The 60,948-nt window shown below is 32.3% G+C and overlaps 2 protein-coding genes across 2 annotated transcripts; one reads left to right on the top strand and one right to left on the bottom strand.

The window, feature by feature from the left end:
- The first annotated feature begins 8,214 nt into the window (after positions 1 to 8,214).
- On the top strand, positions 8,215 to 12,173 carry LOC129885117 (protein IQ-DOMAIN 18-like). The gene is made up of 7 exons (XM_055959325.1): positions 8,215 to 8,557; positions 9,210 to 9,423; positions 10,027 to 10,154; positions 10,763 to 10,891; positions 11,033 to 11,140; positions 11,282 to 11,422; positions 11,594 to 12,173. The coding sequence occupies exons 1-7, from the start codon at positions 8,303 to 8,305 to the stop codon at positions 12,164 to 12,166; spliced, it is 1,548 nt and encodes a 515-aa protein (XP_055815300.1). The 5' UTR covers positions 8,215 to 8,302; the 3' UTR covers positions 12,167 to 12,173.
- A 219-nt stretch (positions 12,174 to 12,392) lies between these two features.
- LOC129885116 (probable CCR4-associated factor 1 homolog 11) lies at positions 12,393 to 13,383 on the bottom strand. Its single transcript, XM_055959324.1, has one exon. The coding sequence runs from the start codon at positions 13,234 to 13,236 to the stop codon at positions 12,412 to 12,414; it is 825 nt and encodes a 274-aa protein (XP_055815299.1). The 5' UTR covers positions 13,237 to 13,383; the 3' UTR covers positions 12,393 to 12,411.
- Between the last annotated feature and the right edge of the window lie 47,565 nt (positions 13,384 to 60,948).

Genomic DNA, 60,948 nt, shown 5'->3' with positions numbered 1-60,948 from the left:
TGTACTTTGATTATCTTATTTATTTATAGTAGTTAATGTCTCTTTCTTATGTACTATTCTACCATGACTTTCTCACTTTTGTTATTCTTTATTTTCATCTTGTTTTCGATATGCTTGTCCCTATCTGACCTTTTATCTTGTTTTCTTTTCTTGAATCGAGGGTCTTTCAAAAATAGCCGTCCTACCTTTCAAGGTGGGGGTTAGGTTTGCGTACACTCTACCCTCCCAGACCCCATATGGTGGGATTATACTGGGTTTGTTGTTGTTGTATAATATATATACCTACAATGTGTATCTAATATACTCATAATATACTATCTATTACTTATGTTATGTATTATATATACTTACAATGTGTATCTAATATACTCACAATATACTATCTATTATAATAATGTACTCACTATATACTCATAATTTACTATCTATTAGTATGTATATACTTACATTATACTATATATACGTACTATGTATATCAAGTATACTAACTTTATACTATCTATTATAGTGATATACTTACATTATATATACTTATAATGTATATCTAATATAATCACAATATATTATCTATTAGTATATATATACTTATGTTATAATATATATGCCTATAATGTATATGTAATATACTCACAATACACTATCTATTACTTACACTATATATATCTATTATATACTTACAATTTACTATCTATTATAATAATATACTTACATTATATATACTTACAATGTATATCTAATATACCCACAATATACGATTACTTACATTATATATTATATATACTTACAATGTATATCTAATACATTACTTACATTATATATTATATGTATACTTACAATGTATAACAAATATACTCATAATATACTATTTATTATAATAATATTTTTTCAAGTATTGAAATATTATAGTGACTACAAATTTAATTTTCCTTAGATGATTATGTAAAGTAAAAATAATTATTTAATTTAATCATACAAAATTTGTAGAAAATTTTTTTAAGAAATGCAAAGACTTTGACTTTATTAATATATTGATAAAATTCAAACATACAAGTTACAAACTTACAACTAGTTGTATATAATAAATTGTAACTTCTACATATTTTAAATCATTTTCTCCAATTCATCTGTATTAACATTAACAAGAATTGACTAATAATTTTCAAAATCAACTAATCCGTAATTTGGACTAGCTTGTGCCGAATGATCTCCAATTGACATTATTTCTTCAAGCTCTTTGTCTTCTTCCGTATCTTCTACTCTTCCTTTATTCTTACGCTCTGATCTAATTCAATTTTTGAGGCAAACTAAAAATTCATGACATTGTTTCTCAAAGAGTGTCGATTGTCTCCGATCTGTTGCCTTTCTTGACTAAATGCGCTCGCTGATGCAACAGTTGACATTGGAATATTTAGCACATCCCTAGCCATTGTTGATAATACTGGATATTATTTTTAATTATTCTTCCACCATTCCGGTGTAGTGACACTATTTTCATCATAGATCTCTAGAGTGTCTCAAATAATAATTAAGCTCGTCTCGATTTATGCTCCGTTGTAATGTAGACTGTATTCTATTCCAAATAAATAAATTAGAAAAATCATAGACAAGCATACCACGTGCCTGCCTTTTAGAAGATGATGGCTCGTTAGAAGGACAAGATAGATGAACAGTATAACTAGGGGTAGCATTATCAAGTAAATCGATTTAATGATTATATAATGTTTGAATACGATCACTTGTATCACCCATCTCCTATAACATAGTAGGATCTTCATCTTTTTCAATTTCTATAGAAGTATATATAAGGCGAACACATTCAGACATAGTATTAAATTTCATATATGTATTTAACATAACATCAATTAAATAAATAAGAGGAATAGAAAAAAATATTTTTAAAATTTTTCTATCATTTTCAGCAACAATATCTTTGTAATCAACTTTCTTTTTATATTTCATAAGCAACACAGAAATTTTGGCTAAATAAGCTAAAATATTAGAAATAGTAGGATAATAAGCATCAAAAAATTCAAGAGTAGCAAAATAATTTTTTTCTAACAACACAATAACATCATTAATTTTAGTCCAATCAGATTCTTCTAACATGACTTCGAAAAATTTATATGCATATTGATTAAAAATTATAGTTATAGGGGTTTTATAAATATTACAAGTCTTTAAAAAATCACAAGTCGAATTCCACCTAGTTTCAATTTCTTCGGGCATTAATCTAGGTCTAAGATTATTTTTCTCGCATTTTATTTTATATTCTTTAAGTCTAGCTTTTCTATTATTTTCTTGAATAAAATTAATTGCATACCTAATTTTTTCAATTGTTGGGTCAACCATTGATATAGAATCAGAAATAAATTATGCATTATGCCTTCGATCTTCATTATATTGAAATGCTAAAATACGTTTTTGTATAATAAAATCACTACCCAATGACAAGTAACAATTAAATAATTATTTTTATTTATAGCACGACCAACATCAAAAGTATGTGAAACTCTACATAAAAGATTTATTAATAACCAACGTAAATAATATGCATATTATCCATGAAGTCTAAAAATATCTGATCTACAAGTACTTCTAGCAATAACGTTAAACATGAGATTATAAATTGATAGTATATATTGAATAAAAGCATCAGAAGAAGCAAATGAAAAAGGTAGACAACCTACATCTATCATTTTCGCTATCTCTTCACGGTCCCTTATTTTATTATACGTCTTTATTAATTTTCTGGTCTGTGGGTTTATTCTACCTTAACTGGCCCTATTCGTTCTTTCCAACCAAGATGCTCATTGTCTAGATGTCTAGTCAATTAACTTGTTCCACCTCTATTATCCCCGCTCTTATGCTCGAATGTTTTTTGACAGTCTTTACATTGAACTTTGGTTGTTCCGGCTATGCGTTCAAAATAATGTCATACTAAACTAGATTTTTTTCTTTCTTTTACAGGTCGTGGATAAATATTAACAGTTCTAGATTGAACATTACCCAAATCTACATCAGGACTAGTTGGTGTAACATTCACATCATCATTATCATCTTTTTCTATTTTTACTTCAAATTCATTTGGTTCTTTTATACCGTAAGTTTCTTGAAATTCATTTTCATTTATATCATGTGCACCTACACCTATTTCTCCAAATTCAGTAGGCAGTGCTTCAGGCATACGAGAATAATTTCTACTTGTACTACCTCTACGGGAAGTACTTGTTTTCTTACTACCACTATCTCCGTCGGAACACAAATTTTTAACACTTTTACCTATATTTTTTAATCTATCCATTATGCAAATTAAATTAATAAAAATTATAAACACAAAAATTAAATATTTAAATATAATAGAATTAATTTACTAAATAAAAGCAAGAGAAAGAACGATTATACCAAATTACCGGAATCAAACAAAGAATCATAAAATTGATGAAATGTTGAACACTTGAAAGTTGAAAATTTCCACTTGATGTTGTTAATTGCAAAAAATAATAAAATATTGCTATCACTTTAAGAGAGAAATGAGAATTTGAGAGAATTAGATGATTGTTGGTTGAAAAAAAATAATTAAATGTTGTAGGTATTTATAAAAAAAAAATGATTAATTAATTTATTTTTTTTAAAAAAATATGCATATATTCAGATTTGGTCGTTGGGCCAACGGCTATAACAACTCTTTTTGAATCTGGCCCAAAATCGCTAAATTTCGAAAGAAAAAAAATTCTGAAATCGAGCCGGTGAACAGGTACCGATTCCTTTATCGGGCTGGTCTTATCGGTCCAAGTCCAAAAATAAATTGAATCGGCCTAATTTTTTTTTGTGTTGGGCCGATATCCGATCTGGTCTCTCCCGTGTTGGGCCCTTAATGGGCCGGTTTTAGGGGGCGGTTAGGAGGCCAACCACCCCATTTAACAGGTTTAGGTTTAGCTTGACTCCTTCTGTTGAGTCGGTATGTACCTGATTTTGATTTAATAGGGCGGTTATAATGTTAATTGTAATAAGATCAAATAGCTCCAACAATTTTCAAAAGCTAATATTCTTCTTCTTTATCTTTTCCTTTTGGCCTCTAATTAAAGAGGATATACAATAATTTTTTTTTTCTTTTGCTTCCCACGACTTTTCATGCATTTGAACTCTTTTAGGGGACACTTTGCTTTCTGGCTTATCTATAGTTTGCTATACTATCTATTAAAAAAGGCGATTAAATTTTTTATTAATTATAACGATGAATTAGTGATAAATTATCAAAAAAATTATATTAGTTGCAAATTATTTAATAATGAATTAATTATTAAGTTCGTAACTAATTTCAATTTATATCAATGTGCAAGAATAGGCTTCCCACTCTTAGCCGTTTAAAGGAAAAGAGAAATCGAAATAGAAAAAGAAAAAAAGAAAAGAATACATCTACGTACATCCTCCACTTTGGCTTTAATTTGTTTGTTCGATTTAAAAAAATATTATTTTTTTATCTTAAACTAAATGTAAGTGAAAAGTATTAAAATATATATATTTTTAATTTTATGGCCTTAACATGTTAAATAGAAAGTTGAAATTATAAAGTTATAAAAATATATATATTTTTTTAAAAAATAAAAATTAGACAAAAAAATTGAATAAGAGAAACTATAATTATGAAGAAATTATAAATTTAAGTTAGACCTCTTGTTATGTCTGATTAACATATTATAAATCGTACCTAAACATTCTTTACTATTTACTTTGTGATTGATGAATATATATGGATTAGATATTCCTATTATTATATCCAAATATTAAGATAATAACATTCTTTTTACTAGGGTGTTCGTGGGTCGATGATTGGTCAGAATTTAAATCAAATTAATTTAATCGGTTTTAAAATTATTAAAATCAAATTAAATCAATTAAAATATACATTCATCGGTTTGGTTGCTATCAATTTCGTTTTGGTTTGATTCGATTATTCGGTTATTAACCATACATAAAAATAAAACAAACGATTTATTCAAAAAAGAAAAAAAGACAATAATTCATTAAAGAATTTTTTTTGTCTTCGTGTAATTTTGGATCTTATAATTCTTATAACAAAACTTTAATTATATTTAACTTCCTGCTTATATTGTTAGCTAATCCAATGTACTAAAAAACATAAATTTACTGAATAATGCATAAGCTAATGATATGGTTGTACAAATAAAAGACGTATCATATCTTACTATTTTAAATTAATGTGTTGTGTTTTTTGCATAAAAAGTATTTATAAAAATAATTTATTATGTATATATAATTATAAAAAAATATGTATATAATTTATCAGTTCGGTTTGATTATTTCTTTAATTTTTTTGAACAAAATCAAAATCAAACCAAATATTATCGATTTTTAAAAATGTAAAACCAAACTAAATAAAAAATCAATTTATTTGATCGATTTAGTTTGAATTTGCGATTTGAATCGATTTTTACCCAAACCGTAAACACTTCTACTTTTTACTATGCTTAAAAAGTACTAAAATATTGATTTTTTTATAACTCAAACAGTCTTAATTAAGTAGCGCCAAAATAAGGAGAAAAAAAAAAGAGTGCCTTTAAAAAGAACTAAGAATATTATTGACCATTGGAATTCTCTCTTTTTTTCCCACCTTGATACCTTTCTTCATCATATTTATGTACGTATTGAACTAGTATATCATATTGCTATTAATTTAATTAAAATTTAGCACACTAGTACGCAGGGGCGGACCCACCTTATGTCGAGGGGTTCATCCGAACTCCCTTTAGCAGAAAATTATATTATTTATTTTTGGTTAAAATAATTTTTTATGTATATAAAGTAGATGTCGACCCCTTCGACTAGCTGATGTGTCTATTTATTTAAATTTTGAACCCCTATTATTAAAATTTTGGATCCGCCACTGCTAGTACGGTGTTAATTTGGTTACAAGTTCATGATTAGTGAATTGTAATAGTATGAGATAAAAAGTTAGTACCATTTTACTAGATTATTACTTAATAATTATCATATGTAAATTGTCTTATAATACACTACTAAAAAAATATCATTTTTTCATTGAAATTCCCATTAAAAAATTTGGACAATTTTTCAATTGTTGCACGATGCGGTGGAGCTAAAATTTTAACTAAAATATTTTAAAATTTAATAAAATAAACACAAATTAATTAAAAAATTTTAATATCTATTATATACATATAAAAAATTATTTTAATTATATATTAATATTATAATTCTCAACGGAAAAGAAATTCGAATAAATTCCATAACTGTAAAATGTCCCCGAAGGGACTAGTCATATGACATGATGGTAAGCCAAAGATTATATAATCAGTTGTCTTTTTCAGAAGAATGCCAAAAAAAGAAAGTGGAAAGTAGTTAGAGGCCAACACTAGCTAACAATTTCAAATAATATATGCTTTCTGCAGCTTTCAGCTGTCTCGATAAAACATAATTCGTGACGTTGCTGTATCCAACTATCTGACATGTTCAAACATTATTCTTTGGCATGCCCATAATATATGATTTGACCTTTTTTTAAAAAATAAATTTTGTAATAAATTAAAATAAGTATAAATAACATAAATTTTATTAGTGTAAAATTTAATTATGTGCCTCTTTTTTGTGAAATTATCATTTGTGACAGATTTTAGTTATGTCCAAATACATTTATCTCATATAACATAAAATTAAAATTAGATTTAATTTATTCTAGATATACACATATCCAAGTAAATTCGCATGGATACACTAACTCTTCAGGGATATTGTACTAACTCTCTCACTCACTTTTCTCCTATCTCACTCGTCTCTATCATTATGTATCTATATTCCACAATGTATCTGAAATCCCAGATGTATGCATCTAATGTAATTCTCATGTATCTGAAATATATTTATTTTCTTGCTTGCCTTCCTCCTATCTCATTCACCTTTCTCTATGCATCTGTATTTAAGAATGTATCTGATAGCAAAATTATATGCAACTAAGTAGATCTAATTCAAAATTTGATATTAAAATTATTAATTAATGAGATAATATATAATTATTTTAAACTATAATAAAAATTAATAAATATAATAAAAATATTTATGTCTAGATAGTTTTATATATATATATATAGAGAGAGAATACAAATAATTAAGGTCATTGGCATAAAGAAAAAAACATGTCAATTGTCACATACGTAATCAAATATCGTTCTCTCTCTTTTATATATACTAGATATCGGATATAGGCTCAATATATGTTAGTTTTTCACTTTAATTTACGTGACAGAAATAAAATTTTTAGAGTTTATTAATTTTTTTTAATTTTTTTTTTAAATTATTAATTATTATGATTTATAATAATTTTAATGTTATTTTTAAATGATATGTGTCACTTTCTCTGTTCTAATTTATGTGGCATACATGGAATTTGGAGAGCCAACAAATTATATATATGTTTTTAAAATAGTTTAAATTGTTAATTATTGTGATTTATAATATCTTTTACATAATTTTAGCTTCTTTACCACTCCATTTCATTTCATCCTTACTCTATATTAGGATGCAGATCAAAGGGGAAGACTTTGATTGGGAAAGTAGCCTCCTCTACCTAATGCATGTTCGTTACTCACATGACACTTATTATTTAGTAATTTTATTTTATTTTTTTTAATAACTTTATTTTGTATCTTATTTTTTGGATAGGTTTATCCTACGACATTATATAACTATAAAAAATAATATAATTTATTCAAATATTATATTTATTTAAACACTACATATAATACACCACATTACAAATTGAGAGAGAAATTAAGATATATATGCAGATGGGTCCCACATAAAATAGTTGTCTTAAAAGATGCCTTTAATTTCACCACGTAGTCGGTAGTAATTGATGAGATAAGCATAGGGGCAGTTTGGACAAGGAGTACAGATATTTATATCGTAGCTACAGTAAGATTCCTCATTTAGCCAATTATAATGCTCTATTTTTAGCGTATTTACATAAATATCCTCATGGCCCATTCCGTAAAAGATGGGATAACACATGACAATTAAGTGAAAGGCTCTTGGTTTTTTTGTCATTTTGTGTTCATAAAAAGCAATTTTGCACTTTGTATAAACAGAAGAAGCACTGAGTATGATATGAAATGATCAAATTACCCTCATTCAAATTAGATTTACTAAAAAGAGACATGTTGACCCCCTCCTGTCTGCTCTACTGTGTGTTGTAGCGTCTTCTATATATTAGAAATACCTCAAAGTATTTTCTGTTTTTAATAAGTATTCATTTTGTAAGAAAATTATGAAGAAGAAGCATATCCCCTCATATAGCAAGCACACACAAGTGCAAAGGACAAAAACAACAAATGATCATCAGCTAAGTTTAGTAACACAAGATGAAACTTTGCTAACAAAATGTTTCATAGGGAAGAGTATTATTGGAGGGCCTTCTTGGTTAGGCTTAATGAAGAAGGCTTTTAGATCACCTATCAAAGAGAATGATATCAAAACTAATAGAAGAAGAGAAGAAGCTCATGACCAAGAGGAAGAAGAAAAGGTACTACTTATAAACATGTTAATTTACACACTAATATTTGAAAGAAAGATTTTTTCCACTGGGAATCAGTACAAAATTGGTGTTATACAACATAACTTTTTCATAACTCATTTTTCAACAACCAACTCTTTAAAAAAAATATATGGCGTGAAATAGATTCTAACTTAAATAGTTGAGAATCTTCTTAATTTTTTCGTATGAAAACGTTAATATATTTTTTCTCACCAATTCATTCAAAATATATGTAGAAATAGTTATTGGGGAATTCAGGAGGAAAGTAGTTATTTTTTAATTGGTAGTGAAACTAGTAATTTATAAGCTCGTGCGATAAAAAATTAAAATTAGCTACGAACTTCGTTTTTAATGTATCACTAAAAAGCTCATACCTAGCTAACATTTTTATTAATCCGTCCGCTAAATAGAATTAGCTATAGATTTTTTTATTTAGCTATAAAATTTGCAATTCGCTTATTCCTAATGGTACAGCATGCCATAAAAGACAGAGAGGCAGGTCTAGAGTTAATTCTGCTGATTAGTTCACTACTAAAAAAAATATAAGAATTAACTATTGATAAATTCTGCTGTTAAATGACGATTTACAAATAGGCCAGTGATGAAATTCGTAGCTAATTTTAATTTTTTTTATTTTTAGAAGAGAGGAAAACGACGATGGATCTTCCGGAAGCCTACGCTTCACGAAACAACATTAATTCATCAAAATCAAGATCAAACAGATGCAGCTACATCAAGTACTACAACTTCAAGCAAAGGAAATTTGGGTATAAATTTACTGCCAGAAAATATTGATTTGAAGCAAAAATGTGAAATTGCAGTGGCCAGAACCAGGGGTGGATCTAGCTTATCAGGTTGTTCAAATTATGTATTTGTATTTTATTTATTTTAATTTATATGATACTTTTCGTATTTTGGGATCCAAATTAGGCGCTAACTATATAAGTTTTGACTAACCTTTTTAATATATTTTTAATCATATCGATATTCAAAAATGTAAATGTGTATTTTATTAAATTAACTTCATTAACGATATTTTGAAACTCTAAATTTGACTAGTATTATTTTATGGAAGTAATTTTTGAAAATTTATCTTCAAGCATAAAATTTGATCTTAAAATATTCCACTCACAAATTTTTTATTTTTTTCCAAGTATAATTTATGTCCAAACACAATCCAAAACTTCAAAAACTCAATTTTTCAAATTTCAACTTCCAAATCTATGACCAAATTGGAGCTCAAATATCAAGTTCCATATAAATTAGGACAAATGAAGTATTGAGAAAATTTACAAAATTGTATAAATTCAATTATTATTATTATTATTATTATATATTAACTTAAAATAATTAAAATAAGCCCGATTTGTTTAATTGAAATCTTATAATATATTCTCTATTCCAATTGCTATTTTTTTATTTATTCACTAACCAACTTCATATTCTTAATTCCTCAGCGGCTCTACCTATTATTGCTAAAAAACAAGCAGCATTAGACATCAGTACTCGGCTCACACGACCTCCCGTTATAGTTAAACAACAGTGTGCCATCCTTACCATTCAGACAGCATTCAGAGGGTACTTGGTATGTATACACATATATGCCTTTATAATTGTCTCTAAATTATATTGATAATATAAAAGAAATCGTATGTATAAGTTTTTAATTAATCAGTGAATTCTAACCTATGGAAGAAGGTTTTTTTCATTTTTATGCTACTAATTAATTAGCCCGCGCTTCGATCAAACTCTTTAGTAAGTTTAGTTGATATGAATAGGGAAGGGGAGGAGAGGGGGAAAGCACATTTAGTACCAAATATAATCCAAGGCATACCTAAAAAAGATGTAACATAAAGGAAACGACCTATAAATAATTCTCGATGTATCATATATCTAAGAAACATTCAATAATTTATAATAGGTAAAATAATTAAACAGAAATGGAAAGGTTAAAGTGAAAGTCTATAATAATATCGAAAAACTATATTTCATTTATAGAAAATAGTGATCTTGGTTCATGAGAAATGTCACATCATCTTTTTTATTACTAGCTTCTAAGTGGTCGTTGCATGATTTTAGAACGGCAAAATTAAAAAAAGAAAGGAAAGGAAAGATCTTCTTTATTTCCCATTTTTATTCTTTAGTTTCCTATACATGTTGATATTTTTGTTTAATCCTACACTCAATTTTTAGGCAAGAAAAGCACTTGGAGCCCTGAAGGGTCTCGTAAAGTTGCAAGCTTTAATAAGAGGCCACAATGTTCGAAAACGAGCAAAAGTTACCCTCCAATGCATGCAATCTCTTGTTCGCGTGCAAACTCAGGTAACCTTGACTCAAATCTTATATTTATATTAAAAAATTTAATATGTAGCATTAATTTATTAAGAATTCAATAAGTCAATAGAAATCTAATTTAGAACTTTTAAACTAAAAATCATGTCTCCATCGACCATCATTGTTCAGGTGTGTGATCAACGCAGAAGATTATCTTGTGAAGGAATTAGTTGTGGTTCAATGTTCAGAGAGACAAAAAGCATTCTAGAGCTTCACCTCAGTGACAAGGAGTCCACTGTGAGTGTCTTAATTAAGTTATATTCTTAATATACTATAAATTAGCTAGTATATATATAGTCTCGATCTTTTGGTAAACATCGGATAAGATTGGAACGATACAAAAAATATCTATACATAATTTTGCATACGTTTATGCAGTCTATAAATCAAGCTAGTATTCCGGACAACGATGGATATGATCATTTACATGCACTAGAAAAAATTGAAGCTTTGTTACACAAAGCTAAGGAAGCTGCTAAAAAGCGCGAAAATACTCTTGCTCATGCATTCTCTCAAAAGGTATATATATTAATTATATCATTTCGCCTGTTTTCTCTCCGTGTCAACTTCTCATATTTCCTCGAATACCCTTTTTGAAAAATAAAAATAAAATAGAAGCCATTCACCTGTTTAGGTAGTGGAGGTTTGGCCAAGACCTCAAGTACTAATAGATTCAAATTTGTATTACAGATGTGGACCTCAAATAAGGATGAAGATTCGAGTAGCAATACAGGACTTGACGAGGATTTGAGAGTTTTCCATAGAATAGATGAGAAGAATCGCAAAAGTATCAGTAGAGTTTCATGCGATCAGCCAAGAGATTGCATAAAGAACATTGAAATTGACACGACTTGTTCTTATTCTGATTCGAATACTGAGTTTTGGAGATTACACGATCAGTATTATCACGACCATCAACAAAAGTTCTATTCATCATATGCAGTCCCTTCTCCTCTCTCTCATAGAGCGAATATCAACGACTTGCCTATGACACCACCAGTAAAGAAGAAAAATATCCAAGTTCACTCTGCTAGTCCTCGCTGTAGAAGGGAAGAGAAGAACCATCACCGGATGGCTCTTCTCTCCCATAGAGCGAATGTTGACTCTTTTCCTGTAGCAATTGATCAGCCAAATTACATGACAGCTACAGCATCAGCCAGGGCTCGAGAACTGTCACAAAGCGCTCCAAGGCAGATACCGATGACTCCAGAAAGAGACAAAACAAGTGCAACAAAGAAACGTCTATCTTTCCCTATTCAATAAAACATTATTATTACGTAAAATGTATCAAAATATATTATCATGTGTCATAGAACTTGTATCTTACCAAATCAATACTCCTTTAATTTAATCTAACTATAGATTAGTCAATTCAATTAAGAAAAAGATAGATTTAAACTATACGTATTTCAGTATCCATTTAATTCATTACACAAAAGAATTAACTTGTAATTAAATTCATCTTTACTTTAAAAAAAAACAAAACTAATTGTATCCTTAATTACACTTCAATACCATGCAAAACGACCGGAATGTCTATCCGGCACGCCGTCTACAAAATAATTATTCCTCATCCTATAAAAGACGTGACACGTCAGCAAACTATCTGAACCGGCTTGATGTTGCCTCCCAGCCACTCGGTTCAAACCTAAAGCACTCGCCACCCAGTTTAAACCACCGTAAAGATTGCAAACTCCCATCAAATGTTTCACGTCATAAAAGTTATTTCCTAAAAACACCCTAGCATATTCTAAAAAGTTATCAAACTCACGGGGAAGTTCCCGGCGCGTGAGGATCTTCAATAAGTAGCCGATATCATACCCGCCTTGAAACGTTACCCAACTCACTGATTCATTCAATACAAGCCCCGACGACATCAGCAACTCAGAAAAATGAAATGATTTAATCCCTGAAACTTGATTCGCTTCGAAGTTTATCCCATGGTTGATAAGGAGCTTGATTGAGTCCGGCGCGTGTTTATCACGCGTCAAATCGAAATCGGAAAAGTTGAACTGCCATACAACCCGAACTCGTCGGTTTCCGATTTCCAATTCCGGTAAGTTCCCATCAGCATCAGAAAGGGTAATCCCAAGCTGAATAAGATTCAAAGCATCAACATTGGATTTCAAGAGTTCATACTTTTCCTCCTGAGACAGCATCAAATAGTCTCCGGCGGGTTTGAAGATAACGCCGGGATACTCTGTATCCATTGATATACAGGGGTATTGATCAATTGCGGAAGAAATATCTTTGAATTCGGAATTGAGATTTTGAGCCCATACTTCTCGAATCGTAATCGGGTTTAGATTCGGATCTACTACATTAGCAGCCATGATTGAAAATTCACCAAGATTCAGAGATGGGTATACACAAAATCAAAAATAAATTCTGGGTTTCGAAGAAAAAATCAAGATTTGAAATGGGTATAACGCAAAAACGAAAATGAATTCTTGGTTTGGAAGAAATAATTAAGATTTGAAAGAGATGAGATGATCGGAGCGTAGTTGTGTAGGAAAAGCTGATTTTATTGGAAGGGAGAGAGAACAGAAAAAGGAAATGAATGATGATATTTCCAAAATGGAGGGAATAATTTGAACTATTTTTAAATTTTACTACTTATATAGTTTTCTATATTAGTCCTATGTATGATTATTTTTTAAAGATATTTTATTATCAACCAAGTAAAATGGTTGTCCACTTAAAATGGTGGATAGTCCATTTATTTTTTAAGTAGGTAAATTGCCCATTAATATTTTCCTCCATCTGTAAATATGACTATAAATATAGTCTTAAACTTCAATGTAAAAACATACAAAACATATAAAAGAAGAGAATTACTATTACTCTCTCTATATTACTACTCTCTCTATTAATACTTTCTATATTATTCTCTTGTTCTTCTTCCTTTATAAAATTGTCAAGTTAGTTAATTTATAACACGTTATCAGCACGAAGCTCTAATTTTTCAGAAAATTAACTTCTATATCAGGTATATCTACTAAAGAAATTTAATTTTTAAGTTATCTTTGTTACTTTCAAATTAATTTTCATCATGTCAAACTTGTCAAAATTGGAATTTGTGGCACTTGATATTTCTGGTAAAAAATATTTGTCATGGGTACTTGATGCTGAAATTCACCTTACCGCTAAGGGTCTTGGTGATGCTATAATTGAAGGAAATACATCATCAAGTCAGGATAAAGCAAAGGCTATGATTTTTCTTCGTCATCATCTAGATGAAAGCCTAAAAATAGAATACTTGACAGTGAAAGATCCACTTGAATTGTGGAAAGACTTAAAAGGGAGGTATGACCACCTCAGGGCAACGGTATTGCTAAGGGCTCGTTATGAGTGGATGCACTTTTTATTTCAAGATTTTAAAACCGTAATTGAGTATAATTCTGCTGTATTTGGAATAACTTCCCAATTAAAATTATGTGGGGAAACTATAAATGATGAGGACATGTTAGAAAAGACACTAACTACTTTTCATGCCTCTAATGTAATATTACAACAGCAATACCGTGAAAAGGGTTTTAAAAAATACTCTGAATTGATATCATGCCTTCTGGTCGCTGAACAACATAATGCCCTTTTAATGAAAAATCATGAAGCCCGTCCTACTGGAACTGCTCCGTTACCGGAGGTAAATATGGTAAAGGCACATGGCTAGTTTGAAAGAAGACAAAATAAAATTTATGGCCACAATAATGTGCGTGGACGTGGCAATGACAGAAGACGATTTAATAATCGTCGAGGTGGTGATCAACATAAAAGGGAGAACAATATCAGTTCTCAAAATGGCCCTTCAAAAAGTAACTGTCATCGTTGTGGCATGAAAGACCACTGGAAAAATGAATGTCGGACGCATGAGAATTTTGTAAGACTTTATCAAAATTCTTTTAAAAGAAAGACAAATAGAGGTGCTGCCTCTTCTTCTAATGCTCGGATAGAGTCACACTTGACGTTCGAAAATAATGTTGAGGCAAGGCCTTTGAATAATGATAATATTGAAGCAAATCTGATTTTAAGGGATGATGATTTTAATGACCTCAATGATATTACTCATTTGGAGGTTGAAGATTTTTTTAAGGATCTTAATTGATGTTTAATTTCATGTTTTTCAATATGTTATCATGTACTTTGAATTATTGTGTTTTTACGTTTATGTATTTGAAGAAAAAAAAACAATAATCAAGGTCACATTTTTATGATAATTGTATATTGTTTATTACATTGTGCTATTTTATAATGTTGTAATTAATTACTATTAGTATGCTATTATTTAATCTTAATATCATATTGTTACTAAAAAAAATATTCGTCTTATTTAATGTCATTATACTAATTGTTTATTCTTGTTAATGTTTTAGACATTAATAATATATAATGATTGTATTATTTTTGTCAATAAACAAATTATCTATACATGATGAATAATATTATATTAATATTTTATAATATTTTTTTAATACTTGTGTATAATATTTATTTAAGGTTAATAAGTATATAATTCCATAAACTAAATTATTGTAACATTCATCATAATTGAATCATATAATTTTTTAAATTCTAAATTACCATAATTTAACTTTAAAAAAAAAGGACTTATGTTTTTCTAGCAAAATTGTTACTTATTTTATTTCTTACAATGCATTTTTATTTTATGAAGATAAATAAAATTATCAGTCTTCAATTGGATTCAAGATGAATAATGGAGATATGTGCATTTTGGATAGTGCCACAACTCATACGATATTAAAAGAAAAGAAATATTTTTGCCATTTGATTATGAAAAAGGCCTATGTCAATACAATATCTGGTAGTACAAAATTAATTGAAGGCTCTGGAAAAGCAGCCTTATTACTACCTGGAGGAACGATATTGGTAATTGATAATACATTATATTGTAGTAAGTCTCAAAGAAACTTGTTAAGTTTCAAGGTTATTCGCCAAAATGACTATCATACTGAGACTGCAAATGAAGGAAAGGTTGAATACTTTTATATTACTACAATAAATATGGAGAAGAAAATTGTGCACGAAAAATTACCTGCACTTTCTTCTGGGTTGTACCATATAAATATTGGTACTGTTGAATCACATGCCATTGTAAACAAAAGGTTTACTGATTCTAATGATTTTATCATTTGGCATGACCGGTTGGGCCATCCCGGTTATAATATGATGTGCAGAATTATGGAGAATTCACATGCACACACTTTGAAGAATCAGAAAATTCTTCAATCTAAGGAATTCTCTTGTGTTGCTTGTTCCCAAGGAAAACTGATTATCAAACCATCAGCAACTAAGGTTGGGATTGAATCCCCTGCGTTTCTAGAACGTATACAGGGTGATATATGTGGGCCAATTCACCCTTTTTGTGGACCATTTAAATATTATATGGTCTTGATAGATGCATCTACAAGATGGTCACATGTGTGCTTATTATCAACTCGCAACATGACTTTTGCAAGATTGTTAGCTCAAATTATAAGGTTAAGAGCATAATTTTCAGATTATGCAATAAAGACAATTCGTCTTGATAATGCTGGTGAATTCACATCTCAATCATTTAATGATTATTGTATGTCGGTTGGAATAAAAGTTGAGCATCCGGTCGCTCATATACATACTCAAAATGGTCTAGCAGAATTATTAATTAAACGCCTCCAATTGATAGCTAGACCATTGCTAATGAGGACAAAACTTCCTATTTCAGTATGGGGGCATGCTATTTTGCATACAGCAGCACTTGTGCGCATAAGGCCAACAAATTATCATGAATTTTCCCCATTACAGTTGGCATTTAGAAGGGAGCCAAATATATCCCATCTTAAAATATTTGGGTGTGCGGTATATGTCCCAATTGCTCCACCGCACCGCACAAAGATGGGTCCCCAAAAAAGGTTGGAAATATATGTTGGGTATGAATCTTCTTCTATTATAAAATATCTGAAACCTATGACTGGAGATTTATTTATGGTAAGATTCGCTGATTGTCATTTTGATGAATCAGTATACCCAACATTAGGGGGAGAACGTAAGCAGTTGAAAAATGAGATAGATTAGAATTCATTGTCACTATCTCATTTAGATCCTCAAACAAATCAATGTGAGCAAGAAGTTCAAAAGATGATTTATTTGCAGAATATTGCAAATCAACTGCCGGATGCATTTACTAACCTTCCACGGGTTACTAAATCGCATATCCCAGCTACTAATACTCAAGTTTGAGTTGATGTCCCGGTAGGACAATTTGTTCAGGCAAATGAGTCTAGACCACGCTTAAAACGTGGAAGATCATTTGGTTCCAAAGATAAAAATCCTCGAAAAAGGAAAGGAATAAATGATCAAGATGATCATAATTTGGAGGCGAGTGCTCAAGAAGAGCCCAGAGACACAACAAATGGTGATACCACTAAGGAGGTCCAAGTACCTGAAAATAATGAAAATGAAGAAATCTCAATAAGTTATGTCTCGACAGGAAAATGGTGGAACCGAAATGATATTATGGTCGATAATATTTTTGCTTATAATGTTGCCATTGAAATAATGCAACAAGATAAGGATCTTGAACCAAAATCTGTCGATGAATGCAGACACAGAAATGATTGGCCAAGATGTAAGGATGCAATTCAAGCAGAGTTAACTTCACTTAAAAAATGTGAAGTTTTCGGATCAATAGTTCGAACACCTGAAGGTGTCAAGCAGTAGGGCACAAATGGTTTTTTGTGCATAAACGAAATGAAAAGGGTGAAGTCGTAAGATATAAAGCACGACTTGTTGCCCAAGGTTTTTCGCAAAGACCTGACATTGACTATATGGAAACATATTCCCCTGTGGTGGATGCAATTACTTTCAGGTATCTAATGAATTTGGCAGTTCATGAAAAGCTTGAAATACACTTAATGGACGTGGTCACTGCCTATTTATATGGCTAATTGGACCACGAAATTTTTTATGAAAATTCCCGAAAGGTTCAAAGTGCCTGAAGCATACAAGGATTATCGATAAAATTGCTCAATAAAACTTTAAAAATCCTTGTACGGGTTGAAACAATTAGTGCGAATGTGGTACAATCGTCTTAGCGAATATTTGCTAAAAAAAGGATATAAAAATAATTCAATTTGCCCTTGTGTTTTTATGAGAAGGTCTGGATCTGAATTTGTCATAATAGCAGTATATGTTGATGATTTGAATATTATTGGAACTCCAAAAGTACTTTCAAAGGCAGTAAAATGTCTGAAAAGAGAGTTTGAAATGAAAGACCTTGGAAAGACAAAATTTTGTCTTGGTCTACAAATTGAACATTTTACAAATGAGATATTTGTCCATCAGTCAACATATACTGAAAATATTTTAAAGAGATTTTATATGGATAAAGCACATCCATTGAGTACTCCAATGGTTGTGAGATCTCTTGATATTAATACAGATCCGTTTCGGCCTTATGAAAATGATGAAGAACTTATTGGTGCTGAAATACCACACATTAGTGCAATTGGTGCATTAATGTATCTTGCCAACAATTCTAGACCAGATATAGCTTTCTCAGTAAACTTGTTAGCAAGATTTAGTTCTTCACCAACACGCAGACACTGGAATGAAATTAAGCATATATTCAGATACCTTCGAGGTACCATTGATATGAGATTGTTTTACTCAAATGATTCCATGTCACAATTGATCGGTTATGCAGATGCGGAATATTTATCTGATCCCCATAAAGGTCGGTCGCAAACAGGCTATTTATTTATATGTGGTGGTACAACTATATCATGGCGTTCAACAAAGCAAACTATGGTTGCCACTTCCTCAAATCATGAAGAGATAATAGCCATTCATGAAGCAAGTCGAGAATGTGTTTGGTTAAGATCAATAACTCAACACATTCAAGAAACATGTGGTCTTTGTTTGACAAAAGACGCTCCAACAATATTGTATGAAGATAATGCTGTATGTTAGCTCAACTGAAGGGAGGATACATCAAAGGAGACAGAACAAAACATATTTCACCAAAATTCGTTTTCACTCATGATCTTCAAAAGAAGGGTGAAATAGATGTCCAACAAATTCGTTCAAGTGACAATTTGGCAGATATGTTCACCAAAGCATTGCCAACTTCAACCTTTGAGAAAATGAGATACAAAATTGGAATGCGTCGTCTTCGAGATATTAAGTGATATTTTCATCAGAGGGAGCAAAATACGCGCTGTACTCTTTTTTCCTTAGTCAAGGTTTTGTCCTACTGGGTTTTCCTGATAAGGTTTTTAATGAGGCAGCACTCAAGGCGTATTATCAGATATGTGTACTCTTTTTCCTTCATTAGGCTTTTTCCCACTGGGTTTTTCCTAATAAGGTTTTAACGAGGCACAACATCTATGGATGTTCAAAATAACAATGTATATTATTTTATTTTTTGTAAAGTTTTAACGAGACACATTTCTCGTGGACATCCAAGGGGGAGTATTATCAACCAAGTAAAATGGTTGTCCACTTAAAATGGTGGATAGTCCATTTACTTTTTAAGTGGGTAAATTGCCCACTAATATTTTCCTACACTTGTAAATATGGCTATAAATATAGCCTTAAACTTCAATGTAAAAACACACAAAACATATAAAAGAAGAGAATTACTATTACTCTCTCTATATTACTACTCTCTCTATTAATACTTTCTATATTATTCTCTTGTTCTTCTTCCTTTATAAAATTGTCAAGTTAGTTAATTTATAACATATTTAAAATTCTTCCCAATATATAAACGAGGTGTCATTGTGCGTCAAATCGTCAATGCAAGTTTTCTTTCTATGTTTGCATGTATTTTATGATAAACAACAAATAGCTATATATATAATTAGTATAATTTCATTAATAGAGTCTTAAAAAAGTAAAATGTATGCAGATTTTGTGTGGTAGAGATATTTTTAATGGACATTCGATTTAAATATAGCAAGAAAATATTACAACAACTATCAAAATATAGAGAAAATGAAGTCACAGGTCGGATAAAAACAACAATGAAGAATAAGAAACTACACGATACCTAAATACTAGTGCTAATAAGGGAAGAGGACATGGGGCTAGCCCCTGCCTCTCTCACCTAATGGGCGACAACACTCATCTAACTACGAATAATCTTCTACACTAATTTTTGACCATATGTTTCTATTTAGAGCCATCTCCTCGACTCAGTAAGCTAAAATTGTGTCATGTCTCGTTTAATTATCTCTAGGGATGGTTATCAGCCAGTTCGATACGTTTTGTATTCTCGATTTGATTTTCAATTTATAAATACGGTAAATCAATAATCAAACAAATAAAATATTCGTTATTAATTTTTGGTTAATAAATTTTTGATCGTTAGGCATTCAGATTTTCATTTAACCGTTAAGAAAATACCCCTTTAATTTTTTTTTATTTCTTTTGTTTTCATTTATTCATATATACACTATTCTATGCATAAAAGTCTAAAGCAATTACAAGAAAAAGAAAATTCAAATAAGTTATTGCTAAAATAAATTTTTTTTCGGTTAACGTTGTTTTTGTACCAATAAACCAATAACACTCCTTTTATTTATTGGTTAGATCGGTTATTACACACCCCCAATCACATCACCGAATTTGTTTTTTGGTTTACCTTTTCATATTCTAACTAGCGCACCCGTGCACATCCTTTTCACATGCCTGAATTATCTTAGTCTCACGTTCTTCATCTTATATGTCACAGATGCCACACCCATCTGGCCCCGTATAATTTTGTTTTTGATCTTGTCTCTCCTTGCATGTTCACACATCCATCCAAGCATCCTAATCTATGCTACGTTTATCTTTTGAACGTGGACGTTCTTGACTCGCAACACTCTGTTCGAGAAAATATTCTTTCTGTCTCCTCACTCCTTGACTCCATTCTCTGAAGGAAGGGTAGTTGAACTGGGCTACTCTAGAGCGCTCTTTCGAATTCAAAAAAAAGAGGAAATATCTTTCGTTTGAAAAGGTGAAGAATTTTTCCAAGCTCAACAAATTATTGTCATTCATTCAATTAAGGAGTCATGCTTACCTTTCAGGTAGTGTTATTTTTTTCGTGCTCTTCTGAAGGAAGCATCAGCCTTTTACTTTATTTAAAACTTCTCGAACTAGAAAGAGAAGTCTATTTATGATTTCGTGCTGAACTCGGTAAATAAACAAATAGGTGGTCTGAGATTCCACAAGCGGTACTTCCGGATACTGTATTTGAGATAATTATTTAGATTCCTTATGATATGCAACTGAAAGAATCATACTTCATCGCCTCCTGGTCCTCTCTCTCTTCTGCCTATCGCTTTATCTAAGCTCCAGAGCTAGCTGATTCTCTCCGAAATGCGTTGAGGCTCGGTAGTTGATTGGCCGCTGTCAATGCCGGTGCTGCTTGCCGACTACAACAATATTGGTTTAACCATCACTCTTAAAACTTATCCATAGTTAGTTCCCTAGAAGTGAGCCTCCATTTTGCCCATCATGCTCTAATATGATGTGCGACATTATCAATATTTTGTATTATTGGATTATGGACCCAAGATACTTGAAGGCTGAAGCTGTTCTCCTATTGGATATGACTTGTGCATCGACCTTTATTTATACATACCCTTCCTGCTTCACATCACTGAACTTGCACTCCAGTACTCCGTGTTAATCCTGCTTAGCCTGAAATCTTTAGACTCTAAGGTTTGTCCAAACTTTCAGCCTATCGTTTACTCCACTGTGTCTTGTTTATTAACACTATGTTATTTACAAATAACGTACACTAATATGACACCTCCTCCTGAATAGTCAATACTAATTCATCCATCACTAAGGCAAATAAAAATAGGCTAAGGACTGGACCCTAGTGCGCCCCCCCCGAAAAGTGTTTCGAGTCACCTCCCACTGTTTTAACCAAGATCATGACTTCCTCGACATGTCTTTAATCTCCATAATGAAAATCACCGTACACCTCAAACCTTCAGACATATCTAGAGGACCTCCCTAGGACTTTATCGTATGTCTTTTTTAGGTCAATAATCACCATATGTAAGACCTAATGTTCATGTAGTTTTGACCTAATAAAAAATGTCTACATTTATATTTATATTATAATGAAAGCACAAAATTTATTACAAATTTTTCTTTATTCAAAGTTTCAAACTAGGTAGAAATTCAGAATATTTAGGCAAACAAAATCAATGAAGATTTAACAATATATAAGAAAAAGCCTTCTTTATTTGAAATATGTAACATAATTAATTGCCATATCTTCCATACTGATTTTTCTAAGATTTCAGAATTTGAAATCAACTAAAATTTGGTTTAAATATATTTACTTTTTCCTTGTCAATTTTTCTTCTTCTTATATACCTTCAATTTATTAATATTGAGTTAATATATTTGAAAAATATAGCGAGTAAATATATTTAAAACTCTATAAATTAATAGAAGTAAAATCATAATTTCACTATACTAACTATTATTTTCTTAGTAAGTGCATCAAGTTAAAATTTGATAAGTAAAAAGAGACGGAGGAGGTATTTGAAAGGAGGAAAAAACATGTAAGAATCCCTAAATCCTTCCTAGAAAAAAACAAAGAAATAAAGAACCTTTTCACAAAAGTTTTTTGCTAGGCATTTACTTACAATTGATGATTAGCCGGAAATATGTGTCCCAAGAAATCAGTGTATTCTTTAGAGGCTTCATAAATAATTAAAATGTAATGTCAGTTTTGATTATTCATATGATATTTTTATTAGATTTTTGAGCTAAAAATGTTTTTGAGTTTGAAAAGAATACCTCCTTTTTTATCTAAGTTCTTTAGTTTGCATGATAAGGTAGAAAGTAAGAATAAAAAGATGCGCTCGATCAAATTAAGACACGAAATGTAATGATCTGTTAGGTCATTTTAAGAACGAGTTCTCCTCCTTTCATACGAAATCCTTTCCGTAAAATTTTAATGGGTTATTTGGACTATTCGATAACTATGGTTATTTAATTGAGGGGTAACTTTAGATAACTAATTTAATTGATGGACTAAATTGTTAATTTAATTAATATCTTATACCACTTTATTTATTAAAATAAGTTAATATGATTTCATTTTTAGTCATGCCACAAACTACTTCTACCCTAAGACGAAGAGAATGGCGTCGACTGAAGCAAACAAGAAAAATCTTCAGGTAACGATCAATTTGAAATTCCAATTCTTTCAACTTTGCTATTAAATTGTATGATGCCACACATACATTTGTTTATTATAATTTTTTTAAGGAAAAGAACTAAAGTAAGTATGTGGTTGCTGGAGACATGTTTTGAGCAAAAAAAATATTAGTGGATAAATAAATTAGAAGTAAATTAGCAAGGTAATGATGAAAAATATTGAGTGGGATATTAATAAGGTCCAAGGATGCAGTAATTATTTGGAACATTAGATTGTGATGGATTTTGTTTGCATATTGATTTTTGATCGAAGTTACTGGTGGCCTATTCGGTTTGGGGTTTGAATTTTTTTAGGATTATCATATTATGATTGAAGTTTTGATATATTGAGATAGATAATTAAATAATAGATGTGGTATATTATATAGATACCATTAATTTTTTATTATTTGGATGAATTGAGACTTAATCCTAGGCTTGAAATTTAGAAAATATAAGATTCGATTTATTAATTGGCATCAAGATCTGGGAACTTGATTATAGATTTGTGTGAGTTTTTGGATCTAGGCTAGACATATGGTAATATGAGTGTTGTTAGTTTCGAAATCTTATTGTGATTATTTATTTGACGCCCAACGAAAAGGGAAGGCTCAAGTCCCGAAGTGATTGCTTGATTATTTGAGGCAGTGAATTTCTAAACTTTAGTTTAAGCTTGTAGATGCTTGTATTTCCGTGTTATGTGCACTGGAGAGTAATGAAAATTTGATCGGGTTATTGACTGTATGATTGACCTTAAAAATGGAGATGAGGGGTATAAAATGACGATCAAATGACTATGTTGATATGAGATAGGAAAAAATATTGTTGTTGTCATGTTATTATCGTGAATCATATGAACATGAGTTGCTTGCATTGGTTTAGACATACTGTGCTGAGACTGAAAATGATATGAAATAAAGGGATCGGGCCACACGCTCCGTGGCAGGTATTATGAAACAAAAGGGTCGGGTCATACGCCCCGTGGAAGGATATGTATATTGAGGGGATGGGCCACACGCTCCGTGGCAAGTAACATGGACAGAAATGTCCCCCATGTGTTTCGGGCTATAATTCAGCGGATGTGTACCTGCAACAACCCATAAAATGTTGTATGTCGGTATTTCAATTCTCGACGAAAATAATACAGTCTTTGTATTTTGGGCATAACGTTTCATAGGTTGTTCCAAATTAGGTGATTCAAATTTCTGGGTAATCACAACATCCTTACCTACAACTTTTATGAAGAACATATCTTAATATTCGGAGTATAAGTAGGTCAAATAAATTAATCTTTGCAAGATATAGTGCTGTGACGGAATTGAGTGTCGATAGAAGAAAATTCATATCTCACTGTAGGTAGCTCCAAATTGTTTGATTCTTGAACTATATGAAACTAGACTTCCATATCTACAATTCTTATGAAGACACCAAATCCTAATAAGGAATTGATCTTATTCAAACGCAGCTTCGAAAACGAGTATTCTGTTAAAAAGAACTCATCTTACCTACCATGGAAACATCTAGATGCATTTGACATCATGCATGACATAAATTGTCCCCCATTTAACATCATCCATGACATCAATATATTCCATTAAATTTTCAGATTTTTCTTTATAATTATTTTATTTATTGTTAGGTCCCTCTTTCCCACCTATAAATACCCACCTTATTTCCTCATTTTATTCATCAAGCTTTCTTAAGCATTTCTTCTCTCTATATACTTCTTCTCAAATATAGTTTTAGTTTTAGTAGTATAAAAATACTACTTCGGTTATTCTTATACTCCGAGTAGTACACAAAATGCTCCGGCGAGAAAAAAAGGCTAGGGATCCAAGAGTATTCCAATTCGGAGTAAACCTTCGGATTTAAGGTATGTAAGGCTTTCATAGCATTGGATTGATTTCGTCCATGCGCCCAATATTTAAATTTATTATAATTGAGTTATAGTTGAGTTTTATCCAAATCTTAAATTCTAGATGAATTAATTCTTCTTCTATTGAGTTTGATATATTTATGCATTAATATTATTATTATTGTTATCTCTAATATTATTGGAATTATTGTTCATGGCTACTTTCCCATGAATCCTAATTGATTTGATGTTCATGAATATTTTTACATATGTTTTGAGTAAAGATGTTGGCTTTTTATTATTTTCATTGATAAAAAGAAAGTTATATGAATTAATACTATATATGTATTTTATTGAGTTTTAAAAGAGCATAAGAGTTGAGTTTGAATAAATTTGAGGAAAATGATATTTTGAGCAAGATGTTTTGATGAGATGTAAATGATGTTTTTGGAAGTATAATGATTGATGAACATGAAATGAGATGAGTTTGATGATTTAAATTAAAGTCCAATGAGACTAGATGATGAGTTTAATATGAGCACATATTTTGGGAGTAGTATTGAACACCGAGTTGGGTAAGAGTTTAATTGACTCAAACCCCAGAACTACGTAGCCAGCGTAGGATGGAGGCTTTGCCTCTTAAGTCCCAAACAGAGGACTTTGATGAGTGGATCCAAGATGGTGATGTCCTTTACCCTGGCAAGGTATTGGATGGATGTGGCAACGACATCGCTTCGTTGTATCATCGCTAGCTCATAAGTGATGGTTGTCGGTTAGAGAAACTCCCAACTGAGTAAGCATTGCTTATTACTATTATTTTTATTATTATATTTTAAACTTGCATTACATATTCATGTTGAGATGATGTTGAGTTCTGAGCTGAGTTTTCTTGAGAGGAGTTTCTTGATATCTGTCCTTACCTTCCTACCATTTTACATACTCGTACATTCCACATACTGACGTCATTCGACCTGCATCGTTTTATGATGCAGATACAGGTGTTAGAGATCCTCAACAGGCGAATCGTTGAAGATCATTTCTTTTCAGCTATTTGGTGAGTCCTTCTTGTATTCGAAGGAACTCCTTATCCTTTTATTATTGTTGAGTGTGATGTTTCTTTTGAGGTAGTCATGGATATGTCATTGGCACCATCTAAGAGTATTAGAGGCTTCATAGACAGAGTCTGATGATGTAATCGGAGTAGTTCTCCTTAGAAACTACTTCTTATAAGAATTATCTATTTTTCCTTTGATTATGACAAGCCCACATTAGTATTCTTAAGTCTTCCGCTGATGAATAAATAAGAAATGAGACCAAGTGGTTCTCTCGGAAGTCAGAAATGGTTTCTGAGTGCCGGCCATGCCTAGGGTACCCTCTTGGGGCGTGATAGTACCAGTAAGACAGGCATGCATTATCTCATTTCATTGCATCGCATTTTGTTGATAATTGTGAATTCGTGTTTACCACTTACTGCTCTGTATATATTGAACTTGACTTGATATGATTCATGTAATATCCCCTAAAAACGTTGTATACGATGTTTAAATTCTCGCCTAAAAATGATACAACCTCTGTATTTTGGACATAACTTTTTATAGGAATCTCCAAATTGGAGATTCAAATTTCTGAGTAACCACAAGATCATTACCTACAACTTTTGTGAAGACCATATTTTAAGTTTCGGAGTTTAAGTAGGTCAAATAAATTAATTTTTGTAAGGTAGGATGTTGTGATGGAAATGAGTATTTATAGAAGAAAAATCATATCTCACTGTAGGTTTATCTAAATTGGTTGATTCTTGAACGATATGAAACTAGACTTCTATATCTACAATTCTTATGAAGACACCAAATCCTAATAAGGAATTTATCTTATTCAAACACAACTCCGAAAAAGAGTATTCTGTCAAAGATAACTCATTTCACCTACCATAGAAAGATCTAGATACATTTGACATTACTCATGACATAAATTGTCCTCCATTTAACATCATCCATGACATCAATATATTCCATTAAATTTTCAGATTTTTCTTTATAATTATTTTATTTATTGTTAGGTCCCTCTTTCCGCCTATAAATACCCACTTTATTTCCTCATTTTATTCATCAAGCTTTCTCAAGTAAATCTTCTCTCTATACACTTCTTTATACAGTCTCAAATATATTTTTGTTCTTAGTAGTGAAGAAATACTATTCTGGTGATTCATATACTCCGGGTAGTACACAAAACATTCCGGCTAAGAGAAAAGCTAGGACTCAAGAGTGTTCATTAAGACTTTTGGTACCGACTAAAGCTTTGGATTCCAGGTATGTAAGGTTTCAATGAGAGTATTCCTTCCACTCTCATGTCTAAATTATTTTAATTATATAATAAATTATATATTTTTTAAGCTCTACTCTAAGTTTTGTGGGTGTTTATCCATGGGTTCTTCCACCCATATAGTCCAAAAACTCTTTCAATTAAGTCTCTTGATTTCAAGTAATATTTTTTTATGGTAATTTTTATTTTTACTTAATAGTATGAATCATAGTTAAACTAATTATTATTGATCTATTTTGATACAACATAATTTTATATGTATGAATTGATGGATTGCAAGCAATTTATTTATTTATATCTTTAAAGGTTCTTGAAATTCATGGTGGGTTGTCTAAAACATGACTTTTAATTAATGGATTTTAAAGTATTTATGTATATTTATTTACATACATGTTTTCAAGTTGAAGTAATTTGAACCCACCTAGTTTTACTATATTTTAAATAAAGTTTGACTTAAAGCTTTGACTCCAAATAAATGTTTATGAAAGCAATATTTATGATAAAAAATAGAGTCTTATGAAATGAAAGATTGATGAAATGATGTGTAACATCCCCTAAAAACGTTGTATACAATGTTTCAATTTTCGACTAAACATGATACAACCTCTGTATTTTTGGCATAACCTTTCATAGGAATATCCAAATTGACTGATTCAAATTTCTGAGTAACCACAAGATCATTAACTACAACTTTTATAAATACCATATTTTAATATTTAGAGGTTAAGTAGGTCAAATAAATTAATTTTTATAATGTAGGATGCTGTGACGGAAATGAGTGTTTATAGAAGCAAAATCATATCTCATTGTAGGTTTATCCAAATTAGTCGATTCTTGAACGATATGAAACTAGACTTCCATATCTACAATTCTTATGAAGACACCAAATCCTAATAAGGAATGTATCTTATTCAAAAGCAGCTCCCAAAAAGAGTATTCTCACAAAAATAACTCATTTCACCTACTATAGAAAGATCTAGATACATTTGACATTACTCATGACATAAATTGTCCTCCATTTAACATCATCCATGACATCAATATATTTCATTAAAGTTTTAGATTTTTTTTATAATTATTTTATTTATATTTAGGTCTCTCTTTCCCACTTATAAATACCCACCTTATTTCCTCATTTTATTCATTAAGCTTTCTCAAGCAAATCTTCTCTCTATACACTTCTTTACACATTCTCAAATATAGTTTTAGTTCTTAGTAGTGAAGAAATACTATTCCGGTAATTCATATATTCCGGGTAGTACACAAAACGTTCCGGCAAGGAGAGAAGCTAGGACTCAAGAGTGTTCATTAAGTCTTTCGGTACCAACTAAAGCTTCGGTTTCCAGGTATGTAAGGCTTCAATGAGAGTATTCCTTCCACTCTCATGCCTAAATTATTTTGATTATATGATAAATTATATTTATTTTCTTTAAGCTCTACTCTAAGTTATGTGGGTGTTTATCCATGGGTTCTTCCACCCATGTAGTCCAAAAACTCTTTCAATTAAGTTTCTTGATTTCAAGTAATATTTTTGTTATGGTAATTTTATTTTTATTTAATAGTATGAATCATGGTTAAACTTATGATTATTGATCTATTTTGATACAACATAATTTCATATGTATGAATTGATGGATTGCAAGTAATTTATTTATTTATATTTTTAAAGGTTCTTGAAATTCATGGTGAGTTGTCTAAAACATGACTTTTAATTAATGGATTTCAAAGTATTTATGTATATTTATTTACATACATGTTTTCAAGTTGAAGTGATTTGAACCCACCTAGTTTTACTATGTTTTTAATAAAGTTTGACTTAAAAGCTTTGACTCCAAATTAATATTTATAAAAGCAATATCTATGATCAAAAGGGAGTCTTATGAAATAAAAGAATGATGAAATGATATGAATGATGGATTTTTTATGCAATAAGGAAAATTCTTGCATATTTGAATTACCAAATGTTTTAATGAGCTATTCTATCGAATATGATATTTTGAATTCTCAAGCTATATGTTATGACTATTTTAAAGTATTAAACTATTCCGTGGGATTGACTTAGCACCGAATGGGTCATTGAGGTGGGATTCGATAAGGGAATCATAGTAGCAACTCCTTGTCTCATTAACTATGTGCCAACATAGGAGCCCTTGTAGGCTTAGGCTAACGAATCCATAAATAACCCTTAAAGTTAAAGTTAAAGAAATGAATGAAGTTTACGGAATTCTACCTGGCAAGTAGTCTCCCCGGCCAACGTAGGGGGTTATGTTGGATTCCATGTAATAGCTCGCATGGTCTTAAATGTCGGTTATGGTTAATTTCCCACAAAATGAATGTTTTAAAGAATATCTATATGATTTATTATGCATATATTAAATTATATTCCATATTACATAAATGTTTTAATGTTTCCTCAATGTTCATGCATCCTTACATACTTAGTACATTCAAAGTACTAACACATACTCTTTTGATTACATGATATCACCATGTAGGGATCAGTGCTCCTCCTCGTTCTCCTCCACGTGGCTAGTTAATATTCTATTTAAGACTACTTTTGGGAACAATACTCCTTTATCTTTCTAGCTTATGATATGTTAAGATATTTTACTATGGCATTTCTTCTATTATGATTGAGGGTGAGCTAGGGACTTGTCCTAGCCCCGTTAAATCTAATAGTTAGAGGTTTTGTTGGACATATGTAAGTTGAAGATTTACTATTATGATTTCCGCTTATTTATTTATCATTATTACCTATGAAAGGCTAAAATAATGCTAAGAGGCTTGATTGAGGTACTTTCGGGTTCCTCATTCATAATGTCACGTCTAAGCCCTAGGCTTGGGTCGTGACAAACTTGATATAAGAGCCCGAGGTTTTGAATGGTCCTTGGAATCCAACATACCGCATCGAATAGGGTCTTTTTCATGGTTGTGAAGTGCACCACAATTATGAATAGGAGACTATGAGGCGTTTAGAAAAAAAATTCATTTCTTTCAAATTTATGTCGTGCCTAAGAGCATCCTAAGCTTTTATTTAACTGACGACCCATTTTGTATTCTCTAGATAATGACTCGTGGAAGACCACCTCGAAGAACAAGGTTGACAATGAGGACCAAACTTCTCCAGTTTCCAATGCCCCACATCATGAGGATGGGGTAACCCATGCCGAGTTTTGCAGTGTCATTAGTTTGTTAGCTCAAGTCATAGCCAACCAAGGGCATCTAAGTGTTCCTCCTTCCCAAATGCAAACATTTTTGCGAGCTGGATAACACAACTTATGTCGCATAACTTAATTCCCACGTAATTTGTGCCGAGCAAATTATTGCAGCCTCTAGGATTCAGGATTTCCAAAGGATGAATCCACCCAAGTTCGATGGTTCTAAACTAGATGAGGACCCTATGGAGTCCATTAATGAGGTGCATCGGATTGTGGCTATCATGGGCGTGCCACCAAATGAGAAGGCCGAGCTAGTGGCCTATCAACTCAAAGGTGTGGCTCAAATGTGGTATGAATAATGGGTTGTTGAGAGGGATGAAAAAATAGGGCCGATAGTATGGGAAGAGTTTAAAGGTGCCTTCTTAGATCGCTTTTTCCCATTGGAGCTAAAGAAGGCCAAAATCCAAGAATTTATCAACCTCCATCAAGGGAGTATAAGCGTGAGGGAGTATGCTCTAAAATTTACTAAGTTGTCAAAGTATGCTCCCTTAATGGTCTCCGACCCAAGAGCTAGGATGAGTAAGTTTATTTCCGGTGTCTCAATATTAGTGTCTAAGGAGTGCAAAACGTCCATGTTGGTCAAAGATATGGACATATCTCGGTTAATGACTTACGCAGAACAAATTGAAGAAGAGAAGCTTAGAGAGAGATCAAGGGGGTTCAAAAAGGATAGAGTGGATGGTGGAGGGTTTAGCCCTCAAAAGTTCGATTATAGTAACAATGGCAAAGGCCAAGATGGGCAACGATTTATGGGACAAGGTTCCACCAATACCCCTCCTCCAAGGTTCAATAAGGACAAGAGTGGTAAACCAAGGGTTCCAAGAGAGAATGTTGCTACTCAAACTTTCTCCGCTTTCAAGAAGTGTGGAAGGAATCACAAAGGGGAATGCTTTAAGTCTAAAGTAAGAACACAGTTTAGACAGAGACCAACCATATACAATCTAATTCAATCCAATCCAGTCACATATAATCCATTCTAGTCCAATCATATTCAATCCGATCCAATCTAATCCAACCGTATACAATCCAATCAAATACCATCCAATCCAATCCAATCACATATCATCCAATCCAATCCAATCATATATAATCAACTCAACAATAAAGTCAAAGGACTCAACTCAATAGATATACAAATTAGAATTTAGCAATGTTTTACAATTTGACTCAATCATCTACAATCTCAATCAAACTAATCATATCATGCACAATCCACTCAATTTGAGAGTTTCTCTAACCGAAATATATCACCTATGAGCCAATGATGTACAATAAGCCGACATTGTTTCCATGTTCGTCCATACTTTTCCAGGGTATAAATGAATCAACCAATCATAAATCCATCCATCAATCAAGTCCTATCATTTCAGGAAAATCAAATAGGGAAATATCCAACTTTAACGGTCCAATCCCTTCCTACGTTGGCTACGTAGTTCATGGGATTCAAGTATGGACTATACTCATACCCAATTCGATGCTCAATACTCCCCCAAGACTCAATATGCTCATATCTATCAGGTGAGTAAAATACTCAAAATACTCATTTAGTCTTTTTGGACTTAGTTTCTAATCAACTCATTTAGTCTCATTGGAGTCCTTTCAAAACTCAATCAATCTAGTCTCATTGGACCTTCTTTCAAAATCAACTCATCTCAATCATCAAACCCTTCTTTTTAAATTTAATACAATCTCAAATCAACGAATGCAGTAAATATTAGATTAATTTAAAACATAATTTCAACTCCTTAACTGAATCTCAAAATAGACGTTTAATCTAAAAATGTTCAACTCATTTATACTCAAAATACTCATGTTCAAAATAATAATTAAGAGACTTCTCAAACTCTACTCATGCTTAAACTCTTTCTAAATCAAAGGTGAAAATAATCATTCTTTAAAACTAAAAATAGTGCATAAATAATTTATGCAAAAACGTTCACAAATCATTTATTTAAAACTCCTTCTCAAACAATCATTTATACTCAAAATTCTCATAAAACTCTAATCAATTCAAATTATGTAAATCATATCATGTAGTCACATTAGACTCCAATCTATTTCATCCCAAAATATCATCATCATCATAACCTCTTCATCAATCATTTTACCTTTGTTAAAGATAAACATCATTCACATCATCATCAAACATCTTGCTCCAAAATCCTTATTTAACTCTATATTCAATTTCATCAAACTCATTAAAAAAATACATCATTTCACTTTGAAAGCAATATTTTTTTATTATACATAAAAACCATCAATCTCAACCTCAAGACAAATTTTGACAAAAATGAAATATCATCTTGGTTTCATGTAAATGAATACATGAATCCATACTCTCAACAAAACTCAACTCAAGAACATCATTAATATATATGAACTTATATACAAAACTAGATAGAAATTATAGATAACTCAAGAACTTAACTCATGGAACCTCAAACTCAACTCAACTCGAATCAATGAAGATGTAGAGCATGTGGATGAAATCAATCCAACGTTGTGAGTAGCCTTACGTACCTGGAAATGAAGATCATCTCACCGAAAACCAAAGACATGACTTGAAGTTTATTAAGCCTTGAAATTCTTGGGGGAAGTTTTGTTTGAATTCTTCCCACACCGCCTTAGATGATTCTCCTAGGAAAGTTTCTAAGTATTTATACATTGTTTCTGCATCAGTTTTACTATAATTTTTTATAAAGTCTACTGCTACTATTCCTTTCCACACATCAATTACTGTATTCCACATTTGTGAATAATGGGCAACTATATTTAGTATTTTCCTTTATTTTCTCCTTCTTGTAATCTAATGGATTCTTCTATTTGCATCCTTCTTCTAGCTCGCTTTATATTTTCTTTTATTTCTATGTCTGGATTAGATATATACACCCGTTTTCATGGTAGATTTTCTGTATTATAACTGATGGTTTGTGTTAGAGTCGTCCTCTGGAAAGGGCTAGCACTAGTTGAGCTAGTTGCTTCCTTTAATTCTTTATGACTAAAAAATGATAATATGTCTTCATCATTTTCAGAGGCTGTATATAGAGATTCCGACTCTGTTATACCCATTTGACCTTTTTTTACATCCTTTGCATCTAAATAGAATTTATTGTGGTAAGTTTCATTTAATCTCTTATCTCCAGTGTAGCCTATCATTTAGAATACTATCAAACTGTACCTTAGATAAATTTTAGAAGTGCTTAGTAGACAATTTATGATTAGCATATAACAAAAAAGATACTAAATATTTTATTGCTGCAACTAACGCTTTCTGCCAATACTTTTCAGATAAAAGTAGAGAGAAGAAATTTAAGTATTATGTTGTTGTACATGGAAAGACAAATGATGTTTTTTAGAGATGGATTGAAGTACTAGACTCTATAAACAGGATAAAAAAAATCCACTTTTTAAAGGATTCAATAATTTTACTGAAACTTTAGACTATGCAGAGGAATGCTTGGGCCAAACTATTATATTTCTCTAGCCCTCAGACAAAGCCAAATCAAATTCTCCAATATAATATCCAAAAATATTCAGACAAAATAATCTTGTGTGACCACTGTTCTTCCATGACTGAGACCTTCAAAAGACTTAATACAAAAAATGAAGCCCTCCTTCAAGAAAACTCCAAGTTTATAGAACAAATAAAGATACTCAAAAGCAGAGTTGCCTCGCAGACAGATGCTAGCACTCAGACTCCAGAAACGAGTTTTCTATCCCAAGAAAAAATGGATGAGAAGGGTGTACATTCCCCTCTGAATGCTAAGAAATCCACTGTATTGGATGTAGATACAGAACCTTCAAGTCTAAAATTTATATTACCTAATTGAGTCTGAGAGTATGAGTTTGGAGCTAGGGCTATGCCCTTGCCTTTGTCTGGCTGTTGGTCAGTTGGTTTCATGCTGAAATTGATGTTAAAGTTGCAATCTGCATAATTTATCGGCTAAATCATTATATTTGCCCTTAACATATTCAAAAATAATATTATTATATACAGATATGATATCCATGAAGTTAAGCCATTGTCTTTTACTACTAGATTTACTATTTATTGTCTGGTGGAATTTAACTATGGTTTCGCAGTTTGTTATCACTAATACTTCATTTTCCTTTTTCTTTATATAGATACAAAACCTTAAGGTCTAAAATTTATATTACCTAATAGATGTTGCACCCAATTTTGACCAACTCATAACTACTTTTTGGATCGCTATCTTAATAGATAGACATTTCTCAAAAATTATTCTTTATTAAGTAAATGAGTTTATATTTAGTTTTATCCAATAAATCGTATATTTTGAAATTCATAATTTATAAATTTTTGCTATTACTATTATCTTTATTATTTTTATTTTTTAACAAGCTTCATACATTCGAATATTTGTCCATGTCTATTTAGTATATATTATATATGTATATGCGTTTTCTTTAGATTAATTTTTTTTACTTAACTTAATTTTTTTTATAATTTACTTATTCATATTAATATATACATATTACATATGTATTTTAATACTTCTTATAGACATATGCATGTAAAGTTATTATGTAACTAATTTTATTATATATTTTAGTTAACTATATTAATTATACATCTCTTTTAGCACGTATTATATACATACGTACGTTATATATACATATATTTACATAGTATAGTAATCTATTCAATTTTCCTTCATTTTATTTTAAGCATAATCCTTTTTATTCAATTTATTTCAATTCTAGCCTAATTGAATTTAATGTGGTCTAATGTTAAATTCCTCTTTCAATCATAACTGTCCGTTACATCTAGATCAATAGCCATAATTAATTCTATTATTTTTCTACCTCTAACCACCCAAAATCCTAAACTAATCTTACTCTTCTTCAACGTGAGCTGGGATTAGACCGTCGTGAGACAGGTTAGTTATAAAAAAAATAAAAAAAGGAGAAGAAAATCCTACTCTTCTTCTCTAAAAAGAAAATACTCTCTCTCTCTCCCGCTTCTCTCTCAAAAAAAACTCACACTGCCAACCCACTCGCTCCTCTTCGTTCCGTCTCCAGCGATATCTCGCCGGCAAGACGAATACAAATCGGAGTCACCCCTATACTCATCGTCTCCTTCATGCTATTTTTCTCCTCACCTGAACTTCCGCAGCAGCAGCTGCTGCTCCCTTGCACCATCTCCCTCTGTTACTCTCTATTTCTCCCTCTCGATCTCTCTTAACACCACCACACAAGACTCTCTCCTCTTCCTTCACGTTAGCAACAGCAACAATGGAGCCAACTACCTCCACAGCAGCATCCTGCCTTCACAATTCCGCCGCACCGCACTTCTCCACCACCACACCTTCTTCTTCAGTGAAAGCCAAGAGTCTACAGCCCGCATCCATTCGATGAAGATGACTGGATAGTAGTCAACAATAATAGCAGCAACCACCAGCTGCATCTTCAGCATCAACCACGAGCTGTACCCAGGGGCGGATCTACGTTGGGTTAAGGGGGTTCATTCGAATCCCCTTCATTAAAAATTTACACTGTATATATAAGATAAATTTTTTGATTTGCATGTAAATATTTATTATTGAACCCTCTAAGTATAATTAAAAGGGCTTAGCTTAGTGGTAAAAGGGTCAATATTTCGCTTAGCTGTACTAGTTCGCGTGTTTGATCTTCGTTAACCACACTTTTTTTCCTTTCTAATTTTAGGCGCATTTGTAGGCTTAGTTTTAGGCGTGCTTGATTTTTTTAACCCCCTTGATAAAATTTTCGCCTTCGCCATTGGCTGCACCTTCAGCAGCAACCACCGGCAAGAGACCACTGTCCAGTAGCCTCCGCAACCCCTCCTAGACACCATGCTCGCTCACCTCCATCTTTCCTTGCCGCCGGCAAACCACTGAAGCAAACAACTCTACCTGCACTCCATTCTTCAAGACAAAGAAGAAAAAATAAAAAGAGATATATTCAATAATGAAGTTAAACATTCAGCTCAGATGTCGGTAAAGATGGATCTCTATAGATCCTTTTCGGTATTATCATTCTAAATCCTTTGTTTAAACTTTATTTGTTCAGATTGATTTACCTATGGATTTACATAAATTTTACGATGCAGTTTGTTATATAAAAATCATGAGTTGTTAGTTTAATTTTGCCTACGGATCTAATATGAATTTCATGATGATGTTTGCTATGTGAAAATGATAAAGTTGATGGATTTTGCCTTAAATTTAAGTTTAGTGATTTTGTTTCATTTGTGATATATATCTGTGGAAATTTGACATAGAATTTATTTTAAACATTTATGTTATAATTATAATATTTTTACATTATGTTTGGATCCGCACATTGATTTTGTTTGCTTGTGACATCTAAAATACTATTACACCGTTGAAAGGTTGAAATTTTGTTTGAATACCTGAAACTTCTTCTAATTAAGTTGCATAGCTGTAATGATCTTGAGGGTTATTTTTGGAAATTTATCCAGTCAACACATGTGAACAGTAACATGCGTGAATAGTAAATATTTGGGCAGAAAGTGCCCCTTTCTTCCCATTTCAATATTTTCACCATTTGCTTGAGCTTTTGAACTCTTTGAGGTGATTTGGAAAGAGATTTTTGAGGAAAAGTATTGGATAAGTAATTTTTGACCTTAAACCTTCCTTTTGCATTAAGTATTTGATGATTTTAACTTCTAAATTTTTGTTTCAAACCCCCAAAATCTTTGTTTCTTCCCTAATCCGAATTTAGGGAAAATAAAGATTTCTAACTCGTTTTGAACTCTATTTTTATGAGTTTTTCAACCATGAGTCTCTTATTACTAGTAGAATGTGATTATCCAATAAATTTCCAGATTTGACCTTTTTTAGAAATAGTTAATTTTTGGACCATTTTACCTCCGATTCTAAACCTATCAATATGGGTGTCATTAGACTCCTTGTGACGTGTATGTTTTATAGTTGATAGTGGGTTATCAGTATGGATGTTGAATTTGAGAGTTGCTTATTTGATGGAGGTATTCGAGAGTGGTTTTGACAATTGAGGTAGATTTGACTATCCTTCTTTGAGATTGAGATAGGGTAATTAGTCATTCATCTGTTATAGACTTTGGGATGGAGTCATAATATGTGTTTTGAGAATGCTTGAGTATTGAAATATTGTTTAGAAAGGGGTGAATATTTAAATGGAAGTATTTCCTTCCCATTACTATTTATTGAGGGTGAATATCATGTGTAGGTTAAGTTTTGAGAACTTTGAACCTTCTACCACATGTGAGTTGAATATTACTTTCATGCCATATGCGTTTTGATGCATTCATCCTTATTCATCATATCATGAAACATGAAAAATTGATAAAAAAATAGAACACTTTTAAATCTTTGTATCTTGAGTTCCTGACTGAGGTAGTTTTACGGCAGGGTAATGTATGCATTGTGATCCCTTGACCACAAGGAGGTGGCAAGGGTGATGAGATATTGTTATTGAGGTATATGGTCTATGAGACCCCATGGGTCCTGCTTGGTAGCACAACTCTGCAGGTATATACGACAGGTTGTGCGACAATTTTGATTCCACCGTACCACCACATCATTGCATTATCATTGTACTGCTTGAATTATCTAATTAATTGTGATTATGAGCTGTTATTATGGGTTTACTTTACTCGCGACACTATATATATATATATATATATATATATATATAAACTGGTGGCACTGATGCCGAAGATGGACTTTTCTATATACAGGTGAAAGCGTTCCTTAGTTTATTTTAATAGGTTTGATTAATTTGTTATACTCAGTCAGCTAAAACCTACTGAGTACATATGAATTGTACTCACCCTTACTTCTGTATTTCTTTTTGATAAAGATACTAGTCTAGGTACCTCATATGACAGTTGATATTCTAGCGGATTATGTATTCTCAGATTAGTGGTGAGGTCCCAGAATTCAGATTGTCACTAGCCTATTTTTATTTTTTAGTCTTTTGTATCATTCAGAGACTTATGTTATATCTTCAGATTTGAACTTGTATTAGATGCTCTTTATACTTACGACATCAGGTTTTGGATAATTTTTTTTGTTGTTTTTCTTTTTATTTAAATTGTGGCATCACTTTCCCCTTTGAGAGTCTTGTATGAGTTTTATTTTTAGAGTTACACATTAGATTGAGTTTTGAGAGTGTCATCATAACCTCGATTTATGGGTTATGATAAATTGGTATCAGAGCACTAGGTTCACCGGTCTCATAAGTTAAAGAGCAAGGTGTCTAGTAGAGTCTTGCAGATCATTACGTAGGCGTCTGTACTTATCTTCAAGAGGCTATAAGATATTTAATAGGAGAATTTCTATCTTTTACTCCCTTCATGCGATTTATTCATATCAAGTATTATATACCTCTAATCTATTCTTTCTGCGCAGTGGTGAGGACTAGAGCCACAATTACTAAGGGTGAGGCTGCACCTGCGCTCATGTACAAGTATGATGATAACTTGGAGCAGAAAATTGAGTAGCAAAGGCCATCCCAGTCTCCTGTGGTTCCCGATAGTGCTCCAATTCTTCAAGAGCTACTAGTTTGATTATTGGCTAGACTAGATGGTGCTCCTATCTCTGGTATTCTTTCTAGTACTATAGGTTCTCCTATCATAGTTGGTGCTACATCGCCAGTTCAGGGGCCTAGTGTAGGATTTCATACTCCTGGTTCTTCTTTAGTGCCTTCTATTTTACCTTTGAGATTTATAGCTTCGCCAATTTCTGCTAGTGCTGCCATGTCGATAGTTGAGCAGAAGAGCTTCGAGAGGTTTGTTCAATTGGCGCCTCTAAGGTTTGATGGTACAACCGAAAAGAAAGCCTATGACTTCTTTACTAAGTGTCAAGACAGGTTGTTCAACCTAGGCATTTTAGAGGCACATGGAGTAGCTTATACTTTCTATTAATTTGCGGGAGTAGCCAAGGAGTGGTGGAGGTTGGTTATTGCTCATATACCTATTGGTTCTCCTATGATGAGTTGGGAATAGTTTATTAAGGTGTTCCTTGAGAGATTTGTGCCTTATAGCCTCCGTAGTCAGTGCAGGGATGAGTTTGACAGACTAGAGCAGGGCTCCCTATCTGTATCTGAGTACAAGACTCGCTTTTATGAGTTATCTTGTTATGCTATGTCGAGTATTTCCACTGAGTTTGAGCGGATTCACAAGCTAGTGAAGGGATTCGTCGGTTATTTATAAGAGGCTATAATATCTCTTGTACTGTCTGGAGGTACGTTTTAGAGTATTATTAATCATGCCAGGATGATAGAGAGTATCCGACGTGCTAGATAGGGTGGGGCCAAGAGGTTCCGTCAGTAGGGTCAGTTCAACAGTCATTCCTTCAAGGGAAAAGAATATTCGGGTTTAGGAGCCCATGGTTATCAAGGCAGACCGGTCCAGGCATCTATTCAAGGTTCTTTGGTCTCTAGAGGTCGTTTTGACATTTTTGGTTATCCCTCACGAGGTTCAGGTCCTCGAGGTTATTATGTATATGATGAGTTTGGGCATAAGGTCCAAGATTACCCCAATCGTGCTCCTTCTAATGGGCGGCTTGGGGCACCAGTTGTTCTTTCTACAGATGCTCCAGTGTCACGACCCAAGCCTAGGGCCTAGACATGACATGGCAAATGAGGAACCCGAAAGTACCTCAAACAAGCCTCTTAGTATTCTTTTAGCCTTTCATAAGTAATGATGATAAATAAACAAGCGGAAATCATAATAAATCTTCAACTTACATATGTCCAACAATACCTCTAACTATTAGATTTAATGGCCCTAAGACAAGTTCCTAGCTCACCCTAAATTATAATAGAAGAAATGCCATAATAAAATATCTTAACATATCATAAGCTAGAAAGATAAAAGAGTATTGTTCCCGGAATATGGGAACTCACCAAAAATAGTCTTCAATGGAATATCAACTAGTCACGTGGAGGAGAACGAGGAGGAGCACCGATCCCTACATGATGATATTATGTAGGCAAAAGAGTATGCGTTAGTACTTTGAATGTACTAAATATGTAAGGATGCATGAACATTGAGAAAATATTATAACATTTATGTAATATGGAACATAATGTAATACATGCATAATAAATCATATAGATATCCTTTAAAACATTTATTTTGTGGGAAGCTAACCATAACCGACATTTAAGACCATGCGAACTATTACATGGAATCCAACATAACCCCCTACGTTGGCCGGGGAGACTACTTGCCAGGTAGAACTCCGTCAACTTCATTCATTTCTTTAACTTTAACTTTAAGGGCTATTTATGGATCCATTAGCCTAAGCCTACAAGGGCTCCTATGTTGGCACATAGTTAATGAGACAAGGGGTTGCTACTAGGATTCCCTTACCGAATCCCACCTCAATACCTCATTCGGTGCTAAGTCAATCCCACGGAATAGTTTAATACTTCAAAATATTCATAGCATATAACTTGAGAATTCAAAACATCATATTTGGTAGAATAGCTCATTAAAACATTTGATAATTCAAATATGCAAGAATTGTCCTTATTGCATAAAGAATCTATGATTCATATCATTTCATCATTCTTTCATTTCATAAGACTCCCTTTTTGATCATAGATATTGTTTTCATAAACATTTATTTGGAGTCAAAGCTTTCAAGTCAAACTTTATTAAAAACATAATAAACTAGGTGGGTTCAAATCACTTCAACTTGCAAATATGTATGTAAATAAATATACATAAATACTTTGAAATCTATTAATTAAAAATCATGTTTTAAACAACCACCATGAATTTCAAGAACCTTTAAATAGATAAATAGAGGAATTACTTGTAAACTATCAATTCATATATACGAAATTATGTTGCATCAAAATAGATCAATAATCATTAATTTAACCATAATTCATACTATTAAGTAAAAAAATAAGAATTACTATAAAAAAATATTATTTGAAATCAAGAGACTTAATTGAAAGAGTTTTTGGACTATATGGATGGAAGAACTCATGAATAAACACCAACATAACTTAGAGTAAAACTTAAAGAAAATAACTATAATTTATCATATAATCAAAATAATTTAGACATGAGAGTGGAAGGAATACTCTCATTGAAGCCTTACATACCTGGAAACCGAAGCTTTAGTTGGTACCGGAAGACTTAATGACCACTCTTGAGTCCTAGCTTCTCTCCTTGCCGGAACGTTTTGTGTACTAACCGGAATATATGAATTACCGGAATAGTATTTCTTCACTACTAAGAACTAAAACTATATTTGAAAATGTGTAAAGAAGTGTATAGAGAGAAGATTTGCTTGAGAAAGCTTGATGAATAAAATGATGAAATAAGGTGGGTATTTATAGGTGGGAAAGAGGGACCTAACAATAAAAAAAATAATTATAAATAAAAATCTTAAAATTTAGTGGAATATATTGATGTCATGGATGATGTTAAATGGAGGACAATTTATGTCATGAGTGATGTCAAATGTATCTAGATCTTTCTATGGTAGGTGAAATGAGTTATCTTTGACAGAATACTCCTTTTGGGAGCTATGTTTGAATAAGATAAATTCCTTATTAGGATTTGGTGTCTTCATAAGAATTGTAGATATGGAAGTCTAGTTTCATATCGTTCAAGAATCAACCAATGTGGATAATCCTACAGTGAGATATTATTTTTCTTCTATAAACACTCATTTACGTCATAGCATCCTACCTTACAAAGATTAATTTATTTGACCTACTTAACCTCTGAATCTTAAAATATGGTCTTCATAAAGGTTGTAGGTAATGATCTTGTGGTTACTTAGAAATTTGAATCACTCAATTTGGATATTCCTATGAAAAGTTATGACCAAAATACATAGGCTGTATCATGTTTAGGCAAAAATTAAAATATCATATACAACGTTTTTAGGGGATGTTACATTATCTCCCCCTTGGGAACATTCGTCCTCGAATGAGAAAAGACTTAGCTTGAGTAGAGTAGAGTCTTAACAAACAACCTATCATTAATGCAACAGTATAATTTAAAATATCGTTTAAAATATATTTCATAATTTTGCAAGCATATGACAAGAAAAGTTGAGATGTAAGGATTTCAAGTAATTGAGCAAGGACAACTTAATACCTTAGGTTTGGGTAGAGGGGAAAAGATGAGGGTATCTCTTAATTATATCTGCTTCCGCTTCCCATGTTGCACTTTCTATTTGTTGATTCCTCCAAAGAACTTTAACAGATGCAACTTCTTTGTTCCTCAATCTCTTAACTTGCCGGTCCAAAATTTCCACAGGAACTTCTTCATAGGTCAAGTTTTCTTCAATATTCACTACTCCCATAGGTACAATGGAACTAGGATCACCACACGTTTTTTCAACATAGATACGTGAAACACCGGATGAACCATGGCCATTTCCAATGGCAATTCCAACTCATATGCAACCTTACCAACACGTCTCATGATTCTATAAGGCCCTACATACCTAGGGCTCAATTTACCTTTCTTACCAAATCGAACCACACCTTTCATGGGTGAAACCTTCAGATACACCCAATCATCCACATTAAACTCAAGATCCCTTCTTCTAGTGTCAGAATAGGACTTTTGACGACGTTGAGCCATCTTCAACCTTTCTCTAATGATCTTCACCTTCTCTAAAGCATCAAGTACCAAATCGGGGCCCAACAAGGTCATCTCACCTACTTCGAACCAACCAACCGGTGATCTACGTCATCTCCCATACAAAGCTTCAAACGGCGCCATCTCAATACTTGAGTGGTAACTATTATTATAGGCAAACTCGATTAGAGGTAGATGATCATCCCAATTCCCTTTAAACTCCAACACACAAGCCCTTAACATATCCTCTAATGTTTGAATCGTCCTTTCGGCTTGCCCATCCGTTTGAGGATGGAATGCTGTGCTCAACTTTACCTTAGTACCGAGGCCTTTTTGAAATGATCTCCAGAAGTGAGAAGTGAATTGGGTACCATGATCCGAAATAATGGATAATGGCACACCATGCAACCTCACCAACTCCTGAATATACAACTTGGCATAGTCTTCGGTACTATAGGAAGTTTTAACCGGTAGGAAGTGAGCTGACTTAGTCATTCTATCAACAATTACCCAAATTGAGTCATGACGCTTCCGGGTATGAGGCAAACCTACTACAAAATCCATATTCACATCTTCCCACTTCCAAGTTGGGATTTCAATGTCTTGGGCTAGGCCACCCGGCCTTTGATGTTCGGCCTTAACTTGTTGGCAATTCGTACATTCGGACACAAACCTTGCTATGTCCTTCTTCATGCCACCCCACCAATACAACTCCTTTAAGTCTCGGTACATTTTCGTTGAACCGGGATGAATGGAGTATGTAGAATTATGAGCCTCCATCATGATCAAACTCCTTAGGCCATCAACATTTGGAACACATATTCGACCTTGATAGTATAGTACCCCATCTCCCCCTTGGGAAAAGACCTCTATCTTCTTTTCCTTTACCAACTTCTTTAACTCGATAAACTTTGGGTCAAGATCTTGCTTGGATTTAACATCCACCACCAAAGAGGATTCAGACCTATTTTGAACAACCATACCCCCATCATTAGTACTACCCAACTTCACCCCTAATCTAGCCAATCGGTGAACATCTTTCACCAACTCCCTCTTCCTTTCATCCACATGGGCCACACTCCCCATAGACGCTCTACTAAGTGCATCAACAACTATATTGGCTTTACCCGGATGATAGTGCACACTCATGTCATAGTCCTTAAGGAGTTCTAGCCACCTTCTTTGCCTTAGATTAAGGTCTTTTTGGGTGAACACATATTGAAGACTCTTATGATCAGTATACACATCCACATGTACCCCATAGAGGTAATGCCACCAAATCTTTAGAGCAAAAACAACGGCCGCCAATTCAAGGTCATGGGTAGGGTAGTTGTGCTTATGTACCTTTAATTGCCTAGAAGCATAAGCTATTACCTTGCCTTTTTGCATTAAGACACAACCTAAACCAATCTTTGAAGCATCATAATAAACTACAAACCCTTCTAATCCTTCTGGGAGAGTCAAAATAGGAGCAGAGGTAAGTCGATCTTTTAAGGTCTGCAAACTCTTCTCACACTCATCTGTCCATATGAATTTGGATTTCTTTTGGGTCAATTTTGTCATAGGAGATGAGATGGAAGAAAAGACTTTAACGAACCTTCTATAGTACCCGGCTAGACCTAAGAAGCTCCTAATGTCTGAAGGAGATAATGGTCTAGGCCAATTTTTGACTGCCTCTATTTTCTTAGGATCAACCTTGATTCCATCACCGGACACTACGTGACCAAGAAATGCTACCTCTTTTAACCAAAATTCACACTTACTAAATTTTGCAAATAATTGTCTATCCCTCAATGTTTGAAGCACAACTCTCAAGTGATTTTTATGTTGTTCCTCACTCCGAGAGTAAATTAAAATATCATCAATGAAGACTACTACAAAGGTATCAAGGTAAGGTTTGAACACCCTATTCATCAAGTCCATAAACACTGCCGATGCATTCGTCAACCCAAAACTCATCACCACAAACTCATAGTGATCATACCTTATTCGAAAGGCTGTTTTGGGAATATCACACCCCCTTACCCGCAGTTGGTGATAGCCGGACCAAAGGTCGATCTTGGAGAAGTGACTTGCCCCATGCAATTGATCAACAAGTCATCTATTCTAGGGAGTGGGTACTTGTTCTTAATGGTCATCTTATTTAATTGTCGGTAGTCTATGCACATTCGAAGTGACCCATCCTTCTTTCTTACAAATAGAACGGGAGCACCCCATGGAGAAATACTTGGTCTTATGAGCCCCTTCTCTAACAAGTCCTTTAACTGTTCCTTCAAGTCTTTTAATTCTGCCGGGGCCATACAGTAAAGAGGAATAGAGATAGGTTGGGTATCAGGGAGGAGATCGATACCAAAATCAACTTCCCTTTCGGGAGGGACACTAGGAAGGTCATCGGGAAAGACATCGGGGAATTCATTGACTATAGGAACTGACTCAAGAGAAGGACTTTTGGAGTTGACATCCTTAACCCTCACAATGTGGTAAATACATCCCTTAGAAATTAGTTTGCGGGCCTTAAGATAAGAAATAAACTGACCCTTCACCACCGAATCATGACCCTGCCATTCAATAACAGGCTTATTTAGAAATTGGAATTTGACTCGATGATTCCTACAATCTATGGAAGCATAAGATGCATGTAACCAATCCATCCCAAGAATGACATCGAAATCTATCATGTCAAGCTCAATGAGATCACAAGGAATGACTTTATGCAAGATAGACACAAGGCAACCCCTATAGACCTTTCTAGCAATAACTGACTCACTAACGGGGGTAGACATCAAATAGGGCTCTAATAACATTTCAGGTAAAATATCAAATCTATTAGCAAGGAATGGAGTAACAAAAGATAAATTTGCACCCGGATCTAATAGTGCATACACATCAAAAGAAAATATCTTTAACATACTGGTAATGACATTGGGTGCATCCTCAACCTCTTGTCTCCCATGCAAGGCATAAAAGCGGTTTGTGCGTTGGACACCTCCTTGGACTTGTTGACCATGAGCAATTTGTCCTTGAGTCCTGCTACCACCACCATCTCTACAATCCTTAGCATGGTGGCCCAGCTTGCCACACTTAAAGCATGCATTGGAGCCGGCTAACCATTCCCGTTTGCGAGTCCTTCCATACTTCTTGCAAGTGGGGAAAGTTTGAGTAGCAACATTCTCTATTGGAATCATTGGTTTACCACTCTTATCCTTGTTGAACTTTGGAGGAGGAGTATTGGTGGAACCTTGTCCCACAAATCTTTGCCCAACTTGGCCTTTGCCATTGTTTCCATGATCGGACCTTTGAGGGTTAAACCCTCCACCATCCACTCTAGCCTTTTTGAACCCCCTTGATCTCTATCTAAGCTTCTCTTCTTCAATTTGTTCTGCGTAAGTCATTAACCGAGAGATGTCCATCTCCTTGATCAACATGGCCGTTTTGCACTCCTTGGACACCAGCTATTCAGGGTTTTTTGCAGAATACTAGAGGTGCCAGTCATGGTGCTAAGAGTGGAGAACGTGGTGGTGCTCATGGTGGTTCGCAGGCTAAAAGTGGCCGTCAGTTATGCTATGCTATACCGGGTAGATATAAGGCAGAAGCCTCTGATGCAGTTATTACAGATATTATTCCAATTTTCCATTGTTCTGCTTCAGTATTATTTGATCCAAGGTCTACCTATTCTTATGTGTCGACTTATTTCGATGTAGGTATTAATTATGTGAGTAAGTCCCTTATTGTGCCTATTACTATTTCTACCCTAGTAGGTGAATCTTTAGTAGTGGATTGGGTATATAAGGGATGTTTGGTGATATTTTCGGGTAGAGAGACCCATGCATACTTAATTTTATTAGACATGCTTGATTTTGATGTGATACTAGGTATGGACTGGTTATCTCTTTATCATGCTATATTAGATTGTTATGCAAAGACCGTGACCTTATCTTATCTTAGTTTACCTAGTGTGGTATGGAAGGGTAATTTGAGTTTGTATCCTAAGGGGGTGATATCTTATATTCGTGCTCATCCCTTGATGGATAAGGGTTTTTGTCTTATTTGGCTCATGTATGTGATCTCACTACAGAGTCATCTCCTATAGAGACTATGAGGGTGGTGAGAGAGTTTATGGATGTATTTCCTATAGACTTGCCGGGAGTTCCTCCTGACCGTGATATCGATTTTGTGATTGATTTGGAGCTTGACACTAAACCCATCTCTATTTCTCCTTATCGGATGGCTCCGGTAGAATTGAAAGAGTTGAAAGAACAATTGGAAGATTTATTGAAGAAAGGGTTTATTAGACTTAGTTTATCACTATGGGGTGCACCAGTTTTATTTGTGAAGAAGAAAAATGGTACTATGAGGATGTGTATTGACTATCGACAGTTGAACAAAGTCACTATAAAGAACAAGTATCCTCTCCCTCGTATTGATGATTTATTTGACCAGCTTTAGGGTGCATTGGTGTTCTCAAAGATTGATTTAAGGTCGGGTTACCATCAGTTGAGATGGTACTATGAGGATGTGTATTGACTCGACGATTCCTACAATCTATGGAAGCATAAGATGCATGTAACCAATCCATCCCAAGAATGACATAAAAATCTATCATGTCAAGCTCAATGAGATCACAAGGAATAACTTTATGCAAGATAGACACAAGGCCACCCCTATAGACCTTTCTAGTAATAACTGACTCACCAACAGGGGTAGACACCAAATAAGGCTCTAATAACATTTCAGGTAAAACATCAAATCTATTAGCAAGGAATGGAGTAACAAAAGATAAATTTGCACCCGGATCTAATAGTGCATACACATCAAAAGAAAAGACCTTTAACATACTGGTAATGACATTGGGTGCATCCTCAACCTCTTGTCTCCCATGCAAGACGTAAAAGTGGTTGGTGCGTTGGACACCTCCTTGGACTTGTTGACCATGAGCAATTTGTCCTTGAGTCCTACCACCACCATCTCTACAATCCTTAGTATGGTAGCCCAGCTTGCCACACATAAAGTATGCATTGGAGCCGTCTAAGAATTCCCCTTTGTGAGTCCTTCCACACTTCTTGCAAGAGGGGAAAGTTTGAGTAGCAACATTCTCTCTTGGAATCATTCGTTTACCACTATTGTTCTTGTTGAACTTTAGAGGAGGAGTATTAGTGGAACCTTGTCCCACAAATCTTTGCCCACCTTGGCCTTTGTCATTGTTACCATGATCTCTCTAAGATTCTCTTCTTCAATTTGTTCTGCGTAAGTCATTAACCGAGAGATGTCCATCTCCTTGATCAACATGGCCGTTTTGCACTCCTTGGATACCAAGCTTTGCGGGTATGTAGGCCATACCCTAGGGGGGTGAGGGCTGCTATTTGTACTTTTTTGGGGGCGAATCTCGATTGAAAGTCACCGGAAATAAACTTGCTCATCCTAGCTCTTGGGTCGGAGACCATGAAGGGAGCATACTTTGACAACTTAGTGAATTTGAGAGCATACTCCCTAACGCTCATACTCCCTTGACGGAGGTTGATGAACTCTTGGATTTTGGCCTCCCTTAGCTCCAATGGGAAAAAGCGATCTAGGAAGGCACCTTTGAACTCTTCCCATCCTATCGGCCCTATTTCTTCATCCCTCTCAATAACCCATTGTTCGTACCACACTCGAGCCATACCTTTGAGTTGATAGGCCACTAGCTCGGCCTTTTCATTTGGTGGCACACCCATAATAGCCACAATTCGGTACACCTCATTAATGAATTCCATAGGGTCCTCATCTAGTTTAGAACCATCGAACTCGGGCGGATTCATCCTTTGGAAATCCCGAATCTTAGAGGTTGGATTTTGCATTTGGGGAGGAGGAACACCTAGATTCCCTTGGTTGGCTACGACTTGAGATAACAAAGTAATAACACTACGAAACTCAGCATGGGTTACCCCATCCTCATGATGTTTGGGCATTGGGAACTGGAGGAGTTTGGTCCTCATCGTCAATCTTGCTCTTCGACGTGCTCTTCCACGAGTCATTATCTAGAGAACACGAAATGGATCATTAGTTAAAGAAAAGCTTAGAAAACTCTAAGGCAGGACATGAATTTGAAAGAAGTGATCTTTTTCCTAAACGCCTCATAGTCTCTTATTCATAATTGTGGCATGCTTCACAACCATGAACAAGACCCTATTCGACGCGGTATGTTGGACTCCAAGGATCATTCAAAACCTCGGGCTCTGATACCAAATTTGTCACGACCCAAGCCCAGGGCCTAGACGTGACATGGCGAATGAGGAACTCGAAAGTACCTCAAACAAGCCTCTTAGCATTCTTTTAGCCTTTCATAGGTAATGATGATAAATAAACAAGCGGAAATCATAATAGTAAATATTCAACTTACAAATGTCCAACAATACTTCTAACTATTAGATTTAACGGGGCTAAGACAAGTCCCTAGCTCACCTTCAATCATAATAGAAGAAATGCCATAGTAAAATATCTTAACATATCATAAGCTAGAAAGATAAAGGAGTATTGGTCCCGGAACATGGGAACTCACCAAAAGTAGTCTTCAATGGAATATCAACTAGCCACGTGGAGGAGAACGAAGAGGAGAACTGATCCTTACATGGTGATATCATGTAGGCAAAAGAGTATGTGTTAGTACTTTGAATGTACTAAGTATGTAAGGATGCATGAACATTGAGGAAACATTAAAACATTTATGTAATATGGAACATAATTTAATGTATGCATAATAAATCATATAGATATTCTTTAAAACATTCATTTTGTGGGAAATTAACCATAACTGATATTTAAGACCATGCGAGCTATTACATGGAATCCAACATAACCCCCTACGTTGGCCGGAAAGACTACTTGCCAGGTAGAACTCCGTCAACTTTATTCATTTCTTTAACTTAAAATTTAAGGGCTATTTATGGATCCATTAGCCTAAGCCTATAAGGGCTCGTATGTTGGCACATAGTTAATGAGACAAGAGGTTGCTACTAGGATTTCCTTACCGAATCTCACCTCAATGACCCATTCGATGCTAAGTCAATTCCACAAAATAGTTTAATACTTCGAAATAGTCATAGCATATAGCTTGAGAATTCAAAATATCATATTCGGTAGAATAGCTCATTAAAACATTTGGTAATTCAAATATGCAAGAATTGTCCTTATTGCATAAAGAATCCATCATTCTTTCATTTTATAAGACTCTCTTTTGATCATAAATATTGCTTTCATAAATATTTATTTGGAGTCAAAGCTTTCAAGTCAAACTTTATTAAAAACATAGTAAAATTAGGTGGGTTCAAATCACTTCAACTTGAAAATATGTATGTAAATAAATATACATACTTTGAAATCCATTAATTAAAAGTCATGCTTTAGACAATCCACCATGAATTTCAAGAACCTTTAAAGATATAAATAAATAAATTACTTGCAATCCATCAATTCATACATATAAAATTATGTTGTATTAAAATAGACCAATAATCATTAGTTTAACCATTATTTATACTATTAAGTAAAAATAAAAATTACCATCACAAAAATATTACTTAAAATCAAGAGACTTAATTGAGAGAGTTTTTGGACTACATGGGTGGAATAACCCATGGATAAACACCCACATAACTTAGAGTAGAGCTTAAAGAAAATAAATATAATTTATTATATAATTAAAATAATTTAGACATGAGAGTGGAAGGAATACTCTCATTGAAACCTTACATACCTGGATTCCAAAGCTTTAGTCAGTACCGAAAGACTTAATGAACACTCTTGAGTCCTAGCTTTTCTCTTAGCCGGAACATTTTGTGTACTACCCGGAGTATATGAATAACCAGAATAGTATTTCTTCACTACTAAGAACTAAAATATATTTGAAACTGTGTAAAGAAGTGTATAGAGAGAAGATTTGCTTGAGAAAGCTTGATGAATAAAATGAGGAAATAAGGTGGGTATTTATAGGTGGGAAAGAGGGACCTAACAATAAAAAAAATAATTATAAAGAAAAATCTGAAAATTTAATGGAATATATTGATGTCATGGATGATGTTAAATGGAGGACAATTTATGTCATGCATGATGTCAAATGTATGTAGATATTTCTATGGTAGGTGAAATGAGTTATCTTTGATAGAATACTCTTTTTCGGAGCTGTGTTTGAATAAGATAAATTCCTTATTAGGATTTGGTGTCTTCATAAGAATTGTAGATATAGAAGTCTTGTTTTATATCGTTCAAGAATCAACTAATTTAGATAAACCTATAGTGAGATATGATTTTTCTTCTATAAATACTCATTTCTGTCACAACATCCTACCTTACAAAAATTAATTTATTTGACCTACTTAAACTCAGAAACTTAAAATATGGTCTTCACAAAGGTTATAGGTAATGATCTTGTGGTTACTCAGAAATTTGAATCACCCAATTTGGATATTCCTATGTAAAGTTATGCCCAAAATATAGAGGCTATATCATGTTTAGGCGAGAATTAAAACATTGTATATAACGTTTTTAGGGGATGTTACATTATCTCCCCTTGGGAACATTCATCCTAGAATGAGAAAAGACTTAGCTTGAGTAGAGTAGAGCGTTAACAAACAACCTATCATTAATGCAACAGTGTAATTTAAAATATCGTTTAAAATATATTTCATAATTTTGCAAGCATATGACAAGAAAAGTTGAGATGTAAACATTTCAAGTAATTGAGCAAGGGCAACTTAATACCTTAGATTTGGGTAGAGGGGAAAAGATGAGGGTATCTCTTAATTATGTCTGCTTCCGCTTCCCATGTTGCACTTTCTATTTGTTGATTCCTCCAAAGGACTTTAACAGATGCAACTTCTTTGTTCCTCAATCTCTTAACTTGCCGGTCCAATATTTCCACAGGAACTTCTTTATAGGTCAAGTTTTCTTCAATATTCACTACTCCCATAGGTACAATGGAACTAGGATCACCCACACATTTTTTCAACATAGACACGTGAAACACCGGATGAACTATGGCCATTTCCAATGGTAATTCCAACTCATATGCAACCTTACCAACACGTCTCATGATTCTATAAGGCCCTACATATCCAGGGCTCAATTTCCCTTTCTTACCAAATCGAACCACACCTTTCATGGGTGAAACCTTCAAATACACCCAATCGTCCACATTAAACTCAAGATCCCTTCTTCTAGTGTTAGAATAGGACTTTTGACGACTTTGAGCCGTCTTCAACCTTTGAAAATGCCCAAAATACAGAGGCTATATCTTGTTTAGGCGAGAATTGAAACATCGTATACAATGTTTTTAGGGGATGTTACAATTACATTGATGTTCGTACTGCTTGAATTATCTAATTAATTATGATTATGAGCTGTTATTATGGGTTTAATTTACTCGTGCCACTATATATATATAAATTGGCAGCACCGATGCCGAAAAGAGACTTTTCTGTATGCAGGTGAAAGCGTTTCTTAATTTATTTTAATAGGTTTTGTTAATTCGTTATACTCAGTCAGCTAAAACCTACTGAGTACATGTGAATTGTACTCATCGTTACTTCTATATTCCTTTTTGATACAGATACTAGTCTGGGTATCTCACGTGGTAGTTGATATTCTAGCGGATTGTGTATTCTCAGATTAGTGGTGAGGTCTCAGAATTCAGATCATCACTAGTCCATCTTTATATTTTAGTGTTTTGTATCATTCAGAGACTTATGTTGTATCTTCATATTCGAACTTGTATTAGATGCTCTTTATACTTATGACACCAGGTTTTTGGATAATATTTTTTATTGTTTTTCTTTTTATTTAAATTGTGGCATCACTTTCCCCTTTGAGAGTCTTGTATGAGTTTTATTTTTAGAGCTACACATCAGATTGAGTTTTGAGATGTGTGTCATCATGACCTCGATTTTTGAGTCGTGACAATAGCTTCTTATCAATTATTAATAAACCCTTTTAGCCTGAGTTTTGAGACTTTTTGGCAGTATTATTTGTCTTTTAGTTTGATTTTTTCATCATTTTGAATTAATTTTGTCACCTCCCTTTGAAATATATGGCTTTCCTATGACTTTTGAAAAAAGAAAGTTTGACTAAAATAGGGATGAGCCATTTTTTTCTAAATTTGCTAGATTTTCTTGTCTTTCTGGATTGTCTTTTTTATCACTATAAAGGGGACAGAGACATAAGGATAGGCAGAAGAAAAAAACAGAAGAGAAAAATAGAGATAACACATACAAAGAAAAAATAGAGAGAAACTGTTATGCCCTATTTTTAATCGAGGTTAGATAAAGCACAACATACAGACTCTAAAAGGATTAATTATTGTATAGAGTCACCACCTAATTTATTAAGGAAAATAAGGAAAACTTATTTGATGCATGACCTGTATGACTTACGTTTCAATCTGAGAAAAATCAGTTTGGATTCTAGGTAAGGGTTTACATTATTCCAAAGGGAAGGTGTTAGGCATCCTTCGAAATCCACAAAATGTGGTACCCAACTAGACTTAATTTATCAAAAAGGGAGGAGATAAAATTATTATTTGCAAGTATAACAAACATATATATAAAAATATATACACTAAAATTGTATAAGAATATATGTATAAAAAAAGTATGTACTAAATAAGTAAAGTATATTATCACCAATTATGTGTAGAAAAATATGAGAAAGGTATATGTATATAAAAAAGGTAGTTTTTATGCAATATTAAAAGAATAGTCCTTTATTCATATGAACAAAGAACTCTTTTATCATATGAAAAGAAAAATAATTTTGAATATTATTTGCAGAAAATTGAGGAGATGAAAATATTGCGCAAATATGTAATAAAATATACATAAAGAATAAATTAAAACAATAATATAAGAAACGGCCTAATGTTTGCTTAACGTCAATAATATATACAATAATAAATTAAATATATTATTCGAACTTAATTCGAATAGCTTTCTTAGGAAGCAATTCTGAGTACCTGTAAAAGACTTAATAGATGTGTTAGTAAGGAATAAATATGATGATGATGATGATGATGATAATAATAATAATAATAATAATAATAATAATAATAATAACTAAAAATAAAATCCGTCTTATAAACATGAAAGACCTTGGAAATCGACGGTAATTTCTTCATCAACCTATTAGGTGTAATCTCTATTTAATATGATGAATTACAATAATAATTAAAAATAATAAAATTATTTCAATAAAATGGCGTGAAAGCCATGACAACCAATAATTGATAAAATAATCGACATAATAGAGACAACATATAAGATATTTGAGAAGTGAAATAATAATAGCGTAATTAATAACATAATAAAAAATACACTAGATAAAAGATGTAAAATTCAAACCAACAACAATAATTCAACAAAAATAGTAACATAAACAAAATAACAAAAGAAAAACAAAACTAGTGAATGTTTACATCATCAAACACCAACACCCACAAAAATAAAGGTACAATATGACAAAAAAAATAAGTGAGAAGATTTTATCAATTAACTTAAACATATGATAATATAAAAAATAAAATAGTAATACTAAAGTTAATGACAAGTGAATCAACCTAACTTTAGTATATCCTACATAGTCAAAAAGAATAAAAACAATAATATCAACATCCATTAAATAAGAAATCATGTATTAAAGAAAATAAATTATTACTAATCATCAATTATAATCCTTTGATGAATAAATATAGTCAAAATAAATAAAGTTAAACTATTAGCAAAAGTAGTCAAACAAAGTTAAAAATAGATACAAAATAACTATAAATAAATAAATTATACACTAATCATCAATTATAATCCACCAACAAACAAAAGTGATGAATAAATATAGCCAAAACAAATGAAGTTAAACTATTAACAAAAGTAGTCAAACAAAAAACAAAATAATAATTTTCACTCAACAAACAATATATATCACTAATAGAGAGATATAATGGAGACAACAACAATAAAGCAAACAAATAATAGAAACACATCACAATAATTATATCTATCATAAAACAAAGTAGATCTATAAATAAAAAAAAGTAAAATAACAATGAAAAAATAAAAAAAACAAAGGAGAGATAGAGTTGTGTTACTTGTTAGTTTCTTACCGAATTTACCATCGCGATAGCTATTTGTTGTTTCCCGAAGATGGAGCCACCCCGGAGGTTATTGATTTAACACTATTGGACTTTGTTTTAACTTGCAAAATATAACGTCTAATATAAACTTAAACTAAAATTTCCGTCTTTTTAAAATGGAGAAGCCTTGAAAATCGATGGAAAGATTTTTTCATTGGCCAATTACAATTTGAACTATATATAGAAATTTGAAGTAATATTTCATATTATCACTTAAGGCTATACAACAACAACAACAACAACAACAAACAACAACACTTAAGGCTATCAAAACAGTAAATCCGACCAAAAATGTACCTCATGTTGTACCTAAAATTTGAAACTCCAAACAGCAAAACTGGACTTTATGTCCTTCATGAAAGTTGTAGATATATGTCTTAAGCTTGCAAAAAGAAAATAATCATCACAAAATACATTTTGTACAAAAAGATATGATCAAAATACTAGCAGTTGTACATGCTGGAATTTTAAATAAAAAATCTGGACAAAACTTGTCCTATGTTGCGTCCTATGTTTCGACCCAATAACAGCAGATCTAGGCTCCAACATAAACATACAAGTTGTAGGTACGTGTTTCATCTTTCCAAAACATATTTATTTACTAAAAATAAAGATCTATACAATAATATACGTCAAAAGTACTAACAGCTATGCAGTTTCAAAAAATCGAATTTGATTTACTTACCACAAGGGAGGAGTGGCTTTGTTCTAGATGAAAGGACAAGTTTCTTTTGAGACTTTTTGAAGGATAAAGAGAGAAGATAGTGGAGAAAATGATGTGTTTTTTAGGAAGAAAAAGAGAAGAGAATGGAGAGAGTAGTGTGTTTGTGAGGGAGGAAAAGAGAAGATAATAGAGAGAGTAGTATGTGTTAGTCTTCTTTTGAAAGAAGAAAAAAAAACAAGATTGTCTTCCTTTTTTTTATGTAGGATTAGTCAAAAGAAGATGGATGATTGGAATCAATATTCTAAATTAATAACCAATGAAGTAAATAATAATATTATTTATATAATAATAACAATAATAAAATTTAAATTATTATACCAAATGTAAGCTCAAACATATAATAAATAAAAATTTAAAGAATATACATTTAATTAAATAACAATCGAAAAATGGGTTATAGGTCGGTCAAAAATAGATGTCAACACTAATTTACGGAATAATTAATTAAAATAAAATCTTTTTGAGATTATTTTTGAATAATGATAAAAGTAATAAATTATTATATATAACTATATATATCATTCAAAAATTATAAAATGACAAAGTTATTTTAAAGTATTTAAATTATATTTTTTTGGATTTTTAAAAGATTAATTATTTTAAATTGTTTAAAATTGGAGAAACTCGATGATTAATTTGCATTGTGGAGGATCGATGTCAACATGGATAAGAATCCTATTATTTACGAAACTAAGAATGCTTATTCATAAATTATAAAAAAAACGAGAAAACAAATTCATGAAAATGCTAAAAATAAGGATAATTATAAATAAAAAAAACTAAAAAAAATGTGTAAAAACAAATATTATATTTTGTGTTCTTTAACGATCAAGTAGCCTGAATACGTTAATTTTGAGTACAGAGAGCCAAAATTGGGTGTCAACAGAAACAAGAAAAGAAAAGCACAAAAAGTAGAGATAAATTGGGAAAGAACAAAAATATATTTTACTTTACATTTCTTACACCTCAAATGAAAACAAAACAATAAGAAAAGTTTTGTTACATACTTTAATATTCTTTTGCTTTTTCTCAACATCACAATTCAGATTTTATTTGTTTATTCTTTCTAACTGAAGCATCTAGATTAGTCTTTTTTCTTTATATGTGTGGGTCTATTATTTTTGTAACAACCACTAAAATGTTGTATGTCGATATTTCAATTCTCGACAAAAATAATACAATCTCTGTATTTTGGGCATACTTTTCATAAGTTGGTCTAACTTAGGTGATTCAAATTTTTGCGTAACCACAACATCATTACCTACAACTTTCATGAAGAACATATCTTAAGATTCGAAGTATAAGTAGATCAAATAAATTAATCTTTGCAAGATATAGTAACGGAATTGAGTGTTTATAGAAGAAAATTCATATCTCACTGTAGGTTACTCCAAATTGGTTGATTCTTGAACGATATGAAACTAGACTTCCATATATACAATTCTTATGAAGACACTAAATCCTAATAAAGAATTTATCTTATTCAAATGCAGCTCCGAAAAAGAGTATTCTGTTGAAAAGAACTCATCTTACCTACCATGGAAAGATCTAGATACATTTGACATCATTAATGACATAAATTGTCGTCCATTTAACATCATCCATGACATCAATACATTCCATTAAATTTTCAGATTTTTTTTATAATTATTTTATTTATTGTTAGGTCCCTCTTTCCCACCTATAAATACCCACCTTATTTCCTCATTTTATTCATCAAACTTTCTTAAGCATTTCTTCTCTCTATATATTTCTTCTCAAATATAGTTTTAGTTTTAGTAGTATAAAAATACTACTCCGGTGATTCTTATACTCCGGGTAGTACACAAAATGCTCCGGCGAGAAGAAAAGGCTAGGGGTCTAAGAGTGTTCCAATTCAGAGTAAACCTTCAAATTTAAGTATGTAAGGCTTTCATAGTATTGGATTGAGTTCATCAATGCGCTCAATATTTAAATTCATTATAATTGAGTTATAGTTGAGTTTTATCCAAATCTTGAATTCTAAATGAATTAATTCTTTTTCTATTGAGTTTGATATATTTATGCATTAATATTATTATTATTGTTATCTCTCATATTATTGGAAATATTGTTCATGACTACTTTCCCATGAATCCTAATTGATTTGATGTTCATGAATATTTTTACACATATTTTGAGTAAAGATGTTGGCTTTTTATTATTTTCATTGATAAAAAGAAAGTTATATGAATTAATACTATATATGTACTTTATTGAGTTTTGAAAGAGCAAAAGAGTTGAATTTGAATGAATTTGAAAAAAATGATATTTTGAGCAAGATATTTTGATGAGATGTAAATGATGTTTTTGGAAGTATAATGATTGATAAACATGAAATGAGATGAGTTTGATGATTTAAATTAAAGTCCAATGAGACTAGATGATGAGTTTAACATGAAAACATATTTTGGGAGTAGTATTGAGCACCGAGTTGGGTAAGAGTTTAATTGACTCAAACCCCAGAACTACGTAGCCAGCATAGGATGGAGGCTATGCCTCTTAAGTCCCAAAAAGAGGACTTTGATGAGTGGATCCAAGATGGTGATGTCCTTTACCCTGGCAAGGTATTGGATGGATGTGGCAACGACATCGCTTCGTTGTATCATCGCTAGCTCATAAGTGATGGATTTCGGTTAGAGAAACTCCCAACTGAGTAAGCATTGCTTATTACTATTATTTTTATTATTATATTTTAAACATGTATTACATATTGATGTTGAGATGATGTTGAGTTTTGAGCAGAGTTTTCTTGAGAGGAGTTTATTGATGTCTGTCCTTACCTTTCTGCCATTTTACATACTCGTACATTTCACTTACTGACGTCATTCGACCTGCATCGTTTTATGATGCAGATACAGGTGTTAGAGATCCTCAACAGGTGTTTCGTTGAAGATCATTATTTTTCAGCTATTTGGTGAGTCCTTCTTGTATTCAGAGGAACTCTTTATCCTTCAATTATTGTTGAGTATTATGTTTCTTTTAAGGTAGCCATGGACATGTCATTGACACCATCTAAGAGTATTAGAAGTTTCATAGACATAGTTTGATGATGTAATCAGAGTAGTTCTCCTTAGAAACTACTTCTTCTAAGAATTATCTATTTTTTCTTTGATTATGACTAGCCCACATTAGTATTCTTAAGTCTTCCGCTGATGAATAAATAAGAAATGAGACCAAGTGGTTCTCTCGGAAGCCAGAAATGGTTTCTGAGTGCCGGCCACGCCTAGTGTACCCTTTCGGGGCGTGATAATTTTACATTTGTTCTTATTTTTGTTTGATTATTTTGTTGAGATGAAAATTATATAATCATGTTATATCTTTATATTATTCATATACCGCTTGTATTTTCCTTATGGTTTAGCAGAATTTGAACTTCAAAGTTCGAGACACGAAGAGTTCGCTGGGGCAGGAAATTCAGAATTTTATTGTTTTACTTTAAATTTTTGTTTGTAATTTGTATTACTTTATTTATTTGCTTCTCTATGTGATTTTGTAATAATTTTATAAGTAACTCTCTATATAAATAATGAAAATTGGGGATAGTCTAAAGGGAGGGGAACTAACGTGCTATCTGCATTTATTTTATTTTCAACTTATGTCTTGTATGTGTGTGTGCTAGATAAGTACGACTACGTTAGTTAAGGTTTGAATGTAACTATTATAATCATGCTATGACCGTCATACCTAGATTAAATTTACATTTGGGTCTGAATATTACTTTCTATAGGTATTTGTGTATGTAATTGAAAAAATGCCCTAAAGTTACTATGCCAATAATTTTATCCTGGCATTGTCTTTTTGTATATTGTAAATATGAATTTCAAAAATTATTTGCCTAACTAGTACATGTTTACATTTTCCTAGTTTAAACTAAAATCACCAACCCATATTATTAGAATAATTGTTTAAATAATCGAGTTTACATTAGAACACGTATGTTATTTAGAAATCATGGCTATAAGTTTAATTTCCAATATGTTAACCATATAGAAATCATATCTAATGTAGTGTGTTATCAATCTAAAAATCATACCTATAGTTTAATAAATATTTCATCATTTAGAAATCATGCTTATAGGATTTAAATAAACATTTATCATATTATTTTATTTGAAGCATGTCTATAGCTTTAAATGAATTTTTCAGCATATTATTTTATCTAAAAATTAGGGCTATAGAATTTAAATAAATATTTATCATGTTGTTTTGCATTGGGATAATGCCTATATCTTTAGAGAATTGTTTAGCATGCTATATTAAAGAAACTATGTCTATAATATTTTACAGCATGTTAAAATTAGATTTATGCGTTCTAGCATGTTTTTGGGGTATAATAATCATGTATATAGGCTTTAACTAATATTTTGGTATGTTATGATATTTATAAAAAATCCCATAATTTTCAGCATCTTGATTAATTAGAAATCATGATTATAGGACTTTAATAAGTTTTTCCTCCTATTATTATACGGAAGTCCGTGCTTACAAGATTTTCATTTTTAACATGTTACATTGTCTAAAAAACCATATTCATAGGCTTTAATAATAATTCTCAGCATGTTCATTGGTATAGAAATCATGCCTTTAGGAATTTAATAAATGTTTGCTTTAATACACACAGAAAACATGCTTATAAAATTTTAATAAGTTTTCATTCTTTTATTTCTATTAGAGATTTTGCCTGTAGAACTTTAATCAACTAATTATTTATGCATCGTGCCTATTTTACTCGCTGTATTTTCAACATGCTATTAACTAAAAATTATGTTAATAGAATTTTATAAACACTATTGGTTAATAACTGAAATTGTCAAGCATGCCTTCTTTTATTACAATCAATGTAGTAAATAAAATTGCCCTTATGTGTCTAAATAATAAAATTTTCCTCCATGTTATTCAACTTTTTATATTTATGATACATATGCACACACGGTAATCTTTACGAT

Source organism: Solanum dulcamara, chromosome 4 (assembly GCF_947179165.1).
Source record: "Solanum dulcamara chromosome 4, daSolDulc1.2, whole genome shotgun sequence".
Taxonomy (NCBI): domain Eukaryota; kingdom Viridiplantae; phylum Streptophyta; class Magnoliopsida; order Solanales; family Solanaceae; genus Solanum; species Solanum dulcamara.
The sequence above is the reverse complement of the archived record's forward strand: the minus strand, read 5'-3'. Positions and strand labels throughout refer to the sequence as shown.

Bases quoted from the DNA above. Each gene is read 5' to 3' on its own strand.
- LOC129885117 (XM_055959325.1), top strand. From the start codon at position 8,303: ATGAAGAAGAAGCATATCCCCTCATATAGCAAGCACACACAAGTGCAA. The intron at 10,892-11,032 runs GTAACCTTGACT...ATCATTGTTCAG, and splicing joins TTGTTCGCGTGCAAACTCAG to GTGTGTGATCAACGCAGAAG. The intron at 11,423-11,593 runs GTATATATATTA...TTTGTATTACAG, and splicing joins CTCATGCATTCTCTCAAAAG to ATGTGGACCTCAAATAAGGA.
- LOC129885116 (XM_055959324.1), bottom strand. From the start codon at position 13,236: ATGGCTGCTAATGTAGTAGATCCGAATCTAAACCCGATTACGATTCGA.